The sequence below is a fragment of the Arachis duranensis genome, chromosome 1 (genome assembly GCF_000817695.3).
Source record: "Arachis duranensis cultivar V14167 chromosome 1, aradu.V14167.gnm2.J7QH, whole genome shotgun sequence".
Lineage (NCBI taxonomy): Eukaryota > Viridiplantae > Streptophyta > Magnoliopsida > Fabales > Fabaceae > Arachis > Arachis duranensis.
The window spans coordinates 102136740-102208828 of NC_029772.3; the positions used below are offsets into that span (position 1 = coordinate 102136740).

Here is a 72089-nt window from a genome sequence, read left to right on the forward strand (position 1 = left end):
CTTATAGTGTGAAACCTTGTTTACAGGAAATAACTAATTCTGAGGGAGTTTCAACAGTTGAGAATTTTGAGATGAGTGAAGGGAGTTATGATGAGGATTCCTTTGTAGAAACCTCTTTTGGAATTTCAAGTTTTGTATTCAATGATGTATGGTTGATTCTTAGTGTAAATGTAGTTCTTACTGTGCTGCTGTGGAATTTGTCATTTTAGGCTAATTTCAGAGAAAACTGATACCACCACATGTGTTACTATTACTCTAGAGAAGTAAACAATATTAACTATTCATTCTGACCAATGTCATTCATGCCTAGACTAGTAACTTATGATATTCGGATTTATGTACATACATTATTTATTGTCTCTAATTTAGCATATGTGTATAATAATTATTATTTTTATTTGACTTCCCTGCTCAATTGGAGTTTTAAGCATACAGAATTTGGATTTTTCACTTTCATAAAATATAAAAAAATTTTAATTTTCAAAACAACTTAAAAGGACATTATTTTCCATAATCTACTTTTTTTTTGTCTTTTCATTAGCTTCGTTTAATAGAGAGGGAACTTCTGCAATGCACACAAAATTCGTCTATCACAACAACGGACTTGCCTATTTACACAAAGTTGGTTTATGAGTTCAACGGATTTTTTTACGATTTGGATAGTATTAGTATATTTTTATTTTTTTAATTAATCCAATTTTACTCAAGTAATTTAAAATTCTACAAATATAAAATTTTTAATTTAAAATTTAAATAAATATAATTTAAATTAATAATTTAATTTAATTTATAAAAATAAATGCACTTGATTATTGAATTTATATGATTAATTATTATATTTATTCGTTTTGAAAAAATTAATTATTTGAAATTGTTAATTTTAAATTAAAAAATACATGTATTTGTATTATTTTTAAATTAAAAAATTTAAATAAACATACTCTTATTATTTTAAATTAGTGTATCAATTCGTGCCAATTAATTCACTCTTTTATGTATTAAAATTAAAATATGTATAAAAGTAATAAAAATTCAATTAGTTGAGATGGTAACTGATTTATAAATGAACAAAAGACTACGAGTTCAAATGTTGGAAATAATATTTTTTAGAATTATATACAACGAACAAATCTTCTTGTATTCCTATTATATACAGTATAGAATAGATAGATAGATATAGATAGATGTATAAAGTAATAAAATTGAATTATTTGAGATAGTAAGTGGTTTATAAATGAACAAAAAGTCACGAGTTCAAATATTAAAAATGACGTTTTCTATAAATTATATACAACAAAGGGAATTTTAGAAAAAGAAAACTAGACACCAAATATTCTTATATTCCCATTATATATACTATAAATTATAGATTAGAGATATATAGATTATAAATGTGTAAAAATAATAAAAATTGAATTAGTTGATATGCTAACTGGTTTATAAATGAACAAATAAAATGTTATAGGTTTAAATTTTGGGAATAATATTTTTTATAAATTATGAGCAACAAAGGATATTTTAGGAAAAGAAAATTGGACATCAAATCTTCTTGTATTTTTATTATATATAGTAGTATACTTTTCATTATATATAGTATAGAAGTATAGATAATTTTAAAATCAATACAAGTAGGTTTATTTAACATTTTTAAACATATATATTCGTATTATTTTTAAATTAGAATAATAATATGAGTAAATTATTTTTAAAAAGTTAATTTTTTTAAAAACCGAATAAACATAATTAATTATATGAGTATAATCTCTAAATTGTTGTGTCTGCGTGTTGGACACATTTCGAATACCACACTCACCGACACTCGTCCGACACGCTGTCTTAATAAAAAATAAAAAAATTTTCTCGAACACGCTTGGACATACCTAAATATCGTCCCGTATCAGCGTGTCCAGTCTTATTCTTAATATATATTTTTGAAATAAATTTAGATATAGTATATATTATTATTTATTAAAACAAAAAATATTTTAAATAATTGATATAATTAAAATAAAACATTAAAAATAATTACAAAATTAATGTATATTTTGGTATCAATAAAATATCAAAATATCATTACGATTTATCTAAAAAATATTTTATATTTTATATTTTATATTTATGCATGTCTTTGTGTCTTATAAGATTTTAAAATTCACATGTCGGCGTGTCCCGTGTCCGTATCACCGTCCGTGCATCATAGAGTATAATAATAAAAGATGTTTCTCAAATTACATTAAATTATTAATTTAAAGTATATCTATGTAAATTGTAAACTAAAAATTTTATTTTAAATTATTTGAAGAAAATTAGATTAATTGAAAAAAAATAATACCATCTAAATCGTACCATAACGTAAGCAAATTTTGTAAATAGGCAGATTTGTCGATGCGATGGGCAAATTTTGTGGGTATGGTAAAAACTTTACGAAAACTCAACAAAGAAGTGAATCCAAAAAAATAATGTCCTTTTAATTTGTTTTAGAAATTACTCTTTTTTTTATATTATACGAAAGAAAAAAAATCCAACAAAATTTTTATTTGGAATAGTCATGTTTTGGTAAGATGAGATGCACTGTTTTTAATTATTTCTGTTGGAAAGCAGTGAAAATGAAGAAGATGCAGTTGTCAGGACCAGACTTTAGAGGAGAAGCAACAAAGCAAACATGCATTTTGAAAATATATTAAAAGATTAACTTGCTAAATCTTAATTACGTAACTAAGCATGTAGTGTTCAACGCTTTATCATCTAAATGTTCACATTTCACGTATATTCTTATCATCAGAGCCAATAATAATTTCAGTTCCTGTTGACTGCGCTAATAATAATTTCATTTCCAAAATCAAGAAACAATGATTGTCCATAGCTGAGATCCCCAAAAGAGAAGAACAAAGTTCTCTGAAATTGTCAACTAGAGCAACTTTCTCCAGAGAATTAAAGGAATACTAATTAGAAAATCACAGAATAGAATTATATAACAAACATAAAGAATGGCATACCCTGCTGCTGGTGTTGAGAAAAATATTCCTTTTTTATTTAGGGGTAAATATAAATAGAAAAATCATATAATAATATAAGAAAATGTTAAAGTACACCACGCCAGAAAGCAAGCACGATATATAGATGGAAAATGGGTTTAGCAAAGCATGAAATAGATTTGCTCCCACGAGTGTGGTACCTCAGCAGTCCCCAAAATGCAGTTGAGTAAAGACGCTTCTTACGCTCGAAAGTGGAATGCCACATTATCAGAGAAACATGAGTTGAGTATCCACAAATTCAACTATGCATGATAACGGAAATGCCGCGAATCTTATCTATAACTACTACTAGCTAATCCTCAACTAGCAATCTACCATAACTGAATACATAACATCAATACCTAGTTCACATAAAACCTGATTTTAAAAAATAAATAAAGATCCAAAAACAAGGAATTAAATTAAATCCTCAAATAAATAATTACACAGGCCAAAAACTTCAAATCTTACCATGTCATGCAAAGCTAGAACATTCATGAATGTTGCCAAACGGAACAACAGAATCGAAAGATTCAATAATAATAATAATAGAAGAAAGGAAGAAAAGGAAGAAGAACCTGGAAGTTGATTTGGGAGTGTGGAAGAGCTTGCCCATCATGAATTCATGATTGAATGGAACTTATTCTCGGAGTCTTGCGCCGTGTTTGGGTCGTGAAACAATAAAGATTTTAACTTTTACACTTTGTTTGGATGGAAGATGGAAAATAAAAGAAAAAAAATAAGAGAAAAGAAAATGAAAAGAAAAAAAATAAAAAAAAAATTATTTTTTTATGTTGTTTGGACGAAAAAAAATAGATAAAAAAAATAAAAAAAATTATAACCAAATGAAATTACATTAAAACCTTTCATTTTTCTTTTATTTTTTTAACATTATGGATAAATTAGTAATTTGACTTTCACTTTGTATATTATCATCTATTTTCTCTGCAAGAGTGAGAGAAAAACTTGAGAGCTGATTTCATGCCACTTTTTTTCCTTTCCTTCCAATTTTCATTGTCATCCAATCAATGAAAAATGAAGTTTTCCATCTATTTTCCCTTATGCATTTTTCTTCTTTGCATTTTCTAGTGATCCAAACAGTGCGTTAAGAAGCAAAGGAGCTTCTTATCATAAATTTGCGTTGTTTTTAATCTTTATAGTAATACAAATGGGGAGCTCATTTGCTAAAGTGGCACTCATACGCTGAGTTTGGGAGTTTATTTGTTGACGTGTCGTCACTAGAAATTTTAAGATTTATATTTATAAATTATAAATTTATTTGCTTAAGTTGTTATTTTCAAATTTTAAGTTTAGGTTGTTTTACTTAGGTTATTATTCTTTAAATTTTAAATTATTTTATTTGTTTGGGTTGTTTTACTTAGGTTATTATTTTTTAAATCTCAAATTATTTTATTTAAGCTGTTATTTTTTAAATTTTAGATTGTTGTACTTAGGTTGTTATTTTTTACATTTTAAATTATTTTACTTAGATGGTTCTTTTTTATATTTAACACTATTTTTTAAAAATCTATTAATTCTTTTTAGCATTATTTTTTAAAATTTTGTTGATTTTTTTTAAATTGCAGCTACATAAATTCTTTTAAAGAAATTTAGAGTTTTAAAAAAAATTATGTTAATTATACTTTGGTTGTTACATACTAATACTTCGGTTGTTTTTAAATATTATTTGTTTAGGTTGTTATTTTCAAATTTTAAGTTTGGGTTGTTTTACTTAGTTTGTTATTTTTTAAATTTTAAATTAAAGTCAACCAAATTAAAAAAAAAAAGTTAGTTATGATACAACTATAATAGTATAAGTTATGAGAGATGTAAAGCATCACAATTTAAAGTATATCAATCCCTTTCTTTCCGTATATCTAAAATCTCTCTACTTTTTTCGCTGGTATTCACAAAATTACTGACATTAATCCTACAATCAACAATTTATGTGTACGTATACGAGTAATACAGTTATGGACACTACCAAGTTACAGAAATTCTCCATTGCCATACTCAATTGAGATGGTTTGGCTCGATGAAGACGTGAGTTTTCTACTAATATTTTTCTATTTTATTTTAAATTTATATTATTTATACTTTAAATTTATTTGTTTCTTCCCATCTAATCGTTTTTTTATTTTTGTTCATTAATTCTAGGGAGGAAAAATACACACCTCAGTTAAGAGGAATTTTGTGTCTCGATTCGTGAATTTGCTGGAGGAAGAAATATCTTATCAAATAAGATATTTTGGTGTTGAACTCAACAAGGGTTACTTCAAGACTACACATCATGAGTATGTGATAAATTTAAACCGACGTACTGATGTGCATAGACTTCCAGAATCATCGATCCTACGATATGGATTTAAGTTTGTGAGTTTTGACATTTTCAATACTCCTGGGTATGATTGCACCTATTTAGTTGGTAAGTTTATTATTTTAAAAAAAGTATAATTTATATATAAATTTATTTATTTTATTGATAATTTATTGATTTATTCTGTGTTTTTTTTAACAAATTTATTTACAACAATTTTTTATTTTATTTTAAACCATTTCAGATGTTGTTAGATATCTTACTGGAATTAAAAATAATAGAACTCTTAAAAAGGATGACAAATCTACTAAGTATACTATTATCGAAGATTGATATTAAAAGACAAAAAAAATACAAAGCATAACACAATTCAAGGTAGTTTTCATACAAAAAATAACTAACATGTGATGAGTATTTTGGCCGAATGAAAGCTCATAAAATACAATAATTTCTATATATTATTTAGGTATTGACAAGTAATAAATTATTAATATATATTGTCTTCATAATATATATTACTAAATTTGTTTATGAAAAATTTACGAAAAATTCGAGTGATGGTTTTAATGATGTACATTTTCAATCGGTGTTGTCAAACATTACAAATAGCATCAATAATTGATTTTTGGATGATTTTTTTTGAAACTTACTTGTGTGAATGCACATGCACTTTATATATTTTGATTTTCTTACTATTTATTCAATTATAAACTTTAACAGATGTTCAAAACTAATATCTCGAGTTATCTTATTAGGTAATAACCCAACACCATATCGATCAAGGTCTCTAACTACTAATCTACACTCTCTGTAGGTGAAAAAGAACGATGTTTCAATATTAGTGATATTAGTAATTCGGATATCACATGCGAAGCATATGATAGCCCATGTCATCAGACAAGTCAACAACAGCTTCAACAAAGATCAAACAATATCGATCAGTTGCAAAGCCAGCTAATGTTAATATGCTTTTATTACTTAAAGACCAAGCATTTAACTTTTTAATTGGTCAATTAAAAACAATCTTTGGTATATACTAAATAATTATTATAGATTCATTGGAGTATACAAATTGAATTTGATTGCAAAGAGATACAAGACTGAATAGGAAGACTATGCTATTTCAAAAGAAACATAATAAAATAAGCATGATAGATTAAAATTATTACAAACCTAAAATTTTACTTCTTTTATATATATATATAATTCAGCTGATTCAAACATTTAACATATATTCATTTTTCTTTTTTTATAATATAAAGTACTTGATTTATTATCTTTAATAATTACAGGAGCAAGTACATCTAATTTAAATTTAGATACTAAAGAATTAGAAGAAATGTACATAGCTGAAAAAGGAAGACACCTAAGACAAAGAAAAACATTCTTGAAGAAATTGGTTATAAATCTTTCAAAAATTATTGCAGAAGTTAAGGATATTATTGAAAATACGACTACATTAGATGATTCTGTGTAAATTGAATACCCAGCCATATTCGATGTTGTTGAGAATACAGGTAATCTAAGAAGTAGCAATATCATCACTTTATTATTTACTATTGTTATGCTTTTTATAAACAAAAAATTATCGTTTAGTGTTTAAGTTTTTAAAATTCAAACTAAGATATGGTTATATATTATAATTTTTGTATTTGAATATTGATTTATTGTAATTCTTATTGTTTGATTAGCGTGCATGTAAAACTTAAACCTTGAGGTTGGCACAATGAAATTGTATTATATGATCTCATCTTTTTAATCCATAAATTGCAGTTTTCGGTAATCTTTTATAAATATTATTTTTATACTTAACATGGTGAAAGAAAGGTATATTTTTATATAAAGTATTTGTTGCAGATATAACTGAAACATAATTTATTATTTTGGTGATTATTAGATGTGATAGATATTGGTGACCCAGAATTTTTTTGTCGCCATTGTGACGCCATGATGTGGTATGAGGAGAGATCATAGAAGTCAAGATCCAATATTGAGTTCTCAATATGTTGTATGCAAGGGAAGGTACAACTGCCGTTTTTGCAACGTCCACCTCAACTCTTGCAAGGTTTAATATCTGGAGCATACCAGAGAAGCAAACACTTTAAGGATAATATAAGAACTTATAATAGCATATTTTCCCTTCAGATTCAGGATTGCCATTTAAGTTCCAACGGAGACAATTTTCATTAACAGCATGCTTTGCAATGACCATTAACAAGAGTCAGGATTAATCATTATCACATGTAGGGTTTTATTTGCTAAAATCAGTATTCACCCATGGACAACTTTATGTTGCTTTGTCAAGAGTTAAGAGTCGCAGTGACCTCAGAGTTTTAATTCTAGACGAAGACGGTAATCCAAAGTCATCAACAACAAATGTCGTGTTCAAAGAGGTTTTTAATAATATTTAGGTAAGACTAATATTATTTTTATTTTAATAGCATGTTATGATTTATATTTTTGTACAAATATTTATTATAGATACAACTAATTTACTTATAACTCTTTTTTCAAATTTGAAATGAAATGTGTAACAAGGAGCACAACATCCTATGCCAATTACTTTTCTAATGAGGTTAGTAAGATACTGGGTTGCTGATAAATTTTTATTAGCTTTTTTTATATAAAATTTAGTGTAAAATTAACATGCTATTATTATAGTTATATATGTTTTTATTTTTTTCATGTCTCCCTCCTTATAATTCAAGAATATTATAAACTTCAAACTCTTCTATTTATATTTTACTTTGAATAAAGATAAAACAATATATTTAACACGTTTATTATATAACAACGATGATAATGTTATACTAAATTTAAAAAATATATAGTTATAAAATATTATTTTTAATTTAACTTATCAAATTTAAATATAATCTCGTGCATCGTACGGATTTAACACTAGTAATTAATTGAAAGCGTCTAAAAACTAAAAATAAATGGTAGCGGCCACAGTGGTGCTGCTGACCTGCTGCCACCGAAAATGATGATTAACCCATTTTCGGGGATTTTTGGTTAATTGGGCTCTATTGGGCTAGAATTTTTTATTAAACGTTATATTCTCATTGTAAATTAAAAACAAATGTAAGTGTGCTAGGGACAGGGGCAAGGGCCCATTGGGAATTAAAGGCCTAAGCTCATTGATAATAAATGATCCATGACAAAAGAAAATTTACTCAATGATCTCTCTGTTCATTACTCAAAAGACCTGTATACTTGATACAACAAATACTCTAGGATGTGACCTACCTACACATAGAATAAGTATTGAAATACTAAGCTTTGAAAAAGTAAATACAACACAATTTAGCTTACAATAGTAGTATAACAGTATCATATATGACTTGTTAATAGCTAAAAAATTAGAAGTCATCAATACTACGACAGCACCAATGACATAAGAAAACAGCTATTATTATCCTTTGTTAACAAGCAGTATATTAGTCTAGAAAGACACTCTATTCAGATTCTTGGAGCTATTGGCATTGAGGAAGAAACAAGACAATATTAAGGAATTGATCATAGAATTCTGTTTTAAAATTAAGGCACATAATGTTAGACATAGTTACAAAATATTGTTCACTAAACTTAGGCTACTTAGAAATTACAACTTCTCTACATTAAACATAAAAATATCCATATTATACACAAATTCATAAAAACTATACAAAAAATCTAGAATAACATGATAAAATTTTCTACTTATTTTAGCAAGTATATACAAATTCACACCTTGTTTAAACTGTACAATTCCATCTTTTACTTCAACCTGATTGAAAAAAATACATACATAATTATACACACACACATATATATATATATAAATTAGTTTATTTAAATTAATATGACAAAAATTTTATACATATTCAGGTTATCTATAAATCGAATGATAATATAATTATGTATCAAAATTCAAAATTTATAAAAAAATATATAAACACAAAATAAGTTACAATAATATTAGCATGGACAATACAACTCTTAAAAAATCTTAGAAATTCAAGTGGTTTAAAATCATGAAAATTGTGATTTTTTAAAACAACTTCCATCTTTCTATTTATCACATTGACTTTTCGATTCTCCAAGCATGTACCTTAGTTAAATTTCTGATAATATTATACAATTTCAATTTCTTGATCGTTCATTAAAATATTTATTGGCCATAAATATAAAATATAATTTTTTTTATTTTTTAATAAATATAAATGGTTAAAAATTACATTCCATCTTGAGACCAGAATATTAATTTTAACAATAATCCTGAAACAATTATAACAACAATGTTATAATAAATATATCAATAAAAGGGATAAGTACGATTTTGGTCCCTAACGTAGAAGCCAAAAATTTATTTCGTCCCCGACCTTTTTTTCGCTACAAAATGATCCCTAAAGTTTCAATTTGTTTTAAAATCGTCCTTTTTACCGATTTTATTTTTTTTATTATCAAATTACCCCTCATTAAAAAAATCATAAAATAAAACTTCTTCTCCTTCTTCTTCTTCTTACCGCCAACCCCACCGTCGCACCGCCGTCTGCCACTTTTTCTTCTTCTTCTGTGAATTCTGTGAATTGGATTTTTGTGAAATTTCTAAATTTTTTGTGAAATTTATTGTGAAACATTGCTGTTGATGAAATTTGAATTTGGAGTATTATTGTTGCTGATTCTGGGTTCTTGCTGATTATGATAATTTTCTGAGTTGAGTTTTTGTTTGTCTGAGTTTGAGTTCTGGATCTGAGTTCTGGATTCTGATGAGGATGACGATGATGATGTTGATTTTCTGAGTTTTGGTTGGTGTTATGCAGATGGTGATGGAGTGACAGTGGGTGGAGAGTGGTGGTGGTGGTTCTGGTTCTGAGTTCTTATGATTCCATCATGATGATGGTGGTGTTAGGTGGTGGGTGGCAGTGGGTGTGGTGGTGGTGGTGGTGGTGCGTATGCTTGTGTTTCTGCTAGTAATTTGCATGATTTTGGGGAAGAAGGGATAGGGGCATTTTGGTCCGAAGGACGGTTTTAAAATAAATTGAAACCTTGAGGACCATTTTGTAGCAAAAAAAAAGGTCGAGGAAGAAATAAATTTTCGGCCTCTACGTTAGGGACCAAAATCATACTTATCCCTAAATAAAATTAATAAATCAATAAAAAATTTAAACATGACAAACTCTGTTAAATAATTTAGGAATAAATCGAGTTACAGTCGATACTTTGGATGTTCTTCCTCTTTAGTCACCGAAATAGTGTTGATGACATCTATACAAGTAAATATATCTTCACCAAAAGTATTTATGCTAATTTTTATCCTGATACTAATTCCAGATCTACTACTAGTTTCTTTTTCTACTTTTTGCCAAAGTTCTTCTTCTTACTCAATCCCAATAAGATATATTCTTCCATTGTGTATTACTAAATTTTGTTTTTTATCCAATACTCGATTACTCCTATTTATTATATCATGCAAATATGGTAATCTTTTGAGAAAATTTCTAACGCATTTTCTGAGTTGATTCGAACTTTTAAATTAAAAATCTAAAAAATCACTCTCATCATTACCAAAAATATATACCTCCTTTTTTCTTTCTATTTATCTTTTTGTATTATTTGATTTTTTGAATAAAATACTCTAAAAGTTTTGCTTCAACGTGATTAAAAAAATATATATATATATAAAAATTAGTTCATTCAAAATAGTATGTCAAAATTTTTATATATAGTCAAGTTATTTATAAACAGAATGATAATATAATTATACATCAAAAATAAATTTAAAAATTAAAAAATACAATAATATTAGTATGAACAATACAATTCCTAACATATCTTAAGAAGTGAAGTGGTTCAAAGTCATAAAAATTATGATCTTTAAAAATAACTTTCATTGTATCATGCAATTATATTAATTTTTCCTTATCATTTAATAAATATGGATGGTTAAAAATTTCGTTCCATCTTGAGACTGGGACATTGAACATACAATAATTTTAAAACAATTATAACAACAATGTTATAATAAATATATAAATAAAAATAATAAACCAATCAAAAACTTAAACATGACATACTTTGTTAAATAATTTAGGAATAAATCAAGTTTCACTATATACTCGAAATGTTCTTCCTCTTCAATCACAGAAATAGTATTGATGACATCTCTAAAAATAATTATATCTTCACAAAAAATATTCCTACTAATTTATGTCCTGATACTAATTATAACCCTACTACTAGTTCTTTTTCTATTTTTTGCCAAACTTCTTTTTCTTGTTTAACTCTCATAAGATATTCTATTCCATTGTGTATTACTAAAGGTTATTTTTTATCCAATCATCCATGATTACTATTCATTGTATCATGCAAATATGATAATTCTTTGAAAAAATCTCTGACGCATTCTCTGAGTTGATTCCAACTTTCAAATTAAAAATATAAAAGATCACTCTCATAATGGTCAAACATATACCTTCTTTTTTTTTTTCTATCTATTTTTTTATATTATTTAATTTCTTAGATAAAGTACTCAGAGGTTTTGTTTCAATCTAATTAATATATATATAAAAGTTCATTTAAAGTAATATGTCAAAAAAATTTATACATATTCAAGTTATTTATAAATAGATTGATAGTATAATTATGCATTCAAAGTAAATTAAAAATTTATATAAAAATATTTAAAGACAAAATAACTTACAATAATATTAGCATGGACAATGCAATTTTTAAGAAATCTTAAAAATTTAAGTGGTTCAAAATCTTAAAAATTGTGATCTTTAAAATAATTTCTATCTTTTCATCTGTCATATTAGTTTTTCAATTCTTTAAGTATATACTTTTCAATCAAAGTCATTCTTTAATTTGGGAGTTAAATTTCGATAATGTTGCACAATTCCAATTTCTTAATCTTTTATTAAAATTTTTATTGGTCATAAATATATATTATAATTTTTTCTTATCATTTAATAAATATGAATGATAAAAATTACATTCTATCTTAAGAAGAAGACATTAATCTTGACAATAATTCTAAAATGATTATAAGAAATTTGTTATAATAGATATATAAATAAAATTAAAAATCCAATAAAAAACTTAAACATTAAATACTCTATTAAATAATTTAGGAATAAATCGAGTTCCAGTCGATACTTTGAATGTTATTCCTTTTCAGTCACATAAATAGTGTTGATGACATATATAGAAATAAATATATTTTTTTCAATAATATTTCTTCTATCCTGATACTAGTTTCAGTCTTACTACTAATTTTTTTCTATTTTTTGCCAAATTTTTTCTATTTGTTCAACTCCCGTAAGATATAACTAAATTTTATTTTTTATCCAATTCTCCATGACTCATATTTATTGTAACATGTAAATATGATAATGTTTTGAGAAAATCTCTAATATGGAGTTAGTCTCAACTCTCAAACTAAAAATCTAAAAGATCATTCTAAAAGTAGTAAAAAATATATACTTCCTTTTTTTCTTTCTATATATTTTCTTGTATTGTTTGATTCCTTGAATAAAATATTCAGAAATTTTACTTCAAGCGGATTGAAAAAAATATATATAAAAATTAGTTCATGTAAAGCAATATATCAAAAAAATTTATACATATTCAGGTTATCTATGAACAGAATGATAATATAATTGTTAGAATTTGGTTGAATTAGTCCCACATTGCTTATGATAGCAAGTAGAGTGGGTGGCCTAGGCTATAAATATGAGGTTAAGTTCTTTATATTTTTTGCACCAGTCGAAAATACTTAAAGCTTGTATTTGACTTTTCTTTTCCTCTATACCTTTTGATTAGAGAGTGTTGTGAGGTGTAATTAAATATTTGCTTTGAGAGTGTGGGTGTATTGGGGTGCCGGTGTTAGAGAGAAAGAAGTCTATGTGTTGTAACAATTTTCACATAGTGATATTCTCTGTGAAAGGTATTTTCTCAAGGAGGAATTGTGTATTATTCCCAACAAGTAGTATCAGAGCTTCGGTTCGGTGGGATTTATTCGGTGGGATTTATTCTTAGTATGCTCTGTGGTTGCAGCTTAGTCTGACCTTCCACATCAGAAAAGAATTTTGTCCTGTAGCTTGAGGTTGATCTTTGGTTGCTGTTGTTGTTGCTGGAAGGCAGTGTGACATTGTGAGAGTGCAGTTTGGAAAGGTTATGGCTAAGAAAAGACCTGGTATTTAAGTGTGTTCATTGTGACCTACCTCTCTTTCCTGGGACCCTTCCTAGTGCACGGTCTACAATTGAGTTATACTATTCCAGTATACGGTTGCAACAATGTCAGGATATTCAAGTGCTGTGAAGCTTCAAATAGAGAAATTTAATGGAAGAATCAATTTTGGCTTGTGGCAAATACAAGTCAAGGATGTGTTGATACAATCAGGTTTGCACAAGGCGTTGAAGGAGATGATCTCTGGTATGAAAGATGATGTTCTCTAGAAGACAAGAAGTATCCTCATGGTAATATTGCACTGCCATGGATAAGGATAAGTTGTGGCAATCGGGTCCACAATTGCACACGGGCATTGGTTGGCGTTGAGATGCAAGGTGTGTGTCGGAGTTATGTTGATGGCTGAAGAACTTCTAGGAAAAGCCAATTTGGAAGTTGCACCATGAATTTTCAGCAAGGTTTCGATATGTACCAAGGCGAAATGTTTTGAGTGGTCTAATTCCAAGTGAGTATACTTTCATGGTGGAGTATGATAGTTCTCTGAACTATGATTGTCGGTATAGACAATGGCAGCAAAGAATTATCATTGTTGACTATGGAAGCTGAAGATGTGTGACTATTTCAATCAAGGTGGAGATTGTTAGAATTTGGTTGAATTAGTCCAACATTTCTTAGGATAGTAAATGGAGTGGGTGGCCTAGGCTATAAATATGAGGCTAGTTCTCCATATTTTTTGTACTAGTCGGAAACACTTAAAACTTGTATCTGACTTTTCTTTTTCTCTATACCTTTTGATTAGAGAGCGTTGTGAGGTGTAGTTAAATATTTGCTTTGAGAGTGTGGGTGTACTGGGGTGCCGGTGTTAGAGAGAAAGAAGTATATGTGTTGTAACAATTTTCACATAGTGATATTCTCTGGTTGTCATTTGGCAACGGCCGTGGTTTTTTCTCCAGTAATTGGAGTTTCCACGTTAAATTTTTGTGTTGTGATTGTGTCTATTTTATTTCTCGGTGAAAGATATTTTCTCAAGGAGGAATGATGTATTATTCCCAACAATAATTATGCAGCAAAAGTAAATTCAAAATTTATAAAAGAAATATCTAAAGACAAAATAACTTACAATAACAGTAGCATGACAATACAATTTATGAGAAATATTAGGAATTCAAGTGGCTCAAAGAGTCAAAGTCATGAAAACGATAATCTTTTAAAATAACGTTTATTTTTCTATTTGTTACCTAAATTTTTTTTATTAATAGTAGATGTAGACTTATTTGTTGTAATTTTTTTATAGTGGGAGCACATAAAAGAGTAAATAATATATAAGATGTAATAACTCAATAAATATTTTTTAAGAAATTTTTTATTCTTTTTAAAATTTGAAGAACTTATTTTTCTCCCTCTCTCAATTCCTAGTTCATTAAATCATTAACATCCGGCATAAATAAGTTAGGGCATGAAATTTTCTTTCATGAAAACTTTTTTAAAAAATATTTGTTAAGTTATTACACCTTATATACTATGTACTCCTTATGTACTCCCATTATAAAAAAATTACAATAAGTAAGTTTACATCTACTATTAACAAAAAAATAATTTAAAAGTTTTGATGGAATTCTTAAAAGCATATATATCTTTGTCAAAAGCACCTTTCCTATTTCTTATTTCCAAACTTCTTTTTACTCAATTTCCATAGAAAATTTTCTTTCGTTACATATTACTAAATTTATTATATTTATAAATTTTATTTTAATATAAATACTAATATATTTTTTATTAAAATTTTTTGCCTCTTCAAATTTTTTTTCAAATTCCGTCTGTACTCTTACGTACTCTCATTTTTTATTAAATTAATTTGTATTGATGTAGAAAATTTGAAATCACATGCCTATTTTAGTCATTTCATATAATATTTTAGTCTTATTTATGTATATCCAAACATAATACTAGACGCTACATTAGTGTCTTGTCCATCGTATCCAAACACAATACACAAAAGATAATTTTTAGTGTCTCCGTCGTATTGTCTCCGTCATGTTCTGTCCTGCCTCTAAAAACAAACGCAGCCTTAAGTATGACATTCTCATAACAAAATTTTTAATACATTCTCTGAAGTTGATCTCAACTTTTAAATAGAAAATATAACAGATTACTTTCATAATAATAAAAAACATACATCTTCTTCTTCTTTTCTCCATCTATCTTTTTCTATTGTAATATTCCTCGAATAAAATGCTCAGAAGGAATGTTTAAAAAAAACTGAAAATATTGAAATGCAAGTGTATTTTCATCCACCACTAATAGCTTAACTTTATTATTACAATGGTATTTATATTCCGCATTCCAAATAATAATTCATCTCCCTTTTTAACTAGAATTTTATCCTTAAAAATTTCATTTTCCTCTAAATATATATCCATATTTTCCTGGATAAAAGAAAAAAGAAAGTTGTAAATATAGGAATGACACAGACAGAAAGAAGAGCGACCAACGGCTGGTGGTTGTAAATAATAATTTTTTACCTAGATTATATTTTATCAATAATAGATATAGGGTTATTTGTTGTAATTTTTTTATAGTGGGAGTACATAAGGAGTACATAGTATATAAGGTGTAATAATTCAATAAAAACTTTTTAAAAGATTTTTCATTCTTTAAAAAATGGAAAGAACTTATTTTTTCAGTTTATCAAACCATCAACATCACAGTTGTAATTATTTAGGACATTAAATTTTTTCGTGAAAAGAATAAAAAAATTTTAAAAAATATTTGTTGAGTTATTATTACTTTTATACTATGTACTCCCATTATAAAAAAATTACAACAAGTAAGCTTACATATTGATAAAAAAAATAATCTAAAGTTTTGATTGAGATTTCTAAAGTATATATATATCTTTGTCAAAGCTTTCCTACTTTATATTTGCCAAACTTGTTCTTCTTGCTCAATTTGCATAGAAAATCCTCTTTCGTTGCATATTACTAAATTATATTTTTTTCTCAGTCCTCTAACTCTTATTCTTCGTATCATCATTTAAGTATGACATTCCCATAATAAAATTTCTAATACATTCTCTGAGTTGATCCCAACTTTCAAATAGAAAATATAAAAGATCACTTTCATTATAATAAAAAAACATACACCTCCGCCTTCTTCTCTCCATCTATCTTTTTCTGTTGTGATATTCCTTGAATAAAATGGTCAGAAGGCATGTTCAAAGAAGATCGAAAATAATACTGCACTGATTGAAATGCAAGTGTGTTTTTATCCGCCATTAATAGTTTAAATTTATTATTACAATGGTATTTATATTCAATTTCTCAAATAATAATTTCATTCGAGCGATCAATGGCTGGCGGTTGTAAATAATAATTTTTTACCTAGATTATTTTTTTATCAATAGTAGATATAGGTTTACTTTATGTAATTTTTTCATAGTAAGAGTACATAAGGAGTACATAGTATATAAGGTGTATATAAAGTGTGATGTGGATGGTTTGATAAATCAGAAAAATAAGTTCTTCTCATTTTCAAAAGAATAAAAAAATTTTTAAAAATATTTGTTGAGTTATTACTACTTTTATACTATATACTCCTATTATAGAAAAAATTACAACTAGTAAGCCTACATCTACTGTTGATAAAAGAAATAATCTAAAAGTTTTGATGAGATTTCTAAAAACATATATATCTTTATCAAAAGCACATTTCTTACTTTCTATTTATCTACCTTATTCTTCTTACTCAATTTCCATAGAAAAATCTCTTTTGTTAAATATTACTAAATTATATTTTTTTCTCAGTTCTCTAACTCTTATTTTTCATATCATTTAAGTATGATATTTTCATAACAAAATTTTTAATACATTCTTTGAGTTGATCCCAACTTTCAAACAGAAAATATAAAAGATCATTTTCATAATAATAAAAAACATACACCTCCTTCTTCTTTCCTCTATCTATTCTTTTCTTTTATGATATTTCTTACATAAAATGCTCAGAAGGCATGTTCAAAGAATATTGAAAATAGTACTGCAGTAATTGAAATACAAGTGTGTTTTCATCCGCTATTAGTAGATGTAGGTTTATTTATTGTAATTTTTTTTACCAATGGCTGGCGGTTGTAAATAATAATTTTTTATCTAGATTATTTTTTATCAATAGTAGATGTAGGCTTATTTTTTGTAATTTTTTCATGGTGGGAGTACATAAGAAGTACATAGTATATAAGGTGTAATAACTCAACAAATACTTTTTAAGGAATTTTTTTTATTCTTTCGAAAATGAGAAGAACTTATTTTTTTGGTTTATCAAACCATCAACATCACAGCTGGAATAGTTTACAACATGAGATTTATTCATGAAAAGAATAAAAAATTTTTTAAAAAATATTTGTTGAGTTATTACTACTTTTATACTATATATTTCTTATGTACTCCAATTATAAAAAAAATTACAACAAGTAAGCTTACATTTATTATTGATAAAAAAATAATCTAAAAATTTTGATGGCATTTCTAAATATTGTCAACCTTGTTCTTTTTGCTCAATTTTCATAAAAAATCCTCTTTCGTTACATATTACTAAATTATATTTTTTTTTCAATCCTCTGACTTTTATTCTTTGTATCATTTATGTATGACATTCCCATTATAAATCCCAACTTTCAAATTAAAAATATAAAATATTACTTTCATAATAATAAAAAACATATACCTCCTTCTTCTTCTCTCCATTTATCTTTTTCTGTTGTGATATTCGTTGAATAAAATACTCAGAAAGCATGTTTAAAGAAAATTAAAAATAGTATTGCAGTAATTGAAATGCAAGTGTATTTTCATCCGCCACTAATAGCTTAACTTTATTATTACAATGGTATTTATATTCCTCTTCTCAAATAATAATTTCATCCCCTGCCACCTTTTTAACTAGAATTTTATCGTTAAAAATTTTATTTTCCTCCAAATATATATCCATGATTTTCCTGGATAAAAGAAAAAAGAAAGTTGAACTTACCAGAAAGAAGAACGACCAACGGTGACGACAACGATGAATAAAAATCTTGCTGGACAGTGGCGGAGTTTGAAATAAAATTTTGGGGATCAGATAAAAAATAATTGTTAATATGATTTTGATATAGACCCCATTTAAGATAAGTTCGTCTAACCACATCTCTCTGATTTGGGTGATATTGTCAAATTTAAAAACTTTTTTTTCAGGGTCTCGTTTCAAAAAATTAAGGTCAAACTAATCAGCTGCAATTCTTTGATTTTTCATAATTATTTTATATAAAAATTTGAATATATATCCTATAAAATATATAAAAAATAAGTTAGAAGGACAAATATTAAAATTTATAATATTTATTGAATTTTTTTTATCAATTTATACAAATACGATAGTATCAATACTTATTGAATATTCTAATTAATATTTTTTATCATATAAAAAATTAAATTAAATAAACAGTCAAATATAAAAAAATATTAAATTATATAAATAAAAATACCTAATTTTTTTATATTTGAACTCAAAGGTAGAGGGAGTGTTGCTTATTAAATAGAGAGTTACGAAATGCGAATACACTCAATTCAGTCTAAATCCAACATCTTTTGAATGTTTAAAACTAAAAACTATTGTGCAATAAAAATAAGAGATAAAGATTGAATTTTGGTATTTTAAGTTATAGTAAAATATTTGAGCCAACTTAACTATTTTTTATTTTTTGAAAAAGTATTACTAATTTTTTTAATAAAAGTTTGGGGAGGCCATGTTGCTGGACGACGAAGATGATTCTCCTCTGACCCGACGATACGGCAACGCTTCTTCCTCTTATGCGACGATTCTCTTCGGGCAGGCACGCGATGACGACACTCTTCTCGGGTAGGTTTCTCAAGCGCACGACAACGGTGTTTCAGTGACCTTGAAAGTGAGAGGGGGAGGTAGGAGAATGGGAGGCGCGGCGGTGAAGGGAAAGGAGGGTGGCGGACGACGGTGAGAGGAGAGATGGAGAAAATATGTGAAAAGTTTTAGGTTTTGCTGAGTTTGAGAAGAGAGGAGCAACAACCTTTAGGCTATGTTTGGTTGGAAGGAAAAAAATAGAGAAAAAGGAAATAGAAAGGAAAGAAAGAAAAGGAAAAAAATTGAGTAAATTTTAATTTTTTTATTTTTTTAATGTATTTGGATAGAAAGAAAATAAGAAGAAAAGAAATATTATAAAAAGACAATTTTACTCTTGTATTATAAAATATATTAAACAAAGAGAAGGAATAATATTAGAAGTATAGAGAGAAAATAAGTTTTTTTTCTTTTTTTTTCCAACATTGAAGAAAAAAAATTAATAAATTCTACCAATTTTTTTTATCCATTGTTTTAATTTTTTTCAATCAAATAAAAAAAATAATTATTTTTTTTATTTTTTTCTTTTTTTTCTTTATTTTTTCTTCAAACAAACATAGCCTTAGAAAGTTAGAGTTTCATGTTAAACAAAATTGAAACAGAAGCATTTATCTTTTTTTTTCTAGTCATAAGAATCCTTTTTTTTTTCAAGGACCGGGTCAATAACGAACCCAAAATCTGTATCTATGCTAAATTAAATTTTGTTCTAAGAAAACTGAATTTTTGATAGGCCCAACTGTGAGTTTAAACAATTAGCAATCACAAAGCTGCCTGACAAAAAGTCACAAGGCCCAATTTTACTGACCCAAAACAATCATTGATAGGAGCTAACAATAAGCCTAACATGTCTTTAGTCTGTGTTTTTATTTTGAGATTACTAAATGAAAAATTAAATATGCTATTAAAATTACCATACTTCATATTAAAATTATGAAAAAAAAAAATCGTGTTAAAAACTTTTTGTCAATTTAGGTCAATAGTTTTTATCAAGTAATTACACCATAAATTTTGGCTATACTTTTATTTATTATGTAAGATCGTTACTTTCACTTAATACTAATATATAATATATAATAAATACTTTTTATATTTTTACATGATAATAACTATGCATTTAATCAACAGTTTGCAACTATAGAAAGTCACGAGTTATGGTCTTGGCTGACACAAACAATTAGATATGAAGATATCAATGGTCTAGGATATTAAAGAACTTTAGTTATTGAGTATTTATATGTTTTATCTATTTATTATTTGAACAATTATTTTATATAATTAGATTAGGTGTTAGTGACCAAAATGATAATATATATGTCTTATGTAATAAATTTATTGAAATTGTTTTTTATTTGTTCATTGGATGTGAGCTCACTTGTCAAATATGGTGTGGTTGGTTATTCATTCTTGAAAGGATATGGACTATTCCAGATACACTCAAGCAACACTTTAAAAGTTATACGGATGTACTATCGAAAAAGATGAAAAGAAAAAAGTGGTTGATGAGTTTTTTTTTGCTGTTATCTAGACAATTTGGTTAGAAAGAAATGATAGAATATTCAACAATCAAGGTTCAAGTGTGGTGGAAATTATTAACAGATCCTTTACAAGCTCCAATAAGTGGATAGGTGGCGAATCTTTTGGTTGTTGATAGTAATGTGGGAAATGACTATGGATTTTTTTTATAATTTTAGAGTTGTCAATTGTTGTTTTTTTTTTCTTTAATTCCACCTTGTTGTATTGAGCTCCTTTTACTAAAAAGAAAAACTATTTTATATAATTAGTATGTCTTACTAATTGTATTTTATTTAAAATAATTAAATTATATTTTATATAGCATCCTTTAAAGTATGAACAACCTTATGACATTTAGAAGTTGCACTCTTTTTTATACCATTTTCTTCTTCTTGTTGTCGTGTAAACATCATTTGAAAAATTATTTGTGATTGGAACATTTTATAAAAAATTAGGTAATTAGGTAATATATTAATATGTGTATTTATACAAATCTTTCAAACAATCAGTGCATATAATCAATTGTTTTCTTTAACTAATCAATTGGATAGGATTGACAATGGGTATGGTAGGGTTTTGGCTCTACCCTAACTTTATTCACGAGTTAGAAAATTTTTTTAAAACTCTACCCTACCTTATTCGCGAATTAAGAATCTCTCAACTCTAACCCTGTCCGTATTCTATGGTTCTAAACCCTATCCGCAGAAAATCAAAATTTTTTAAATAAATATAAATATCAATCATTTCAAATTTCATACATATTAATAAAAAATTGAGTGAACCTAATTTAAGAAACGGCATTAGGATTTCTGAATTCAAATTAAATAGCTAGTTTAATGGTTATTGCAAATTTTTATAAGGTACAAGTTGTGGGTTCAACACCAACTTTTTTCACTATATTAGTCTCTATAATTTTACCAAATTTTCAATTAAGTCTCTCCTAAACTAAAGATTTCCTAACTATTTTCTCAATTTCTAATTCGCTTTCACTCTTTTTTCTTCGTACAGACAAAACTAACTCTTCTTAGACAAAAATTCTTCACTTTTTCGGACTCTGACAAAAACTCTTCACTTTAAAATTTAAACCAACTAAAATTGGCCCAAATATAATTTCTTCTTGCCTACATTAAGCTGCAAGCCTCTAACACTAATTCTTATCAATAGAATTTGTTGTTGAATCCTAGAAAAACTTAGAAACCACACTGAATAACACTAATCCGGAAGTGACAGGTTCTGACCTATGTTTCCGACAGTTTTCACTGTTCTTATACCTATAATCTCTCTGCTTTCATCCCAATCAACACAAGACTGTCAATCTTCTCAAAATCAAATTCCAAATTCTCTCTCCTTTCGAGGGTCAGTAGTAACGGTCTTGATTCCACCTTACAATGCTCTTTATCCCTTTTGCTTTCAATATGTTCAAATTTCCTCTCTCTCATTTCTTTTCCTTGTTTATTGTGATATATATTTATTAGAACCTTATAGCTAAGTGTCACATTTTTTAAGGCCATGATGTTTCATTCAGAGATGTTATGTTAGAACAATTTAGTTATTTTTTAAAGTTTAAATAAGAGATTGGATTGTTATTTGAGTATATTATGTTGATGCGGAGTAATGAAATCAGCCTTGTGCCGATATGCTTTGTTAGTTGGTGATACCAGGAAATATTATTCAAAATTTAAGAATTTTTATTTTAATACATAAATTGTTTGTTCCTTGAAGTAGTAAAACTTTGGTAGTGTGTGTGCATAATATAAATTCAATATAGACAGCTATTTCATTTCATGTAATACTTACTTTTAATAGAAGAAAAAATCTGTTAAGAAACAAAAAGATTACAAGATAAGAGGAAAAAAAATTTTCTTTCCATGGGTTAGCTAGAAGGAAAAATTTATATGGATAATTGTATTATTATTTACTTATCTTGATATTTTTCTTTTATGTGGCCTTATTTGTCTGTATCTTAGGCCTAGATCATGATCCTCTGATTAGAGAGTAAGCTATAATTATTCTCTGAAAATATTCACTTGGTGAAAAGAAGTGTATTGACACTATAATACAATTTTCTAGTTGTATTAATCTTATTGCAAACCTCCTTAGATAAGAGTCTAGTGTGACATGTGAGGCAGCTACATGTCTTTTTGCGATCAATATCTTCAGTCAATCTATACAGAAATATTTTAGTAGATAGTGGAGCAGTAAAAGAGATAAATATATTTTTGAGGCAATCGTCATTGGCCACTGAGGTTATGACCTCTTATCCTATAAATTTCATTCATATTCACATATTTCACTGGTGTTTAAAATTGAGAATCTTTTGTATTCATTTTTGGCAGGTGAAAGAGCAGAGTATGAATACACTCTGAAATTTATCTGTTAATTGGAAGTTCTGCATAAGAATGATAAAGAGTGACATTCTACCATTATCTATTAAATACCTTGATGATGAGGATATGAAAGTAAAGGAAGTTGCAGGAGGCATTTTGGCAAATTTAGCATCGAACCGCAATAAACATGACGCGATGGTTGAAGTAGGTGCTATACCAAAATTTACATGCCATCCTGGTTTTACATGCTGAAAAGTATGATTTTGATCCTCCTCTTCAAAAAACGTGTATCTCCTATTGTCGAAGAAGAAATGACAGCAACTGCCTCACCACAAAAATAAAGATGTCTCTTTCTTATGAGAGTTTTGGAGCTAGAGATTTTTAAAGATAAGTGACTTTGATCTATGAGTATTCATAGAGTACGAGAAGTAAACAAAAGAGGAGAAAGGTTAAGAAGAGGCAAAGAAAGTCAGAACTTAGAGCCCTATTGAGTGAGTGGTTGGTAAAAGGTAAATGATGGGTATAATGGTCAATTTATCTATCTTTAACGATTTTTGTAATGTTTATTGTCAAAAGAGATCTAATTAAAAAAAAATTGGTATAGAGATCTAATTGAAAATTTAACAAAATTATAGGGACCAACAGAATAATTAAACCTATATAATATATTAGGAACGCGTGTAGGACCTGCAGGCAAACCAGCACTGCTCGCTACCCTACCCGAACGGGTTGGTCCAAGTTATGTGGTATGTTTTGCCGCCCTACAATTGGATCCCTCAACCGATCAATTAGATAGGTAATAAAATTGATTCACTTACACAAAACTGACTTTTTGCTCATAAAACAATCGATTGTTGTAGAGAAAAATATTTCTTCACTAATCAATCGATTTCTTGGATAAAAAATCCATTGTTTTACGAGTCTTCACTAATCAATCAATTTCTTAGATAAAAAAATCAATTGTTTTACAAGCAATTGAAAAAAAATCTTCACTAACCAATCAATTAACTGAATGTAAAAATCAATTGGTTTCTGAACCACGTAAAAGGCAAAGGACTTATGTTCACCAACCAATCGATTTCTTCAATGAAAAATCGATTGGATTTTTGCATATTGTAATTTCTGTAACTGCGAGGATCGCATACCTGTCATTCATAACGGCGATCATCGCACAACAAATTGATAATCACAGTAAAAGGAGATTTTTAAACTGTAATTGAAAATAAATTGATGACAGATTAAGAAATTGGTAATCTTTAAGTTTAAAAAAGATGAGACCAGAGTTTTCACATTAAAAAAAATAAATTTTATAATTAAATAATATATAAAAAGTTAATTAATAATTAGAATTAAATAAAAATTATTCAATAATTATTAAAAATTTTAAAAAAATATTTTATTATTAGAATCATTTAATAATACAGATATTATTGGACCGTCCAATCTTTTATTGTGAAACCTCCACATGATTCACTCATATTTTTTGCTCATTTTAATTCATGAGAATTTTCCATAAATTACTTAGTTTCAGATGCAAAGTATAATTAATATTCAGAAGCAACGATTTAGGGTATGGATATATGAAAACCTTTTATACTAATTCGTGGTATTTGATCGGAATTTACATTGAAAAATAAAGCTCATGTTAAACCTACAAATTACATATAAAAAGGACTTTATGTAATATTATTTTTTATTATTTTAAAGAGTAAATGCCTAAAATAGTCTCTGAATTTCAAATCGCTATTCAATTCAGTCTTTAATTTTTAAAAATGACCAACTAAATCCCTAAAATTCAAAAATATGCATCTCCGTTAGTCTCTCGCAGAAGTACCGTCTAAACATTGCTGATGTGGAACGTGAACTGTCATGTGGACATTCTAGTAAATGATGTCGTTAAGGGAGAGGATGCCCTAAGTGTGTGAAACGACGTCGTTCAACATCTTCTCCCCTTTGAATAAACAATTCTTGCTGGTCCCCCTTCCACTTCAACGTTTCCCACCAAAACCTCAGAAAAGCTTTCTCTTCCTCTCTGTCTGTTCATTCTCCCATACTTCCCACTTACATTTTTTCGCCAAGGATCATCCTTAGAATCTATTCTCTCCGGTCAGTGAAGGAGTTATCGATGAAGCATCACCTTCGCACACTGCCAACGGTGAGAGGTAACAGTTCATGTTGATCCTTCTCTTCCATTTTTTGTATTTCATTGAGGGTTCTTGATACTTATGTGTGAATGAGTTGTTGTATATGTAAGTGAATGGTTTAGAATGTTGTGGTTGTTAATGACGCAAATGTTAGGGTTTAGGGTTTCTGATATGAACCTTGTAACTACATGAATCATAATCTGGTTTTAGTTATAGTCAATAAGAAGTAAATACATGCGTTCTTATTACAAATATAGTGTTGATTTCTAGTTCTTTGCAATATGGTTGTTTTGCGACAAAATGATTAATACTGTCTGTTTTGTGCATTGTGCTGTAAGCTTCAGATGCCTGATCGATTGAAACTTATTTTTCACCATGGTGAAAAGTTTGAGACAGATCCTGGTGGAAATTTTATCTACACATCTGACTTGTATGATGAATGGGTTGGAGTCGATGAAGACTATCTTAACGTATTTGCGGTAATAGGTTATTATAAAGAATTGGGGTATGACAAGGCTGAAACATGTTGGTTTTTGGACCTTGAAGATGGGTTGGAGTTTGGTCTTAGGAGATTGCAAGTGGACCAGGACCTTGTTAATATGATCAAGCACTGCTACGAGAATAACAACGTCTTCCATATCTATTTTGAGCACAGACCTTCGGTTCCTGATATAATTGATGTAATGGAGTTGTCTGACGAGGATCATGCTATAGGCCAGAAGGTTGGAATGGAAGGCGTAGAAGAAGATAGAGTAGAAGGTGTTGAAGCTGTGAAGAAAATCAGCACAATATTAAGTCAACTTGAAGAACCAATTACCTTTATCCCAGTTGAACTGAAATCCACTACAGCCCACTGTCCCCTACCCACTGCCCCATGTCCACTTCCACCCCATCCATTGTCCCACAGCCCACTGCCCCCTAACCCACTGCCTCCAAGCCCATTGCTCCCAAATCCACTACCTCCCAGTCCACTGCCTCCAAGCCCATTGTTTCCAAGCTCACTGTCTCCCAACCCACTCCCTCCAAGCCTATTCCACCAAGATCTACTGCCCTCAATGTTAATGTCCACAAATCTTATTCACAGGCGAAGTCCCCTAAATCTCTATCCCAACCAAATCCCATTACATCTAAACTCATATCTCAGAAAGTCTGCTCTCAACCCACTCCCTCAACCAACAATGCATAAATCAAAAAACCCAGTGTTATACAAGCCACACATGCCACTTGACTGTGTGGACTCAAGAAGTGACAACGATGATGATGTTGGTCCTACCAGCGATAGGAGAAAAAGGAAGACTGGCAATGACATAATAAAGGCAAGAAAAAGACTATTAATGATGAAAATATTTTTCGTCCCCTTCAATGGATGCATCTGATTATGAGAAAGAAGAAAACTTGCAATGTATGTAAAGTATATTTTTTTATTATAATTAATGTGCATATGTATTGATTTTATTCTTTTTCTGTCAGTGATGTAATGCATGAATTTGTATGACAGTGTCTTTTTCTGATGATAGATGAAAATCTGATGAACTGAAGACTCCACTAGACTCTGAGGATGATGTAAACTTAACTGTGAATCCCATCTTTAATGATGCTGCCAAGTTTGGACATGTGAGGTTAGAGCTAGGTATGGAATTTACCACTAAGGATGCTTTTAAGAAAGGAGTTAGAAATTATACATTGCAAGAGGATATGGGTGTTAGGTACAAGAAAAATGACACTACTAGATATAAGGTGGTATGCAAAAATGAAGATTGTCCCTGGATGGTGTTTTGTTCTTATAACAAACCGAATGGATATTGGCAAATTAAGACCTTTAATAATGATCATACATGTTAGAGAACTTTAAAGAATAGATGTGCAACTAAATATTGGGTAACTGATGTACTTGTTAAGAAGGTTAGGAAGCTCCCAACATTTAGATACTATGCAGTTTTTAATTATTTTAAAGCAAAAACTGGAATACAATTGTCTAGGACTACAATTACAAGAGCTTTGGGTGATGCAAGGAAAATAGTGAGGGATGATGAAGCTGCAGAATATGCTAAACTCAGAGATTATGCAAAAGAGCTATTGAGATCTAATCCGGATTCAACTATCAAGTTAGGTGTTAGTCCAATGCCTAATGGAGAAGGTATATTTGAAAGGTTTTATGTCTGTTTGCATGGATGCAAGAAAGGTTTTGTGGGTGGCTGTAGACACTTAGTAGGACTTGATGGGGCTTTTTTGAAGACCTATTATGGAGGTTGGCTGTTGTGCGCCATGAGTCAAAACGCAAATAATCATGTGTACCCAATTGCATGGACAATTGTTCATATTGAAAACAAAGACAACTGGAAGTGGTTCTTGAAACTCTTACATAAAGAAATTTAGATGATAAAAAAACTATAATAACCAATAAAAATATTACAATGTCATTATTCAATTAATAAAAGGTCATTATTTTTTTAATGTATTTTTATTATGTTCTAAAATTGCATTATAACATATGTACTAATTTCTTACTGATTTGCCTAATATGCTTGTAAGAAGTAAATTACAATATTTGCTTGTTTAACATACAGTATTCTTTCAATTTCAATAGTTATACTAAACATAATTATCTTACTTTAATAAAAATTTATAACTATGGTATTAAGTTAAAATGTATTTTTAACTAATATTTATTATTAATTTAAATAATTAAACTCGTTGTTAATTAACATGAAAAAGAAATTTATATTGTATTTATTATCAATTATGATGATTATATTATTTTATAAACATTATTAAAATGTAAAACATTATATAAAATATTAACATAATTATTTTTTTCTACACTCGGGGTGACTATAAAATTTTGGATTTTTATTAAGACTTCGAATCAGATTTAAAAATAACAATTTCTTATTTTAATACTTTGTTAGCATAATTACTTTGTCACTCACATAAGCTTAAACAAGGGTATCTTAGTCTTCTTGTATCTGTTAACAATCTCAAATTCTCAAAAATATAATTTCTTATGAACCAAGAATCCATGATAAAGATCATCTTTTAGGTCTATTGAATTCTATTCTTTGAATTTAAATCTAAAAAAAAAATTGTGGTCTAGATATAACGTGAAAAATTGCATTCGGCCATATTATACAAACCAAATGAGCCAATGTATTTCTGTTCAAAATGGTCCATTTGGCAGGCAAGCCTAGTTTCTTTCATTTTTATTTTCTTTTATATATATATATATCAATTTTGTCTGGTTATATCAAATACCATTGCTAAGTAACAAAAGGGAAAGGGACAGCCATTATCATGTCTTCCTAAGTAACATCATAAATCTATGTTTTTTGATCAATAAAGTAGCCTCCAAATCTTAACCATTTATCTTTATGAGAATTTGAACTTATCAATTACACGTACAACTGTACAAGATTAATATTATGAATTGCAATTGACCTCTTCGAATAAATCAAAGTTTGTGGAGATAAATTACAAATTAGCCACTGTGTTTTGTTGTTTTGATCATAAATCATAAGAGTTGGTAATGAAATTTTCTTTTAGGTATTGACTTTTTTTTTTAAGGATGGCGCCTATATTTGTAGGAGAATAAAATATTGTTTTTGTTCCTACGTTTGGTTAAGTTTTAAAATTATCCCAAATGTTTAAATAGTCCTTTTTAAGTTTTTAACGTTTTAAAATTGTTTTAATATTGTCCTACCATTAGAGATCTGTTAACAAAATTGATGGTGGGATAAAATTGAGACGATTTTGAAATGTTAGAGATTTAAATAGGACGAAAATGTTGGGAACAAAAATGATACATTATTCTTAGAAGAATTACCAAATCAAGTAAAATGAAAGTAAATTTTAACAGAATGAATTGCATTACGAATTCAAGATTTTTATTCATCATAGAATAATTCTAGAATGACTAGTAGATAAACTTTCAGAAAAAGAAAAAAATGAATATGATACATATATAATAAAGTATAAATTATACCTTTTTGTTTCTAATGTATTAAACTTCTTTAATGTTTAATTTAAATAAATTTTATTTTGAAGAAAAATTATAATTTATTAAAAAATTAAAAGTAAAATTAATTAAATTAAATATTAAAAAAATTTGGTATATTAGAGACAAAAAGATATAATTTATACTTTATTGTATATGTACATACTCTTTTTTTTCTTTTCCGGAAATTTATATACTAGTCATTCTATAACCAATTTCTTTCGTTAAAATTCATTATCATTTTACTTAATTTGGTAATTTTTCTAAGAGTAATGTATCATTTTTGTTCCCAATATTTTTTTTCTATTCAAGTCTTTAACGTTTCAAAATCTTAATAGATCACTAACACTAGGATATTGAGTCAATTTTAAAATGTTAAAAACTTAAATTAAAAAAACGATTTAAACGTTAAAAATAACTGAAACTTACTCCAAACATTAGAGACAAAAAAGATAATTTTTTTTTTGTAGAAATTGCACTTATATATAATGTCAACAACTATTATAAAGTGGTTCATTTCTCATATTTACTCGTACACAATGGTGGGACATTCCTTCATTCTCTTTCCCAATGCTCATAATAAACGAGTTTGTAAAAAAATAACAATATTCTAGATTTGTTTAGAAAATGTCATGTTCACTTGTACTCTTGGGATAGAAAAGAATTTCTATTGGAAATACAGATTACAGTTTAGTGCTTTAGTATTAAGATCTGACTAATAAAATACATGTACACCAATAACCATAAAAAAATATTGAGTAAATAAAAACAAAAAAATTGATTAATTACTGATGAAATGGTAATGTAACAAACGAAAGGAAACCATTATCACAACTAATATTACAGTTAATAATATAAGCAGACACATTCGAAGCTGATGTTTATGATGGCTAAGCTAAAAAATCCATATGATTATATAAACTTTGTTGGGGCTCCTATCCTATCAAAACTGTTTTTTGAGGGTGTGGTGGGAAGAAACAACAAGCATTTTACAAAGCAGTGGTGCATATATATGCAGTTAATGCCTCACAAATTGCTTTTTAGAATGAAAATTTCTTTTTCCATGAGGGCTGCTGTGACTACTTCCATCAACTCTGCGCATGTTCTTCCTTTTCTTACTGCTGTTTAAGTTCAGAGTCACATTTGGTGGGTTTGCAAGACAGAAAGAAGCCGCTACGTCCTGCACAAGTACACCAATTAGTTGGAATTATTATCAATGATGTATTATCTATGCAACATGATTTCACCATTGAAATAATTCAATATAAGTTCAGTAACTATGATTATTTGCATTAACTTTTCTATTTCAAATTTTGGGATCTGAAGCCATGTCCGATTGTCCTATCTTGTGTAACCAACCGGTGAGATATTGAAATTAAGAAAAAACAAAACAGCCAGACAAAACAAAAGAGTGACGCAAGATGATTTCACTCAATTTACTGATATAGAAGAACGGAATTACAAGGAAGAAAAGATGATGGGTGTGATAGTAAGAGCCAGCCTTAATTCTTTCCAAAAGTCTGTCCCTTCCTCTCCCTAATTTGCTACTAATACTCTCCTCACTCCAATAATGAAAATCCGTTAGAATTATCCCTACTGACTATCTTTTACATTTTTCCCACTAACACTGTCACGATTCTCTTCCCTAGTCTTTCCTATTCTACCCTCCACTCTCTTCCTTCTAGTGTAATTTAAGGGCAGAGGAGACATTTGCTTCTCTTTATGATTAGAAGCTTCTATTCCTAATTCTTCATTCTTGCTTGGATCCGTAACATCTAGACATTGAAAAATGATACGTTGCCAGCACACTATTTGTATCTATCCTTTGATACAGCCTCACAATTGATGCACTTCGACCGAAAATACCTACATCTAATGATTTACTCTTGAAGATAACAAATACAACACAGATATCCTTCATTAATCTTCTGTTACCAATTTTATTTTTTGTTATTTTAGTGAACCATTTCAACACGGTCCTGTAATGATCAAATCATATATTGAATTTTGAAGAAATAGATCTCTAGAGGTCAGGAAAATAATTATATATAACAATTTGAAAACCGCACCTTCAGATCGAGGCGGTGTATATTGAATATATCCTTCATAGAATGTGAATTGTATGCCAATAGATAGGATCTATACGCATCTTTAGCCATCTTGTTTAGGAAAAAGTTGTTGACTACCAAATCCTCCTGCACAGTACAGATGGTGCTTTGTGAGATAAGCTGAGCTTTGTGCTACATACTAAACAAACATTTGATTAAAACAAGGGGAAGAAGAAGGAATATACCAGGTGAGATTGTACATTTGCCACCTTCTTTTCATCATATCCATACTCTTTCACAGGGACCTTAGCTGCCTGAAATTGAGCATTAAAAAATGTTTATTTTGATTATAAGCCGAGAGGCAAAGGTAGCAACCATGCCTCGAGTTTCTTCAGTAATCTATTTTGGAGCACTACTTTCTCATAAAGCAAAAACATTACCAGAAGCTATTAAAACTCATTCAGCATTAGAAAGCTGAGTATATCATTTTGTCATAATGAGAGAGAAACTGACCTTCAGATAACGAAGAAATTGTAATTCTTCAGGAATCAGGAACAGTAAAGCATTTCCTTTTCCACCTTCTCCACGAGCTGTTCTACCAACCCTGTGGATATATTCCTGGTATTGGTACCAATATAAAACATGTTATATAGATGATAAACATATAAGAATGCCAAAAATCAAATGAAAACAGGAATCACCTTCGGTTCATCTGGTGGATCATACTGCACAATCCAGTCCTACAACACACAAAAAGAAGGGGAAAAAAAGGCAGGCGATTAATAAAAAATTGAGGAAAACTAAAAGTGTCATACAGATGAGTTGAACAAATTTTGAAATAACTTGGTAATAAATATGACAATACCACAGCAGGTATGTCAAGTCCACGAGCAGCAACATCAGTACAGAGCAAGATCCCCTTTTCTGCTTTGCAGAAGTCAAAGAAGGTGGTTGTTCGGGTCTGCTGCTTTTGTTTTCCATGAATACTTGAGCAATTCAAATGAATATGATTAAGAATGTCTGTATGGAATTTCACAGAGTTACATGAAGAAAAAAACACCATCACTTTTTTTGAATGAAATCTCTTCAAGAAGGAATAGAGAACCATGAATCGCTTGGCACAGGGAACAACAACATAACCCTGCATTAACCCTTCATTTGTAACCTGCATGGATGAGGATGTTGTAAGTCACTATGGTAATATTGATGAACAAAATTTCAAAGATTACAATAAAGTAGGGAGATATCACCTTGGTTCTCCCATCATCTACATCAATATATATAGGCGTTGTCTGAAATGACAAGCGTGCAAGATCCTCAACCTGTAAGTTAAAACAAAAAACTACGGAGTCAGAATTTATTTTTAGGAAAGAACATAATGAAAGATAAAAGATGAATGAACAAACCTTCTTTGTTTGCGTAGCCGAAAATAAAGCCGTTTGCCTATTCTGTTCCATGAGAAATCAATTAGTCAAGCTCACAAATATATTAAGATCATATAATAAATATAAACGTAGTTGCCTTAATAATCATAAAGGGATATAACCAAAACTAAATAGACCTTTGTAGCAATCACTGCTCACTTAAAAAAAAAAAAAAAAGCTCTGTAGTGACAAAACATATTAGAACCTTTAAAGAGGAGTTCTTACCCAAGTCCTCAACCCGCATAACAATTTGGAAAGGGAAAAATGTTACAACTTATTTGTTAAGGTAGAAAACGAAATGTGTTTTAATCCACAAGTAGCTCAATGCATTTTTACTAAATACGTAATAGTAATGCCACGAAACAAGAAAGATTATAGTAATAGTAATAGTAATAGTAACTGGTAAATTAAATTAAGTCATTTTTTGTTAGATGTTAATATGTTTTCAAGGTCAATAATTCCATCCGCATGTGGAATAACATTATGCATTATTGGGACAAAAAGTGAAACAAATTTCAGATACCTTTGGAAGGATCTTAATAATCTGCTTCATTTCTTCCTCAAAGTTAGCTTCTAGTATCCTGTCAGCTTCATCGATCATGAGGCACTGCCAAATCACGCAGTAGGAGTTCATGGTAAGAGAATAGCTACAATTTAATATTACTTCAGATATCATGGCAAGGGCTTCAACAATATGTGAGGTCATGAGTTATTATTATCATCATCATCATCACAATGCTTCAAATCACGTAAATACTTGATAACTATATACTAGTATAATTGCTCAGCAAACTAGTCTTAACATATGTGCATACCATAGCAAGTTCACAAAAGGAGAAAAAATATAATAAAGAAGGGCACAATTTACCTTCAAGTTTTTATATATGAACCCTTTTGTATTCTGAAGATGATCCAGAAGACGACCAGGAGTTGCCACGAGCAGATTGACCCCTTTAGCAATGCGTTCGGCTTCGAGTTTTCTCGTCGAACCTCCAATAATCAATCCAAGAGTCTGCGAATGATACTTGAGGAGTTCCTTGGCTACAGCATGCGTCTAAAACACACAAACAAACATCAAATTCAATAAGCAAACAAATCAGCAATCATAAACAACCAACTTACAATCATATATCAAATGCATCACATTTTTTTTGAAAAGACAAACCTGAATTGCAAGCTCTCTGGTGGGGCAAATGATAATAACACCAGCACCATTACGAGGCGTGAACTGAACATTATAGAGAAGCTCCACAGCAGGGACCAGAAAAGCAAGGGTTTTCCCGGAACCGGTTCTGGCAGCGCCAAGAACATCTTTTCCTATTAGAAGATGTGGAATTGCCCTTGATTGAATCTGAGTCATGTATGAGAACCCCATATCCCGAATTGCCTTCGAAGTTGGTTCTGATAACCCTAGAGAAGAGAATTCATCGTTACTCATTATTCCACCGCCACCACCCTTATTCTTCTTCTCTTTCCTCTCTTCTTCCTTTTCTTCTTCTTCTTCTTCACCATTTTTATCAACGTAGCTATCTTCTTCCACTCCCTTCAACTTCTTATTCTTCTTCTTCTTGTTCGCATTGTTTTCCAAGGATTCTGCGCCCTCTTCTTGTTGAGGTTCAGCTGATTGGTTCTCTGATTCAGAATCCCGAGGCCGCTTCTTCTTATTCTTATTCTTCATCTTTTTCTTCGTTTCGTTCATAAAGATGGTTGAAGCTTGAAACTTTTCTTCTGTTTCAGGTGATTCTGCCATGGCTGGTGGTTCTAGAATTTTCAGAAGCTCAAGGCCACTCGCACGGTCGCGCCTTGTTCTACTTCTCTCTCTCACTCGTTAAACCCTAGTCATTCACCAAGATTCATATCTAACGTGTGGCGGTTTTTTTTGTTCCCCGTTTTTTTTTCTCGGTTTTTTTTGTCATCTACTCTTTCTTGGTATTTTTTTGTCCCATGTAAGATTCAAAGAAAAGATTTGGAGCCACTATTCAAGACATGGACTTCTCTCGCTGAAATAGGTCAATTATATTTTGGATTTCCTTTTGGGCTCAGCTACTCCAAAATGGCTAGGATTGGGCCCATCGCACTGATTCCTTTGTTCTATGCTCCATAGGTTAAAAATATAGTTTTAACCCAAAAAAAAAATTTAGAAAAATTTTATACCAAATCCAAAGAAAAAAGCACCAATTCGCTTAATCAAGTGTGACAAATTTAAATGGCGTCAATGGAGTTTATATTCGCGGCAGATTAAGTTATTAGTCTGTTGAGTTGAGAAATATTGTAAAAACAAAAAAAATAAAAAAATACATTGTGCTTATAAAAAAATATAAAATAAAAATTTGTGAATGTCAAAATAATAATAATAATAATAAATTTGTGAAATGTGATTAAGTTAATATGTTTATTAGCCGTAAAAGTTTGAGCTGGCATTGTTTTTCCAAATCTTTGTTCCTCAATGAATTTCTATTGACCAAAGGAAACATGGCATCGACATTTTGTTTGAAATTTTAAGCAAAATAATTTATCCTTCTAACGAATTTGCTTAAATATCCTTTCAAGTTTCAACTGCCAAACAATTGAAGTCTATTTAATTCTCCTGAACTCCATTTAATCCATTCCATACCAGGTACCACCAATCTAGAATCTGAATTCTCTAAATTTTGAATTTTACTTTAAAGAATAAAGTATAATTTCTAATCATTTATTTTATAGATAGGACAAAAAAAAATATGAGAAAAAAATTATTTAAAAGTAAGAAATTACACTTTATCCTTTAAAGTAAAAATTCAAAATTTAGAGAATCTAAATTCAATAATCTAAGAATAAAGAATGTTAACTTTTCTATATCATCCCTCAAATTTAAATAAGCATTTAAGTAATGTTGATAGAGTTTCTTGTTATGTGTAGAGGCAATTAGAAAATAACAAGAAAAGAATTCATTATGAAAAAAAAAGAAGAAAATAGTTTGTGGTAGGACATTCGTTAATAGTTTGTGTATCATTATTGGTACTCATTAGAGAGACATGTAGGGGACATTATATAGCAGAAAATTTGAGGAAACTAGGGAAAAAAACAATAAAAAGGGAGCATAATGATGAAGATTTATACCCCATTTAATGTACACAAAAATTTATCATAATCTATTTGCACTAGTTAATGTAATCACCTGAAAGGAAATAATCTAAAATTGGTCACAAACTTCATTATAGCAATTGCACCTAATTATGTTCCATTAAGCAGCTAAATGATATATCACATAGAATGGGATAAAATAACAGGGAAAAACCAATCACCAAACATTGTTGGCCCCATTGCATTTCATTGATGTTTTTCTTTTTCTTTCATAAGCCGAAAGGAAACAGAAATATAATTAGGCTCTAAACTCCTAAAGCCTTTGTTTGGTAAGAAAGGCCCACTAAAATAGTGGATTTAACAATAATCATTGTTAAGTGCACTAGTACCTCCCACACACACAAAAGAGATTACCTATTCATTGAAAAACCATTCATGAACGAAATTATGAGATCAATACTTCTATATCTGCGCCCGTCTTGTGCATGCAGCAACCCATTGGCCAGCGACAAACCCTTAAATGGAGCTCAGTACCGCGACGGATTAGTCCTTGACCTGTCGGGTTGGGGGATACCGTGGGAAACCAAAAAAATACTTCTATATCTGCGCAATTGTTATTAGGGTATTTTTATTTTTATTATAAGGCACGATTGTTTATAATTATGCCCTGATTCTCCCTTAGTTAATTCATTAATTGGTAGCATTCAAATTTTGTGTAATGTAATCACGTGTGTTGCTTGCCTTGGAAGTTCAATCACATCTTTGATAAACTCAACAAGCTAAAATAAAAACAGAACAATTTTAGTGAAACAATGCCAATAATATGGTTTATACGTTATAATGATTTTCCATTGTCTAGTACTTAGTGATTTAGACTTTGAAGCAAATTTTTCATTAGCACGCAAAGTCGCAAGTAAAATACAAAGATGTATGTTATGGTAAATAAAAAATGGTAAAACATAAAAATTCATTTTGATAGATAATTACATAACTTAATTAGAAAAATATGTCATTTTATTTTTATTATTTTTTTAATATAAGTTTATACATTTCTCTTCATTCTTTTCACAAAGTAACTCTATCATAAATTGTCTAAAGAGCAATGCTAGGGGCCAGCAATTTTTGTGATTGTTAGCCATCAACTAGCCATCAATAATGATTTGATGGTGTGAGATTGGTATGAGATTTCATCCAATGGCTCACCTTCCCCTGCTGGTTACATGCTGGCCAAAATTCAATAAAACTGCTGGCCCCTAGACTTTTCCTTGTCTAAATATAAATACAAACACTCCGTCATAATTTTTACTATCTATTAAAATTACCTTTGCACTAATAATTAGAATCAAATTCGCATAAATACAATTAACTATATCATAATATCGATGATATTTTCTTGTTTATTTACTTGGTTTATTCTATCATAATTTCCATTTACTCTAAACTAGACAGTAACCAAAAAGAAACACATGTTAGTTGGATATATCATAGGAAAAATTTGAAGTGTATCGAAAAATATCAGCATTTCAATTGTTTTAATCGTTGATTTTAATTAATATATATTATATATATTTTTTATAATTCAAATCAACCGTTAAAATAATTGGATTATTGACATTTTCCATACACTTAAAACTCTTCCTATATCATATCATATAGGGATGTGCATGGCCCGACCCGACCCGAAGATCCGGCCCGGTCCCGAACACTTTTGGGGTTAATTTGGTGTGATTTCATCGGGTCTAGGGCCGGGTATGGGTCTTAAAAATAGACCCGGTCATTATTTCGAGTCGGGTCCGGGCCATATCTCGGGTCACCCGAAATCGGCCCGGTGGCCCGGTCATCATACACAATTAATATTTTGTGTTATTAGTGATGGATCATGCACACCCCTAGATGGATGATGGCTATTATTATGTGAAATTTAAGTATTGTAAACTTTAATATTTTGTATTACTAGTCATTATATATAAGACTATAAGTTAATGTTTTATATTTAAAATGCATAAGACTTTAGACTAATGCATAATCTTGTGTTATTTGTATTAATTTAAATATTTGGTGTTATTAGGCAATATTAGTATTGATTATGGTTATGCTTTAATTTTAGAGAAAAGTTGGTTCTTATTATATTTTTCTAAGTGAATTTTACCATGTCAAATAATAGTTGGAGTCTTGGAAATTTGGATATTTTTACATGCTAACTTACAAGAAGGTATCAACGTAACATAATGTTAACGGCCCGATTTTCACCCGGTTTTTACCCGGTATAATCGTGGCCCGAAAGTGTATAGGTTTCATCGGGTCTAGGGTCGGATTCGGGTCTAACAAATAGGCCCGGTATATATTTCGGGCCGGATCTGGGTCACATTAAACCCGGTTTCACCAGGCCCATGCACACCCCTAATATCATATATGTATATTATTAAATTAAAATAAATTCCTCATTTATGGTGAAGGTAAGATTCCCGTGCATTAGGGAGTAGTAGCAAATATTATCCAAAGTGGACCCCCACATTAGATAACCGTTTGGGATCTTCACATTTGAGTATTTGACCGTTACTCCCAAAATCCCCATTCAAATTTTTCCATTTCAAAACTTTTCAGTTTTCAGTATTTCCACTCCCTCAATCACTCTAAAAAGTCAACTCAAACGGTCAAACCCCAAAGGGTAAACTGTAAACTAATACTCGTTCGATTTCCCTCCTAAACCAACGGCTCAGATTCACCTAAAAATCAAAATTCCAAATCTCGCACACACATTTACACAAACACCTAGAATGCAAACAAAACACTACTACTCTTTCTTCTTCAGCTAAACACTGTTTCTTTCTTCCTTTTCTTTCTTTACTCTTCCGCCGGAAAAGTTTCCGACTTTAAGAACTGCCACAAAGCTTCCTCTTTAGCTGGGTCGATCTCAAATTCTTCTTGGCATGTCACCGTAGAAGCAAAAGAACCGAAGAATCTCGAGATAATGCCGGTTTCGACACGGTCTCAGATGACGCCGAACCCGGTTCGAGACGAACCGGACTCGCGGCTGAGGAACCCGCACCATGGCCTGAAGGAGAAGCTTAGGGCACTGACAATGCTCTACGAGCAGCAGAAGCAAGCTTCTCAAGCTCTCAAGAACCCTTCCCTGAAGTTCCAAAATGAACAGAGCAACGAAAACAACAGACAAGAACAGAGTAAAACAGAGAGCAGAATCATGAGAGAGAACAAAATGTACAGCCTTCTTCCAAATTCGACCGTTACAAGAACCTTCGTGTTGCCACAACCACTACCACCACCACCACCACCACCATCACGCGCCGCCACCGCCACTGCCGCCGACGAAGACACAAAGGAGAACCTTCCAGTTCTTGGAACCGACCGAATCGTTGGGTTTTCGTGCCAGAGAAAATCCACAACGACGAAAAATACAACAATGGTTTCGGATTCTGGTTCCAACACGGTGGCTAGGAAGCTGTCGATGGGGGCAGCGGCGGCGCCGGTGGCGACGTCGGCGGAGGAGAGTTCGGAGAAACAGGGGAAGGTGGATGGGAATGGGAGCAGGATCCTTGTGTTTGTGAGGCTTAGGCCTATGAACAAGAAGGAGAAAGAAGCGGGTTCACGGTGCTCCGTTAGGGTCGTTAATCGCCGTGACGTTTATCTAACGGAATTTGCAAACGAGAACGATTATCTGAGGCTGAATAGGGTTCGTGGAAGGCACTTCACTTTTGATGCTGCGTTTCCTGAATCGGCTACTCAGCAAGAAGTTTATTCAACTACGTGAGTTTCATTTTATGGATTTTAAAAATTTTCAATAATTTTCATGTTTTGTGCTGAAACTGGAATCAATGGTTTTTATGGTAAAAGAGCTAGCTTTAGTTGCTATTTTTTTTGGAAAGTTGCTGAATTTTCATCTATTGATCAATGTTACTTACTTCATTGCTATGAATTATGATTAGTTGATTACCATATTGGAGAAATTTGTAGGTTTATGAATGTAGACATTGATAGTACCATCAATGTTGCTTCTTTCTGTATTCATTTTGAAACTAAGTGTTTGTGAATCAGCTAAGACTGAATTCAAATTCAAAGTTGTTTATGATTAAAAAATTGTTGAGACAGCTTTTTGAGATTTGACATACCAAAAACATTTATTCAGCAAGCATTCAAGAATCTTTTATTGGCTTGTGCATTGACTTTTCAAATTTTCAGGACCTCAGAACTAGTGGAAGCAGTTCTGCAAGGGAGGAATGGTTCAGTGTTCTGTTATGGTGCCACGGGAGCTGGAAAGACTTACACCATGCTCGGCACGGTAGAGAATCCTGGAGTGATGGTATTGGCAATCAAAGATGTTTTTAGCAAAATCAGGCAGAGAAGTTGTGATGGGAACCATGTTGTTCATCTGTCGTATCTTGAGGTCTACAATGAAACAGTTAGGGATTTACTTTCCCCTGGAAGGCCTCTGGTTCTTAGAGAAGATAAACAGGTTTGCTTCTTCACCTTGCGAATAGAAGCTTATTGTGTATCCAACAAACCACTACTGAAAGTTTATAATGTGTGATGGGAGATGTTAGTGGAAGTTTTGTGATGTGATTGTAAGTTCTTGAAGAAGGTTAATGTGTTTAATTAATGCCATTGTTTATCATATTGCTTGCTACCTGTGCCACCATGATTATGATGATGAGATCATGAAAATTTGCATAAATTCATCCCATGAATTCCTGAGTTTCAAGTTTATGAATTTTGGTCCCCAGGTTGAGTGCTTGAGTTCACTTTTATGATTCAAGAACATAAGTAATATTATTCAAACATAAAAAATTTTGTGATCCAAGTTGACTATGCATTATCTTTTACTTTTTAATGACATCTGATGATACATTGTCCAAACATTTTATAGGGGATTGTGGCAGCAGGTCTTACACAATATAGAGCTTATTCCACAGATGAAGTAATGTTCTCATCCCTTTTAGTGAATTCCAATTTTTATAAGTAGTTGAGTTTGAACTTTGAACCTTATTTAACATTGTATTCACCTTGGTTGGTTGATGCAGGTTATGGCATTGCTGCAACAAGGAAATCAGAACAGAACCACCGAACCAACTCGTGCGAATGAAACATCTTCGCGTTCACATGCAATTTTGCAGGTGACTAACTAACAAAATCCACCTTATGATTGTGACATGTTCTACTCACTAACAAAATCCACCTTATTTTTGTTACATATAGGTTGTGATTGAATACCGAGTTAGGGATGCAGCGATGAATATAGTTAATCGTGTGGGAAAGCTCTCATTGATTGATCTTGCAGGGTCAGAGAGAGCTCTTGCCACAGATCAAAGAACACTTAGATCTCTTGAGGGCGCTAACATAAACCGGTCTCTCCTTGCACTAAGCAGCTGCATAAATGCTCTTGTGGAAGGCAAAAAACACATACCATATAGGAATTCCAAACTCACTCAACTCCTCAAGGACTCATTAGGAGGAACATGTAACACTATCATGATTGCGAATATAAGCCCAAGTAACCTCTCATTTGGCGAAACACAGAATACTGTTCACTGGGCCGATAGAGCCAAGGAGATTCGGACAAAGGTTGAATCCTCTTTACCATTACAAGCTATTACTTCCCTCTGTTCCGAAGTTTTCATCATGTTGTACATTAAACACATTTATAACTCTATCTTTATACGAATTTTCAAAGCAACAAATATTTTGGAAGGAAAGTAGTATCATACTATCAGCATGTCAAAAACTAAACATATTTGTGATGGCATTGAATAAATAAGGTAATCTGTTCATGCAGGTAAGAGATGCTAATGAGGATCAATTGCCAGTGCCGGAGACAGAAACTGACCAGGCCAAGTTGGTAATCGAGCTGCAAAAGGAGAATCGTGAATTGAGAATGCAGCTAGCAAAGCAGCAACAGAAATTGTTGACTGTTCAAGCACAGTCCTTGGCTGCGCAATCCTCTCCAACACCGCCTTCAGCTTCAGCTCTTTCTACTCCTCCAACATCCACACAGCCTAACGAAAAACGAAGGACTAGATCTTCTTTCCTCTCGGGAACTTGTTTCACTCCAGAATCCAACAAGAAGAAAGGAGCTGAGCTAGCTGTGAGAACACTCAACCGAACCGTGAAAGCACTGGAGGCAGAGATCGAGAGAATGAAGAAAGATCATAGTTTGCAGCTAAAGCAAAAAGATGATCTTATTCGCGAGCTTTCACAAAAGGGTGGAATTCAAACCACTGCAGCAACAACAGCAGAAGAAGTAAGGAAGAGAGTGTTGACCAGGGCTAGCCTAAGGCTAAAGGAGTCAAGCAATGGCGAGTTGAAGAGTCCAAGCCATCGCTTTCGATCACCAGTCCAAGTTGCCAAGAAGAGAAGCTTTTGGGACATAACCACATCTAACAGCCCATCTATTGCAACATTTAATGGCAGAAAAACCAGAAGTCATGTCATTCCTGAACCTACTACTGCACCCCCTCCATCAATGCTTCTTCAGGTATAGTACTTTCTTGCTCCTTGTGAAAATTTTAAGATTTTCATAATTGATCATATTTTCACCAACCCCATGTTTATCTTCATCTTTACTTCTCAATGGTGAAAATCAATACAGCATTCATTTTTTGTAACCAAAGCAAATAACAAATCTATTTTTCTTGTTTGCATTGTCTCCATATACTTTTGGTTGTATTATACAGCCTGGTTTTGCTCGGCAAAAAGCGAATATTTAAAGTGATTTACACAAAAAGGAGGGGAAGATGAAGTTGCTTAGAACACAAGGAAGCTCAGTTTGAGAGATCTCATTGCAAACATGATGTGCACCTCAAATGAATAAGGAAACAGTTCAATCAACTGCAAGACCCCAAGTGTGCTGCTTCTCACTCATCATCACCCCCCCAAACTGAACCATGTTCATTATTTCAGGCTATTGAAGTTTCTTGAGGAAACTATAAAATCTTTTATTATGTATGTACATTCACTGTTTCCTCAACCTCAATACACCATACTTTTATAGACTTTAACAAGAGAAAAAAATCAGATGTAATGTGAATTTGTGTTAGGTTTGATAATGACATGTACTTGTAGATTAGGGTCAATTTTAAGTAGTCAAATCTTTTCATTATTTGATTTCAGTTTCGACAAGGTTGTTTTCATTGTACAATCCAAGTTTGTTAATTTTGACAAGATTAATTAATATATTTGTTTCTTTATTATTGTATTCATGACCTTTGATGCTGACTTAAACATCTAATCCCCATTGAAAATACTGTACAATTATGACACAAGTTGGATAACCAACATGTGAATTTGTGGTGCATACACTTTGAAAATTTAATAGCAATGTGGTAGCTGATTGACTGATTATTACAAGAGAACTACTATTTTTATTTATGGATCAAGACTCTAAGGTGAAGAAGTTGGAAAAGTGGTATGAAAGATTAATCACTTTTAAATTAGGATAATGAAACACACATTTTATGAGAGTTATGAATTTAATATACTTCTTCACATTATTTTACTAATTTTCTCACTTTAGAATATCTAAATTCTTTAGTTATGTTAAAACTCAAAGAGTTTAATTTTGATTTGTAGTACAAAATATTTTATATAATTATCTAACTACATCTGTTTTTTTTTATTACCATTTATGCGATTAATATAAAATATAGTTAGTTTTTCTAATATAACATTATGTAATTGAATGCATATGTAAAATTGTATGTTTTAAAATTAAATTCAAACTTAAAAGTAACAAAATAAGAGTTGTGTTACATTAACTCTTAACATTTGATACTCATATCATCTTAACACCACACCCAAAGATAAGCAAGTAGTTTTTTCTAAGATATTGAGAAAAGTGATGTTATTTGAATATCTAAAAGTAATTGTTAATTTGATATCAAATATGATTTAAAAATAACAAAAATAAGTTTTAGTATTTTAAAAAGGGGGGTAAACTATTAAAAATGTGCTCGAATAATTTTGACGCTGATAAAAATGCACCCGAATTTCTTTATCGAGAAAATGCCCTCAAATAATTTTAAAATGCGACAAAAATATCCAACATTAAATATGTATTTCTCAAAAAATACTTTAGAAATTGAATTTTGATAGGATTTTTTACAATCATGATTAGAAAAATGAGATATTATTATTCTTAAAATTTGTTGATTTTTCGCTAAGTATATATTTTTTGTGATTTTTTAAAAGTATTATTAATTATTGACAAAAAAAATCGCAAAAAAATTATATATATACTCAGCGGAAAAATCACCAAATTTTAAGGATAAAAACATCTCATTTTTCTAATCATGCTTGCAAAAAGTGCATTAAAATTCAATCTTTAAACCATTTTTTGAAAATACATATTTAATGTTAGATATTTTTGTGGCGTTTTAAAATTATTTGAGGACACTTTTATCGATAACAAAATTTGGATGCATTTTTATCAGCGCCAAAATTATTCGAGTGTATTTTTGGTGGTTTACTCTTTAAAAAAATCACAAAATAAGTTTTTTTTTTTTATCATTTAGGCATTAGTAACATCACTTTAATGATAACTACTAAGAAGTAAGAAACAAGAGAAGATTAAATTTTACCATACCAGATAGTGCAATCCATGAACTAAGAGAAAGTCTTCCTCTGCATATATATTTTCTTTCTTATTTGTTAAAATAAAAGTAATTACAAAGCTCAATGAAATTCCATTGATCTACCTAAAGATTGGAAAGATCTATGGCAGATAGAAAGATCTCCTAGGTAGTAGGTACAAGTCCCAACAGATCAAAGAAACAAATGACAAATCACAAGATATCTGTGCAAAAAGCCAAAGTGTGCTGTGACATTTTTCTGAACCAACATATCATGCAATAGTTGATATAAGAAAAGGATATTCCTTTAACATGTAAATAACTAAATTTTGGACTTCATATCAACACTAACGTTTAGATATTCAATTAATACTACTCTTTATAAAATAAACTCACATTGTAGTAGTAGACCTCATAACAGCTGCTATATATTTGAGCAAATAGGTGCTGTCCCTTTCTAGCCATTATTTTCTAATGTATGCCAAAAAAAAGTGTGAACCTTAGCTTACATAGATCATAGATGAGAATCCCATAGCTTAGTGACACAACCTGGTGGAAAAGTGTAGTAATAATCTTTGATTCCCGACCAAAAAGAAGACACAAAACAATTATAGACTGCATAGCATCAACCTGAAGTCCCCTTTAATTATAATAACTATTTGGTCTAATTCATCAACTAAGATTTTTCAGTAAATGGAACAATCGAAATTGTTAAAGCCAAGACAAAGATGGCTTACATAACTAGTAAAAGATATCCTCATATTTCACAAAAGAACAAGTTTAGTTCTTCTCAGGTATAAACTCTAAAGGTTTATTGGTATGTCCTGATCTTAATAGAATGATTTGCATTAAATTTACTTATATGATTTTGGAGAGAAAGATGACAATGTAAGATCCATTTTATTAATTTACGGACAACACCTTAAACTTGTGAATATGTTCCACCGACAACCTTAAGGGATTATTCTGGTTTCTTCTTCTATCTCCATTGTTTATTTTCATATTTTCAGTGTGGGGATTGGGGTGTGTTGGTGCACTAATTAGGCCAATAATGATGTGAATGAGTAGCCAAACTTTATGTGGAGCAATTAGCTTTTCTATCTTAAGAAGAATGATTACTAGATGATAAATTTTTTTTTTTTTTATGAACAACAACTTCGGTATCAGTGAAAGGCATGTAACAAATTGGTTTCTCTAGCTGTCAGCAACATATTCTAATCTACATTTTCTTCTCTCTACTAATCTACAGGGAAAAAAATAGTGGGAAATTGTTAAAGCCTGAAAACTAGGAGAAAGGAAAGGTGAAAAAAGGGAGAGATCACTATTATGATCAAATAATCAAGGTTGAAGGAATTTTCCTTTTTTGTGATTAAATAAGTGTTGTGGCCACATATGTTTCAATGTGGTGGGCTACATAGTGATATAGTCTAATACTTTAAGAGACTCATGCTTGCACAAATTACAATGAATCATGTAAGCTTGTGAGAAAAATAAGAATGTTTTTCATATACATTTCAATTAGGCCAAACAAAATAAAAAAGCAGTCAACAAGTGGAAAAAGCAAAATAGCTGAGTGCATAAACAAAAGAATAAAGGATAGCAAAATGAAAAAAAAAAGATGAGGTATGTTGTCAGATTGTGGGTAACTGAATATATATTTTTTCCTTTTTCTATTTTACATTTGCTTTTTATGACTTCTATGATTGATTAAGCATTAAAATTTAAAAGGAAAAAGAAAAAGGGCAAAAAAAAAAAAATCTTGGGATCACTTCCCAAACAAATTTGTACATAAAAAGCAATGATTGGAACAATCTTTGCTTTTTGGACCAAATACTGAAAATTGTGTTGGTATGAAAGAACATGCTGATAAAGGATTCAAGCTAAACAAGGAAAGAAGATAATCACAACTCACAAGGAAACAAAACAAAACAAATAATGAAATGGCACTCACAGCCCCAAATAATAATTAATATATGATATCAAGTTACAATGCTTATACATACATTCTCATATGGTAATCTTCCCCTTAAATAGAGTAAAGAAAGGATCACATGCAGTAGAATCTGTAAGAACATGACTGACGTTATAGAATCCAAACTACAGTATGTTCAAGATATAAGCAGCAAAAGAAGTATTTAGACCCACAAAGAAAGTGTGATTGATGCAAATTTTATAACTAGCAGTAATGGTCTGTGTGAAGAGTGATGGAGTAACCAACATAAGACCACATAATAGGGACATTCTGAAGTGGAAGCAGCACTTCCAATTGTAATGAATGAAATGAAATCAACTAGGGAATAAGCACATAACGGGGGTAAAAATGAAAAAAGGAAAGCGTGGGGGAGTACAGTGCAAAGATAGAAGGCTAATCCTCCAATTTTAATTAAACAAACAACATGGCAATCATGAAATTTTGCTAAAAAGGCACTAAATCAAAATCCAGAATTATAAAACAAAAAGAAAAATGCAAAAACAATCATGATTAGCATTAACCTCCAGTCTCATATCACTAATTCAAGGATTAGAGAAAAATAGAAATAATAATAGGAACTATACAGATACACCTTTCATGACCCCACTCTACCCAAAAAAAAAAAAAGAGAGAAGAAAAAACAGAAAACCCCTCAACTTCCTCCATCTCCATGAAGAATAAGGGTACATGAAAAGACAAAAAAAAAAAGAACAACCTTGGACAGGACTAGGTCTCCATTTCCATGATTGAACAGCTAATAAGCAAGTAGTATAGGAATAGGAATAATAAATAAATAACCTACTGTTCACAGAATCCACAAAGAACAAAGGGAAACTAAGTATAATAACTGAAAAAACAGAACTTTGCCATGAACTGCTAGACTCTAAGCAAATAGATACTAAGTTCAGGTGCTCCATTGCTATCAGGGTTCATCATATAGAAAGCTTCAGAGTCTCTTGACCCAACAATTCTCTCAAACCTTGCCCTCATATACATAACTTCACCACCATCAGAACCACCACCACCCTCACCATTGTTGTTGTTCACTGGAAGAACACCAGCACCCATTGAAATTGGTTCCACGGCTTTCAGAATATCCCAGTCTTTAGGCCCACACTCTCTCCTTGTAGCATAGCCACACTTTTTACCGTTGCAATAGGTCCTCCACAGAGTCTCCTGAAGAAGCCTCGCTTGCTTCTTCTCCTTCTTCTCCTTCTTCTCATTCTCTACACCTTCTTTGTTCTTCTCTTTATCACATTCCAAGGCGATTCTGACCAACCCAGAAGCCATTTCCCGAACCAAACCGCTTATCGGTGTTGCAAGCTCTATGAGAAACGCGGGTTGTGAAGTGGGGTCCTTCTGAAAAGCAAAATGGACATGGCCACGACGGTAACCGAAGAGTGTTCCAACTACACGAGGGCCAAGACCAAAGGGTAGGTTGGAACGGTTCTTGTTGAAAACTGTGAGAACTGAACGGAGTTTGGAGATTGCCACTGCCTGAAGCTTCCTCCTTGCTTGTGAAGTTGTTCCTTGAACAGCTTTGTTGTCAAGAAGTTGTTCTTCTTTTGCTGCTTTTGTCTCCTCTTCTATGATCTTGGACACTGTCTGGGAAGTGGGAAGTGATAGTTCAGCTTCTTCTTGCTGTTCTTCTTCTTCGTTTCCAACTTTGTTAGTCCAGTGGAAGTGGTGCCTCTTGGAAGACATGTCTTGAGATGGGTTTCCTGAAGAGTTTAAGGTTAAGTTTGAGGTTGATGAGGTTGTTGAGTTTGTTGAGGTGGTTGTCCTCTCCATGAGTAGTGTCTTCATTAGAGAAGAGAAGAGTAAAGGGTTAAAAAAGCAGAGAAGAGAAGGGGGAAAGGAGAGACAGAGAAACACACACACAGAGAGTGTGGCTTCTTCTTTATACTGTTAGTTGAGGATTTTATGGTTAATTAAATAAGAAAGTTTGGTTCTTTCTTTGTAATTATAGGCATGTATCTATGTATCTATATGAATCTATATCTAATATCTATAGTGTGTGAGAGAGCAAGAGAAGAATCCTGACAAAAGAAACATAGGCAGTCCCACTAGCTGATATGGGAAATCAGGCACAGAGAGAGAGAGTGCAATTTTCAAATGGAAAAGAAAGGAATCTAAGGAGACAATGTGTTTGTTGTTTCACTTTCTGGTGGGGCATTCAGCCACAGATAGAGAAGGGGGGAATTGTGCTTGACTAAGCTCTTTTGACTTGATGCACCCAAAACGGTAAAAAAGAGAAATTAGAGAAAAATTTAAGAGAGAAAAAAAACAAAGCACAAAGCCATCACTGTTGAAACTAGACATGCATTCAGGAGAGTAGCAAGCAAGCACACTCCTCTGCACCATTTCATGTCTTCTAGTGCAAAGGTGCACCATGATGACGTCATCTTGAGGGATTACTGAATTCTCATGGCTCATTGCTGGCTACAGAGCCTACATTACACGTATCTACGAACTGACACCCTATTTGTACCTTGCCATGGCCCCACTTCTTCTAAATCCTTCTACGCTGTCAACAAAATGGAAAAGCCATGTTTAACCCAAACTCGTATTAGTTTATCAGAACTATCGAGTGTTTAATAATATAGGGAGTAGAGTAGTAGGATAGAACAGACACAATAATTCGGATGCGTTAACCAATAAGACATTTTATTAGTGTGTTGAGATTTCGATTCCCAACGCCAAGATCATAAACAGAAAAACAGGAGAATCTAGTATCAGAAATAAGATTATTTTCGATTTCCGGCTATGATTAGGCAAAAACAAGAAAGGAGACTTATAGCGTAGTAGAATAGAAACATTAATTGAATGTTTCTAAACGTACAGAAATTAGAGTAATAATACTTCTGGTACACCCGAATACGATAACGGGGTTAACACAGAATTGAAACCTAAACATGATACTTCCTCTTAAAATAACAAACCGCATTTGGAAAAAGTAGTACATAATTTTACATTTTGTCAAAATAAGCCATCATGTTAAATCTCCGAATAATTATTTACCTATAACCAGAGGATAAATACCATTTAAGTTGAACACAAAAGGAGCTAATTTAACAAAAATAGATGTAGACGGATCATACCTGCGAGAAGAAAGGAGAGGTTGAATGATGTCTCATATCTAACAAGTTAACAGAAATAAACAGAATACCATTGCTTCTACATATTCATCAATAACTTTTACAATCTAATATAGTCGCTACCGTCAGCTTCAAGCTACGAGCTGTTAGTGTGTAGAAGACACAAAATGCAGATTAAATACTTACACGTAACTCTAAATAGTGGAGGGTTTTCACGAACTCTCACTAATTACATTGACTTACAAATATGGATTCATAAAAGGATAGAATACAAATGGAGAGCACATCCACATAGGCCAGCAAACTAGTGAGTGGCTTTTGTACACAACAGAGCTAATTAGAAGGGCAGGAAAAGATGTCAGAGATGCCTTTGCCCACGCTTCGAGAAAACACGAGGTCCTAGAGTTAGCTATCTAAACTTTGGTCAGCTTCTGGTTGCTTGGAAGCAATAGCCCCGCCATTCATCCTGGCTCGCGCCTCTGCAAACATCCGTTGCTGCTCTGCTAATGCTTCTTCTTCGGTCATCTCAGCTCCATTGCTCCACTTACCACCACCTTTTAAAGAGTCCTGCTGGAGAAACAATAACCAATCAGAAAATCGTTTCCCTTTCCCAAGTAATTTTGCACACAATAAAGTTAACTGCCTCAAAAAACTGCTCAAACTTCTCATTACCCAAAATGATACCGGTGTACCAAAAGCTAGAATACTAGACCATTCATCCGCTTACTATTAATTAATCATTAAATCAGAAGGATGCATTATTGTCAGCCACAAATTCATCATTCCATCAAGTTGATAGAGCAAAAAAGCCTATATTCCAAAGATAGAACCGGAAAGAGTAGGGACTGTGATGACAAGAACTACTAAAATATCAATAGAAAAATAAACAAAGGACGTGCTCACAAACAGCATGTAGAAAAAAAACCCAGAATAGAATAGTAGGAGATGGTATATCCTACAGGTTCTCCTACAAACACTGCATCTTTCATCTAATTCCGCAATTAGGAAACAGGAAAGTGCAACTTCAAAAAAGATTTCTCAAATACAGAGGTAAAACACTGGAATTGGTTCATCAAAAGGGAACACTCCACGTGTTCATATACCCCCCCTTTCATGTGCAAGTTCTCACAGATTAAGAACCTCAAGGGAAGGTGGCAGGTTAACAGAAAGCAATATTGCTAATTGTAAAAGAACACTCGAACTCAGCATGGATGGTGCATAAATGTTAAGATTACCATGGTCTCCAGCTTGTGCTGTTCATATGCTGCATAGACTTCTTCAATGTACTCGCCAAAGCCGAGGACCTAAGTAGAAAAAAGTAAGCATATAAGGCCCAGTTTAAAACATCTAATATTTATCCATTCTTGAAAATCTCCAATCCATAATTGCTTATAACATCTTCTATGGCTATCTTTAGTTTACAACAATCCAAGATAATTCCATGGGGCCAGATTAACACTTAAGTATAAATTGCAGACGAATCGCATGCAAACTTAGCGATATATACAAAGGGTTGATGAATATAAGAATATTCACCTCTAAAGCCTTCAGTACATGCTCAGGTGCAATAGTCCGTTTTTCCTCTCTGCTACAGACTTCATTGGACTCCGACGAAACAAGGTTTATAAATTCTGCATTGATAAACAACTATTATTCAGTTAACTGAGTAAAATAAGAATATGAAACAGGAAACTGCTAAAATAAAGGAAGCATAAATTGCCATTCAATAACATAATTTTTTCATGCCCACCAAATATAGATACAAAAACAAACATGTTATGCAGGGTCTAGATTCCATAACAAATTATGGTGCTAAGAAAGATCCATTATATAGAATTTAGGCCCTGGATAGAGAATCACCTCAAACTAAAAGAATACAAAAAATAGTAACAAGAAAAACACCAAAAGTTGGAAATCCGACCTACACAACACTCGATCAATAGATCTTGTGCGTCTCTTGCAACACGTACATCTGGAGGTAACATCTCTTTAATAATTTTTGTCATTGTTGCTGCAAAAAATAACAGCTTCGGTGAGCAACACAAACAAAATACAAGAAAAGACCTAATCTCAAGTGCCACAAAAGTTAGCAGGAAAACAGACACCAGACTTTTACTATTAGTCAACAGCATTTTCTCAATTAAACCGGTCCACAAGAACAGTGACAATCAGGTATTATGAATAACAACTCTATCAATTTAACTAGAAAACCGTAATTCTTTTTCATTCCAAAAAATTGAGAAAGTTGTTCTGTTAAAATCATAAATAAATAATAATCAATTAAGGAAAGGAAAGTGAGAGAGAGAAAAGGCATATATGGCATCTATGGCTTGCTATATATGGAATGATGATTTCTAGTCATCAAACAGAAACAAAATTTCTGCAGTGATTAATTAATTATAATGTGATCTCCCCCCTTAGTGCAGCTCAGAATAAAAATAATAATGAGAGATTAGTGCTAGCTGCTAAAAACAATGAAAATTACAAAGTGTTTCTCAATCTTGACTTATTTCTTTCAATTCTCCTCATCCTAACCCTAAATCCCAAAGTATTTTCAGAAAGGAATGAAAATCATATATGCACACAACAAATTGATTCCAACGAACTCAACGAAAATATAAATATCACATATGTGATATGTATGCAATCAAAATAAAGCCAGTTAAAAAAAAATTTTAAAAATCAAATCAAATTAAGAAAAAGTCACCGTCAAAAACTAAGGGGAAAAAATTAAAAATTAAAATATTAAAGAAAACAAAGAAAACCTTTAGGAAGCGAAGCGTCTTCCTTCGATTTGCCGACGATGTCCATAGGCTCCATTGTTCAACCTAAAACCGAAGAAAAGTAAAAATTAAGGCACAAAAAACGAATCAAAAGAGAAGAAAATTTTCAGATCTGAAAGATATAAGGAAAAAGAAGATGGGAACTCACCGATTTACCGGGTTGAATCGGAAGCGAATCTGACAAGTGAGGGTAGCGATCGAGCAAGCCGACTCAGCCGAATTCAGATCGGAGATTGAGGAAGGCGAATACGAAGACGGAGACGAAGAGATGGTGGAGGAAGGAGGACATGGCTGAAGAGCGATGATATGAATTTATGATGGTGGTTTCACAGGATAAGAGAACCAGTTCTCGCTCGCATGCGATTAGGGCAACCCACACTACCCCCCAAAGCGCGTTGACCTTACCCTTTCCCACGCGCTCCTCTCCCGCGCGTCTAGCGCTTTTTCCGCAACTGAATATTGAAACGTTCTCTCTACTTCTTCCTTTTCCTTTATTCTCATATTATCTTTTGTCCAAAAATAAATAAATAAATAACAGTAGAACTTTTATTTTGTAAATATTTGATGACAAAATTCACTAAATTCCAAAAGGAGTTGGTGTAATTCTTTTTTCCTAAATAATTTTTATTTATTTTTAAATAAAATGTTATCAAACAATTATTTATTCAATTAAATACCTATGTTTTCAAGACTCTTAAATTCTCAAATACGTAATCCAAATATTTTTACTAATATATATTTAATGTTTGCAAATTATTATAATGATTCTATCTATAGATTTTTGTTTTAGACGGGTGGGCTGCTAAAATTTTGTTGTAAATATTATTTTAGGAAAGTGTGTTCTTATTTTTAATTAATGAAAAGTTAATCATTCATGAAAAAAAAATCTTGAACTACAAATTCAACTTTTTGAATAGTCCCCCAAAAAAAAACTTTAGAATGAAATGGTTCACTGGCTCGGGATTTTTATTTTAATAAATAAAATAAATGAGATGATTATTAAAATAAATAATTTAAAAATTATTTATCGTTTTAAATATTTTAGTCTTATTTTGTTTACAGTGTAAACGAGATATATAAATATTATTTACACTATAAACGAGATACATGAAATGGCGAATCACTATTCACATTGTCCTCCACGTAATTACTGTCCGACTCCTCTTTGCCCTCCTCTGCCTCATCCACTAGAATGGCGACATGAATGAGCGGTGGTGCGAGAGGTCGGTCGTCTTGTATATAGGTCGAGTGTACGGAACCACCACCATCACTATGTCCCACCTCGGCGGAAAACTCCATTACCTGCTCCACCATGATCCTCCTATGGATGTCGAACATCAGTCGTACATGCTTGTCCCCTTGAAGTCGGAATAGTCGAAACCGGAAGACTCTGTTACCCATGGGTGCCAGCAACATATACGCCACCCTTCCAATCTCCCTCACTTCTATACCACCGAATTTGCTCAATATTAAACTCTTCAAATCTGACAACGTATTCACACGTTAAGTGCGAAACAATATCAGACTCTCACACTCAAATGTCACCATTTCTCATAATACAATAATTGGGATAAACAAGCACAACTATGTATAGACTATTACTGGCTATTAATGCCTTGTTTCGTGAGAAAAACCAGAAAGAAAAAGGATGAAAAATGTTTGTGGAGAATACCAAGGATTACACATCCTTTTATAGCTGCTGCCACTTTGTCTTCTACTTATCTCGTTTACACTGTAAACGAGATGAACATTTCATATATCTCGTTTACACTATAAACAAGATATACCCGTTGCAGCTGACTAGTTTTATTATTTATCCAAAAATTAAATAAAAATATATAATAAAAAATTAACAAAATATTTGGATTAAGTAAAGCAAAAAAATATAGTATGTAATAAAAAAATATTTTGATTTTTACGAGAAAATGTATATAATTTTGTTATCCACGATATCCTTAACCTGACAGACAAAGGATTAATTCGTCGCAGATTTAAGCTTTATTTAATAGTTTATTGTTGGCCAATGTACGGATAGCAAAACTCTCCAAGACGCGCGGATCTCTGCGGAGACTGCCCCGAATGGAGATCCGACTGTGGAGGATTTTTTCTGCGGGGATGGGGATGGGGGCGAAATTCTCCCGAGGCAGGCGCGGGGACTCGAGCGAAGATCCCCCTTCCGTCCCTCCTAATCCCCAAATTTTATAAATTTACTTAATTGTTCTTAATAGTTTATTTCTTATATATATATAGAGAGAGAGAGAGATAGAGAGAGAGAGTGAGGGAGAGAGAGTGAGAGAAACCCAAAATTTCTAATCCTCATTTGCATAATCCTTCTTCAACTCATAGATCTCTAGCGTCATTCATACTCCAACTTCTCTGCAGCCATCCCCTCGCCACTCTCCCGTCTAACCGCATTGTCACTCCTCACCGTTCCATAACCCTCACCACGTCGTTCTCTATATTAGTGGTGTTCATTTTCACAACTCTGTTATCGTGTCCATTCTCCTCTCTGCTGTCGCGTCTCCCACTTCGTCCACTGCTCTGTGTTCTGCCTCGCCGGGGCATCCCCCACTGCGTCATTTTGAAAGAAGTCACCATCTTATCGTTTAGATTTTTTGTATAAAATTTTACTGTTTTTGTATATAATGGATACTTTCTGCTCTATTCCTATGAAAACTAATATTAGTCAAAACTATCAAAGAGATAGAGAATGGGACCCACGCAAAAAAATGAGACCCTGTGGAGAATGTGGGTGGGAGAGTAATATTCTCCCACAACGGAAAACAGAAACGGGGACGGGGATGGAGAGTAAATTTGGGGACGGGGATGGGGAGCAAAGAGGTATCCTCCATCCTGGCCTTCTCCCTGTTCCGTTGACATCCCCAGACCAATGAATTACTGCATGTATAATACGACATCAAACTTCCAGCACTTGTTTAAACGGATGAGTACTGTACATTATTACTATTATATAATTTAATTATGCATGATTAATGTATAATCTAATTAATATACGACAGTTTTTTTTTTAAATAATAACTTTTTTTATATTAATATTTTTTAACATTAATTTTATTAATTGATTAAAATAATTATATATTATACTACTGTAGTAATATAATAGGATTGTTATGCTTTAAAATAGGAATAAAATTTAGTTAATGCTAAATAAATTTGATTATCTATTTTAAAATAAATAAGTATAATTATGCATGATTGTCTTATAATATTAATAATATATGATAATTTTCTTTTAAATGATAGTTTTTTTATACTAATATTTTTTAACATTAATTTTACGTAATTAATTAAAATAATTATGCATTCATGCAATAGTAAAATAATAGAATTGATATATTTTAAAATAAAAAAATTTAATTAATACTAAATTAATTTGATGATCTATCTTAAGAATAAATAATAATATATGATGGTTTAATTTTAAATAATAATTTCCTTTTATATTAATATTTCTTAATATTAACTTCCATAATTGATTAAAATTATTATACATTGATACAACAGTAGTATAATAAGATTGATATACTTTATTATAAAAAAGAAAATTTTAATTAATGCTAAATTCATTTGAGTAGCTATTTTAAAAATAAATAATTATAATTATGCATAATTACTTTAAAGCAAAACGTTAATAAAATATTTTACTACAACTAACTTTTTATGTAGATATTTTATTCTAACGCTAATAAGAAATTTTAGTACAACTAATAATATTTTAAAAGATTTAGTTTTTGTGTATTAATAATTTAAATAATAGGAATAATAATAATTACACAGTATTATAATTACGCAAAATATTGTCAACTATAATTATGAAGCTCATTTCTGTTCAAATCACATGAAACACATTCATGGAGAGGAGAAAAAGGAAGAAGAACTCAAACCTTTGAATTCAATTTAATCCTCCATAACTTTTTGCTCTGTTTGCCGTCTCGTTTACAACCACGCATTCGCAGTATCGAGCTCTACAAAGTTTTAGTCACGTTTTCTTCCTCAATTTTTTCATTTTCAATTTTAAAAATTTGTGAGTAAAGATGTTAAAAATTATTTAATTCCAGTGTTTAGGTTCGAATTAGTTTGAGGAAAACGCTTAATCTTGTTTCGTTGGTGCTTGAGTAAGGTGATAATCCTAGAATCCTAATTAATTCATTAATTTTGTGTGTTGGGTATTTAGTTTTGGGTATACATATATGGTAATGTGTATTAGGTGTGTATATATGTAAATTGGAACTTGATTGTGAATATTGGAGTCTTGGTGGAGCTTTGGGTGTCATTACTTTGGATTCTTGGGGCTGAATTTTGAACATTTTGGTGGTGCCCTTGAATTCTATGAGAAAATCGGCCAATGTATGGTTTTTGTTTCTCGTATTTAATATATAATGTCTTGTGAAAACTTAGGCTAGACGACTTAGGATAAGTTGGATTGAGAATGTTGAACTTGATTAATAGTTAGTTGACAATGTATATGTGTAATTTGATGAGGCATGATAAATTCATTGTTTTGGTAGTATGAATATAGTTGATGTGGTAAGAAGGTTAATGAATGATGACTTTGATTATGGTAAATGAGAATGTTGATGGTGGATATGTTCAGGTTAATGATTTTGATGTTATTATTGAAAACGTTGAAAGAATTTGTATACAAGAATAAGGTATGATTGATTTTGGTAGAATGTGGAGTTGTGATGCTGATTTGGTATGTTGTGGTGTTGTTTATGTGTATAGAAAGTTGATATTGAGTTTGATTTTTGGTGAAAATAGAGGTTTATGAATTTTTGTGAAAATCTTATTTTTGGCCGAATTTCGGCGAGCCATAACTTAGCTTCCGAACTCCCAAATTGTTTCAAACTTCTTTCATATAAAAATTGGATCCGTGAAGTTTACGCCGTTCGAAGAACGGATGAAAAATATTTTAAAATGACAAAATTATGCACGTCCGAAGTTCGGTATGTAAAATTTAAAATTCTACAGACTTAACCATTTTTTTACTCATCTACAATGCATGCGTACGCAAACCCCTCCATACGCGGATGGGCGATTTCTATTTGGCATGCATGGGTACGCGGACGAGGTAATGTGTACGCGTGATAGGCAAATTTCACTCCCACGCGTACGCGTGACCCCTGTTTCAGCAAACATGAATTTTGTGTTTTAAAACTTAATTTCAAACCTCTAAACCTCTATTTTTACTGTTTTAGCCCCTAGATCTTAGTGGTATGCCTAATAATAAGATGAAGGTAGGAAAAGGTGGTAGCTTGAGGGTGAAGTAAGATTTGAAATGATGAATTATGTACGAAAATGCAAAGATATGAGGTATATGTGTGATGCCATGACTATAATGAATGAATGTAAAGGAATGATGATGATGAATTTTGAGATTAAATGGACATAATGATGATATTGATGTGTTGGAGGCGGGGAAGGCAATAGGACGCTAATCCCTCGATCTTTTTCTCCCGCATTCCTTGTGATTGTGTTTTGTGAGATGTGGGGAAGGCGGTAGGGCACTAATCCTTCGATTCATTTCCCCGCATTTATTGTGATTGTCTTTTGTGGGATGTGAGAAAAGTGGTAGGGCACTAATCCCCTAACGTATTTTCTCACATTCTTTTTCTCTCTTTGTCTGCAAGGTGGTAGGGCACTAATCCCTCGACCAGTATGGCACGGCCTCACTAGGAGAAGGTGGTAGAGCACTAATCTCCCAATTTATTCCCCCTGGTATGCCTCCAAGAGAAGGTGGTAGAGCACTAATCCCCCAATTTTATACCTCCTGGGGATGCGCAGTTGAAAGATGGTATTCGGATTAGCTACCGGGTGTGTCGGGTTCTGGCAGTTAACCGACACGTGAGCTCACGACCAGTAGAAAAGGCATGCATCATGTGCATTTGTATGTTTTGTTTGAGTGTCCATTGTCTTAGCTTGCTTAATTGTTTATTCATGTTAATTGCTAATTGGTTACTTGTTATATATGCTTTCTGTATGTGCTTGACTTGTTTGTTTTGCTTGTCTGTGCACCGGAGTTAGAGGATTGGAGAAAAGGTGGAAGATTTGAGGATTATGGTATGGTTTGGGTTAAGTTTAGGAAGCCTTAGAGACCACCCTGTTTATGGTTTCAGTTTTAAATATTTAAGTTTTATAATTTGAATGTCGGAGTTCTAGGATTGCCTCTGACTTTTCCAGGACCTTATATCTTATGTATGCAGCACCTCTACCACGCTGAGAACCTCCAGTTCTTATTCCATACAGATATTTGTTGTTTTTCATATGCAGGTCGAGAAGCACCTCGCTAGGCGTCTGGAGTTCTTTAGCAAAGTGGATCATTTTGGAACTTTGTTTTGTGTACTTTTATATATGACTATATGTATATAACTCTCCTAACAACTTGTTTTATTTTTGTGCCTCTTAGAGGTGTATGGAGAACTAGGACCTCTTTTGTGTATTTTGGGCTATATATATATATATATGTGTTGAGTTAGGAGCTTGTTATCTTGTACTCTTGACCCTCTGTTCTTACTTTCTGTATATATATGTTTATGAACCTTAGTTTCTTTGTATGCAAGTTACGTTATTTCTGAGCGTTGCATTTTTTATTTTTGCGGTTTTGCTTTACTTACTTTCCAAGACGTATATTATATTCTTTCTATTATCATATGTATATATATTTTATTTTAGAGGTCGTAATACCACACCACCTCTGTTTTACAACTTAAGCGTAAAGCTCTGTGTGGTAGTGTTACACCTTTTGGGCTAATTAATGCACCTAGTACTTTTATGCGTCTAATGAACCATGTTTTGCGAGAATTTTTAGGTAAATTTGTTGTTGTTTATTTCGATGATATTTTCATTTATAGCAGTTGTTTGGATGACCACTTGTCACATGTTTCAGCTATTTTGGAAGTGCTTCAAAAAGAAAAATTACATGTCAATCTTAAAAAGTGCACATTTTGTACTGATCGAGTTGTATTTCTTATTTTTGTTGTGAGTGCGAATGAAATTGAGGTTGATGAGGAAAAGGTAAAGGCTAATCGTGAATGGTCAACGCTCAAGAATGCTTCTGAGGTAAGAAGTTTTCATGGGTTAGCTGAGTTTTATAGGAGATTTATGAAAAACTTTTCTACCATTACTATGCCTCTCACAGAGGTTATTAAAAAAGATATTGGGTTTAAATGGAAAAAAGGAACAAGAAATTGCATTTTATACCCTAAACGATTGTTTGTGCTCTGCTCCTATTCTTGTTTTACCTAACTTTGATCAAACCTTTGAGATCGAATGTGATACTTCTGGGATTGGTATAGGTACTGTTTTGATGCAGGAAAAATGAACTATTGCCTTCTTTAGTAAAGAGTTAAATTTAGCTCGCGCAAATATTCAACTTATGACAAAGAAGTATATGCTTTGGTTTGGGTTTTGGAGGATTGGCAACACTACCTCTTACCTAAGGAGCTTGTGATTCACACGGATCATGAATCTTTGAAGCACTTAAAGGACAAGGTAAGTTTGATAAAAGACATGCTAAATGGGTGAAATTCATTGAGACATTTTCATATGTGATTGCATTTAAACATTTTAAAGAGAATGTAGTTGCTAATACTTTATCTCTGAGGTATGCTTTGATTACTACACTTACTTCTAAGTTGTTAGGATTTGAATTTTTAAATGAGTTGTATGCAACTGATTCTGACTTTTTTGCTATTTGTGCCTCTTGTGAACATGGTGCATTTAACGAATTTTATAAACATGAAGGTTTTCTGTTTTGTGATAATAGAATTTGTGTTTCTGCTTGTTCTATGAAGGACTTACTTGTTCTGGAATCACATAATGGGAATTTGATGGGTCATTTTGGTGTGCATAAGACATTGAATGTGTTATCTAAACATTTTTACTAGCCACACATGTGTAGAGATGTTAAAAAATTTTATGCTAAATATATTACATATAAACAGGCTAAATCTAAGTCTTTATAACATAATTTGTAGACTCCCTTACCTGTTCCTATGTATCCGTGAGTTGATATTTTTATAGATTTTGTTCTTAGTTTGCCTCAAACTAGGAAAGGTAGAGATAATATTTTTGTTGTGGTAGACAAGTTTAGTAAAATAGCTCATTTTATTGCATGCCATAAAACTGATGATGCAACAAATATTGCTGATCTATTTTTTAGAGATATTGTGCGCTTGCATGGTGTTCCCCAAACTATTGTTTCTGATCGTGACGTAAAATTTTTTAGTAACTTTTGGAAAGTGCTATGGGGTAAATTAGGCATAAAATTATTATACTCTACTACTTGTCATCCTCAGATTGATAGTCAAACTGAAGTAATAAATAGAAGATTAGAGACCTTATTACGTGCTGTTGTTGGTAAGAATTTGAAAACTTGAGAAGATTGTTTACCTTTTATTGAGTTTGCTTATAATAGAACCATTTATTCTTCTACAGGTTTTTCTCCTTTTGAACTTGTGTATGGTTACTGTTTTGGACTTATTACTCTTACCTTTGAGTGACCTTATTAGCTTGGATGCAGAAGGTAAAGCTAAAAAAGTTAAAGCAATGCACTTGAAAGTACGTGATTTGCTTGAAAAGAAAAATGGGTTGATAGCTCAAAAGGTGAATAAAGGTCAAAGACAACTTTTCTTTGAACCTGGTGATTGGATATGGGTTCATTTGAGAAATGAGAAGTTTCTTACTCAAAGAAAATCCAAGTTAGACCCTAGGGGTGATGATCCATTTCATGTGCTCGAAAGGATCAATAACAATGCTTACAATATTGATCTTTCAGGTGAGTATAATGTGTCAGCTACTTTTAATATATCTGACTTATCTCCTTTTGATTTGAATGCAGATTCGAGGATGAATCTTTTTTAGGAGGGAGGGAATGACACGAGCTCTGTGGGACAAACTGAGAACTGTCATATGTTAATTGGTCCAATTACAAGAGCAACAACTAAGAGAATAAAAGAAGGTTTTGCAAACATGGCTAAATCATTTGTTCAGAAAATGCATCAAGAATTAGGTAAGACAAAGATTAACGATTATGGAAAGTCAAACGTCTTACTATTTACAAGATGTATTGAAGACTCTCGTTAGTCAAGATGAATTAAATAGGCATCGCTTTCTTAGTATTTATTTTATGTTTATTTTATTTTAGTTTGTTTTGTTTGTTTTAGACCCAGTTATGATTTTACCTATTTTTATTTTAGTGAACTTATGAATTTGAGCTTTAAACTTAAGAGGTATAAAAACCTTTTAAAACATGGTAGCCACATATTTTTTTTTCCTTAATTTTGATCAATGAAATTATTTTTAAATTTTTTTTATAAACTTGGATGTGAACAAAAAAGTAGAATAATTTCCTTTAATATTGCATTAAAAAATCAAATTGAGGTAGAAAACTCTCTTTCTTTAATTTTTCATCTTATTCTAGGTTACGTTCAGTATCACACACCAAATTTCAGACCAAATAGATTAAAAAAAGAGAAAGAAAAAAAAGGGAGCAATTTAAGTTATTGGACCGTTCTTTAGATCTTTGTAGGCTTCGAAACAATGACCGACATAAAAAATTTCAGTTATAGAACAAAAATATACTAAAATAAATTTTGCTAAACATTAATATATTTATACTTTGAAACTAAAATCATACATATAAATATCCAGAAAAGTTAGACATATATATAAAAACATATTAATTTAAAATAATAAAAAATTAATTGAAATAATTTTCNAATTTAAAAATATTAATTAATAGATAGATATCATTCTTTTTTTATCTTAACCATTTTAAAAAAAACTAATAATTTCGCTTATATTTAAAAAATTAAGTTTTAACTTAGTAATTAATTACTTAGTTATTTTTAAAAATATATTATCAATATTTATTAATGTTGAATTTGTTTATTTATTTATTTTAAGTTTTGATGCATATAATAAGATAAAGATTGTTTCATGTTAAATTTAACAATATAACTTTTTTTTTAACATAAATTTTAATGGAAACAAACATAGTATAATAATGAAAACAAAATATATCACTACCAGAAATATAAAAGTTACCAACGGGCAGGTACTGATAAACGATAAATAGTAGCAAAGCTCAACGACCGTGGTAACTAATTGCAACATATTGTATCTTTGTAACCAAATTTTATAGAATTTTTTGACGTTTCTATTTATCCGTGGCCAACTTGAGATGGATTTTCTCATTTGTAATGGACTAAATGATCACCATGATGAAATGAAATGATGTCCATTTTTAATTCCGCGCTTAATTTAGTGTTTCCCTCCAACCTTTTCAAAATATTTTTATGCAGTTCATATTTTTCTCAAATTTAAACCTTAACAATAAATATTAGGGTGCATGTTTTTTTTGTCAGTTTTCTGAAAGTTGGTTTCTTCTCCCTCTTTACCAGTGCTATCACTGAAAATTAATAAGGTATGTTAATTATTTAATTTTCAATGTGGTTGATGATTTACAATTTTTATACTTTCTACTAACTAAGTTGTTAATTTTCACTTGTTTGATTAAATAGTAATTTCTTAGTATGGTTATGTTGTTCATTAGCAGTATAAAAATTAGATGCGGATCATGACTTGTAATTTCACTTTTTCTTTCATTTTTACCATGCATATTTTTTCTGTCAATATTTTTTCTGGCCGAATGCAATTTATTTTTTCCTATTTATTTATGGTGGTTATGTTTGTATTTCTTACCCTTTTATTCTTTACTATTTATTTTTGGTGGAGTTAAATTTTGATTCTATTTGGGATACATATTTGAGAGTACAAATATAAAGAGCCACTACAATCATCATCAAATTATTAGAAGAGAATTCAATGCTACAATAATAATGATCCATGTTATATATATTAAAATTATAAGAAAAATACAAAAGAGTACAAAAAGAAACTAATTTTGTAAACTACTTATCAACTCAAAATCACTTTTTATATCAATTATATTTTTTTCATATATATGAAAGATCATTATTGTAGCATTGAATTCTCTTTTAATAATTTGGTGATGACTGTTGTGAATTTTGTGTCTTCTTAAGTATGCATCTCAACCAGAATCAAAATTTAACTCCACTATAAATAAATAAATAATAAAGAACATGCAAAATTTATTTTATTCTGACGACCCACAGTTCAAAAATAAATACATGTTTATAATTAACTTATAGATGGAATATAAGTTGATTTGAAATTAAATTGAAGATGAGGGAAGTAAGTGAATTTAATAATAATATAGATTAAAATTATTATTTGACTGAATAAAATTAAAGCTACAATGCATAATAATGTTAATAAGGTGAAGGTTTTTTAGATAAGGGAGATAGAAAGGGGTATAGTATTTTTTAGAATTCTCATGTTTATGTTTAACGGAGTTGCTTTAATTTATTTTAGAAACAACTAACTCTGATTAATTGGAATAATAACTAATTATAAGTTAATTACTAAGTATTAATTAAATTCATTTTGATGTTGAAGAAAGAAAAAATTATATATTGTACGTATTTAAATTACGTTTGATAAGCCTTGGTGTAATAAGATTAATGTGCATTTTTGACTGATAGCACTCAATGCTCATACTAATATCTGTAAAAAGTCTCCCTTCTCACATGCATTCTACACTAGTGCCCCATCTTCTACTATGGATTTTAGTATAGAAGTTTGTTGTCTTTAATATTCTGTTTGCGCTTTGTTATCGAATTTAACATGATATTACCATTTAATAATTCTCTATAGTTATTTGGTTTGGTTGGAAACTTGTAAGAGATATATGCACTTGGTGTGCAGTATCTACAAAGGCATGGATTTTCATATTTTACTATTTTTTCTGACTGGGATGCAGATGTCATATTAATGGATATGAAGGTAACTTTTGAAAATAAATTGTGTTGCTAGCACCTGTATGTAACACTGTAAATTGAATATAAATCATTGTATTTTTTATCTATGTAGACAAGCGTTAAAACCAAGCCAGTATGTGAGTTTGAGTGGCCACGTCGAAAACAATTCATCATCATGAAGCGACACATTGCAATTTTTTTTTTCAAAAGAGAGAATATATTCGCTGTACAACTGAATCACCAGAAATCCAGGCTACGGTAAAAGATTTTGATCTCAACAAGAAGCCATTTTGGAAGAAGGATTTGGATCCTGTTGCTCGTGAGAAAGTTAGATGATTTTGTGAAATTTGGTATTCAGGAGAATATTATATCTAGTTTAGTTTCGTTGAACATAACCCCACTATATTATTAGCTCTCTTAGTTTCCTATTCCAGTTTTATCTAGGCTTAGTCTTTCCGTTTATTCCAATTTTATCTACGCTTAGTCTTTCTGTTTAATGTTACATTTGGTTTTCAACTGAACATGCTATATGATCATCACTGTATGATGTACTGAAATTTCTAATTCAACTGATAATGCTATTTTATGTTTTATTTTATTTTTCATGTGAACATTTTTATTTATATTTGGTATTAATAGTAATGTTATTAATTCCATAAACTAGCATCGTATATAACATTAATAAATTTATAAACTTTATTATCTACCAGTGAATGTTATCACAGTTATGACGCAAATAAAAAGAAATATACATATTCAACCAAGATTATTGTTAGTCTTTTGGTCAAAAATAAAATAAAAGTATCTATTTCTATAATTTATTTGTACAAAAAAGAAAAATTATTCAATAGAAAATACTCGATCACACTGTTCAACGTCGTTGTCGTCAACAACATCAACTTCTCCAGGTTTTTTTTCTAAATTTGATCCTTTGTAATTTTTTATTTTATTTGGTATGTCTCTATTTTAGAAAAAAAGAATGGATTAGATGAGGATTTAAAAATGGGCATGTATCTGTATTATTTGGTTCGATGTTGTAAGAAATTAATCTTCTATTGTCTGCCTTGTACAAAGCATCAATTAAAACTCTAAAGTTGGCACAAGACTAGCAGCAACCAAGAACTTGAATTCCTAATACGGTAATTTTTTCTCTAACATGATGCATTTTATGTGTGACGTTTTGATAAAATAGTTTGATATCACTAACACATAATAGAATGGTAGTCCTCATTACTACATTGACGGATATTTTTTTCATGTTGGACTTTTCAATTTATTTATATAAAATGAATTCTAATCCTATTTAGTGATATAAAATTTACTGCTATTAAACTAGTTATTATGAAAGTGGATATAGTTGTTCATATTTTCAGAATTTTTTATTTACTGCAGAAATTTTCTTTGATCCCTTGAATTATTGATTTAAGCTTTGGTTTTATTATATATTGTTGTTATCTTCTCTTGCATGATCACGGCAAACTACTCAAACCTTGACCAAGAAGACCTTAAATAATTTATCATTCATGGGGCACAAATTGTAATTTTTAGTAGCACTTACGTCGTTAACTTTATTCGCATTGCTCATAGGCATTATCTTATGGCATTCCTCACGGATCATAAATTCTTGAATCTAGTTATATGATTTATTACTCTTGATGTTCATGTTTGGGTTTAAAATTTAAGAGATTATAAAAGGTTGGAGGAACATTATCCATCAATTAAAAGATGGGATAAGATACCAGAAGATAACACAAAAAGACAGTAAAAATTTATTGAAGTAAGTTTATTTCACTTTGATGTGCATTTTTATTGATTTATTGTCATTTAATAATTGATCTCCTCTATGAAATATTTCAAGAAAAATTTTGAGTTTGATTATGTTGCTGGCGTTAAATGGGTTCTAAGGACCTTAGGTAATAGATGGAAGGCCCATAAATATAATTTACGAGGAGAATACTTCTTTTCTAACAAAAAAAGACAGAAATTCTGGCTGCGAATCCCTCAGACATACCGCCTGTTGAATGGACTGCTTTTGTGGATCATTATATGGACCCTAAAACAAAGGTAAATACTTAATCTATGCTTTTTTTTATTTTTTTTATTGAATATTTATTATGAATATCTAGTAACATTTATTTACTAATTTCTTGTTCTTGAAAATCATAGAAACAATGTTTGCAAAATGTTAGAAATCGTGAGAAATTTATAGTTTCACATGCCAGTGAAAGTAAAAGTAATGCTAAAAGAGCAACTCAAGTGGTATTATTTTTTTTATTATTGAGCCTAGTACTGTTATACTATTTCTATAAAATTAGCGGTTTTAATTAAATTTGTGATTACCTTTAATATTCTATTTATTGTATCAGAAGAAAAAATTGGAAAGGCCTTTGTGTCGAAGCGAGATTATTGTATCAACTTTGCTAAAGAAAGATGGGAGTTATGTAAGCGGGAAGGACAACAATTAGGGGAAGGACAACAATTAGCTATGAATGTCTGAATTTGTTTTTATATGGCCGTATATTTTTTATATGCCTTAATTATGTCAATACTCTAATCCAATGCGATGTGCATTGGTTTGTAGGAAAAAATAGCAGAGTATTTGCCTGAAGATCAAGCACGTGCTGCCACTGAAGGTATTCAGTCAAAAGTTTTGGCTCATCCAGATGATGTAATTGAAAAAGTTTGTGGTCTTGAGAATGGTAAGTCAAAGTGCATCTTTGGAGAGGCAATATGCGAAAGTTCTAGCAGTGCATCCCAACAGCATGTTGCAGATTTGGAAAGGCAACTTCAAGAAGCTAAAGATCAAGTGACAACCCTCCACAGATTTCTACAACAGAAGTACGGTAATGAAGTACATACCTTCTCTTATTCTATGCCACACATTCAGTCGGATTGATGCACCTCATGTCATATCTATTTTAATCTTAATTTATATCTAGTTTACACTGTTATTAGAGATACTTTTATTTTTTGTCGTACAGAATTATAAAACTTACTTTTTGCTATTTCTTTACGATATATATGAACAATGCATATGCTTTACCGTTATTACTTAGTTTGCTATTTTTTTGTTTTAATAGTTATTATCGTTGCTTTGATGGTTTTTATTATTATAAAATATTTTTAACATGTTAGTATATATATAGAAATAAATATATACAATAACAATTTAAAAAAATATTCAATTGGTAATTATGGCAGAAATTTTTTTAATTAAAAAAAAAGCTACGGATTTATGTGTTGGTAAATAGCCCATTAATATTGCCCACGGAAAAAAGCATGAAAAAAAAATCTGGCCTGTTAAATATTTTTTGTACATACTTTTTTTGACACAGAAAAAACTATGGCTAAATAACCCAACATTGTTTAGTCACAGAAAAAAGGTGGCAAAAAAGTTTAGCCTGTCAATATTAATTACGAAAAAATTTGTGGTAAAATTATATTTATTAGTTACATTATTTTCATTTAGCCACGATTTAGAATGTGGACAATAATATAAAAACTGTGACTATTTAAATATTTTTACGGATCACAAAACTGTGACTAACAAATCAAAAACCGTGACTAATTAAAAAGATGTCGCCCTTATTAATTACGAATATGTATTTGTTGTTAATGTTTAATTACCACAAATTTTCGTAATTTTAACCACAATTTTTTCGTAGCTAATATCGTGTATTTCTGATAGTGTATTAATCTATATATATTATTAATTTATTTTCAAACTTCAAGTGGGGCAAATGCCCCCTCTCTTTTTCTCACCTTGATCTCCGTGCTTCAAGGATCCTTTTGGAGTCTTAATGACTTAAACTTGCATCATTGATACTCTTAACATTGTATCTGTGTACTATATTTTGCAGTCATTTGCTCAGTTACTACGAGCTCCTCACGATGATGCAGAGGCAATAATAAAGGATACGTTTTATTTTTTTAATTAATAAAAATATTTAAATAATTTTATTTGTTATAATCTTTATATTTATTTTAAATCAAATAAAATATTAAGACATAACTTAATCACATATATTTTAGGACAATTTACGCAAATAAAATGAAGGAGTAAAATCTTTACATAAATACAACATTGATAATTTCCAGACATAAATGCAATAAATGCAACTATATATAATCCGCTACCTCTGTAGCGGAACTCAATTGCACGTAATCTGCTACAGGGTATCGCGGATTACGTTGATGGCTGAGTTACTCATAAACTGCTACACCCTATAGCGGTTTATAACCAAATGGCGCTACACTCATAATCCGCTACACACTCTAGCGGATTATGAACAATGTAGATTGATGGGAAGATGCCTATATATACCCAACAAGTTGTGTAGAGTGTCATTCTCATTCATTCATAACTTGAGGAATGGAGAGTGAAGAGAGCTTTTTGGTGTTAGTGCATCATGTTGGAAAAATAAAAAAAGAGTAAGAGGCACGGTGTGAAGTTTACAGACAGAGAACCGTTGAGTGTTTTTGTCAGGTCGTCTGATACACTGTTGGATTTGAAGAGCAGTATACTGCAGAAGTTGGCCGCGGGTGGCACAAAGTGGGTGAAGAAGCTGTTCTACAAGATCCCTATTGCGGTTGTGTCAACCGGTGTGCAATACGAAACGTTCATGTTACGAACAGATGAAGATATGCAGGTGTTGTTTCATTGTCGTCGGAGTTTTCCGGAAGTGAGGATACATGAGTTGTTTGCGAAGCTGGAACATGGGATCGATAGTTCTGGTGCATCCTCTCCAAACCCCCAGTCCCAGTCCACCACGATGGGGGTGCCTCCACCTCGATGCCCGTTGTTGCAGCTGAGTGTTTGTTGGAGTATCGACCAGCCGGTCCAGTTGGGCCATTCACCTCGGGTGTGTTTGTGAAACACGTTGAAGAGGATAAAAGTGCGTTTGAGTGCTTTGAACGTTGTTTTTTTATGTTTGGCAACTTTTTTCTTTGAACGCTAACGTGATTCTGCATCCCAAAAGCTCGTTTACTAGAAGTAAGAAATTATAGCTTCTACGTTTACTCAACGCACGTTTAGGTTGCTAGTTATTATTGGTTTTTCCATAATTTTTTCTAAATAAATACTGTGAATATTAAAATAATTATTCTAATTTTTGGCAACTGTTTACTATTTTAATTTTTTTATAATATGTATTATTGTTCTTATTAGAAATGATAAATTAAATAAAAAATTAATTATAAATAATAATAAAAATATAACTTGTAAAAAATTATTAATTTAATAAATAAATATTAAATTTTATTATAATAGTAAAAAATTATAACATACTAAAATAAAGTACTATAAAAAATATTATATAAAAAATATACTAAAAGAAATATAAAAAAAGATTAAATATACTTAAAAAAATATTATAATTTAATATTATATTTTTTAATAATTAATTAATTATTTATCTAGAAGTAATTTTAACTAATATTATCCAAACAAAATTTATATTATCAAAATCAATTTTAGTAAAAATTGCCAAACATAAATCATGTTGGCACAAACTCACTTCTATCCAAAATCAATTCTACAAAATCACTTCCATTCAAACTCCAGTTTGCCCAACGTGAATCCTAACACACACCTCAACTCATCCATTTCCAGATGTAGGACATGAGGGAGAACCGGATCGGGTGGAAAATGCTATGCAAGAGGATGATTCCGATGAAGAGCCTGCTGACATTGGAAGGGACAGTGATGATGAAATTTTGCAAAACCCAGCAAGATGTCAACCGCCGTCAAGTGCCGGCACACATGAGCAACCTGCACATTATTCTACCTTGGATCTGGGAGCCATCAGCCAACCGACGGATTCAGCACCAACCTTTGGGGGTCGAGGCTTGCACGAGGAAAATTCTGTAACTGAATTTCAAGTTGGCGAATCTTTCCATAGTAAGGAGGAAGCTGTGCTTACTGTAAAGGATTACAGCATTCGGCGCGGAGTTGAGTATAGAGTGATGGAGTCAGATCATCTTAAGTACCATGGGAGATGCAAGGAGTTTGGGAAGGGTTGCACATGGATGATTCGCATCAGCCTTCGAGCACGGAAGGGGACCTGGGAGGTTCGGCGGTACAACGGACCACACACATGTTTGGCTACATTGATATCCAGCGACCACCGACAACTAGATTATCACGTGATCTGTGCGAAGATATTTTCTCTGGTTCGAGCCAATGCGGCGGTATCGATAAAGGTGTTGCAAGAGGCTACCGAAGGAACGTACGGGTTCAAGCCAAGTTACAGAAAGACGTGGTTGGTAAAATAGAAGACAGTAGCACAGATATACGGAGACTAGGAAGAGTCCTACGCCGAGCTACCTCGTTGGATCCTTGGTGTGCAGTCCACCATGGAGGGGACGGTTACGTTGTTGAAGACATCTCCGGTTCGCATGGGTGATGACATGGATGACTCAACCGTGTACTTTCATCGTCTTTTCTGGACGTTTCCTCCTTGTGTTGAAGCTTTCCGACAATGCAAGCCATTGGTAAGCATAGACGGTACTCATATGTATGGCAACTATGAATGGACTTTGCTCCTGGCCATCGCTCAAGATGGGAACTCCAACATCTTGCCTATTGCTTTCAGTCTCGTGGAGGGGGAAAATGCCGAGTCTTGGTCTTTCTTCCTGACCAACCTGCGGCAACATGTGACTCCGCAACAGGGGATACTGGTCATTTCAGATAGGCACAATGGCATCAAGGCTGCACTAGAGAACCCGAACAGTGGGTGGTTACCCCCGCTTGCATACCGAGCATTTTGTATTCGGCATGTTGCAGCTAACTTCGCACTAAGTTTCAAGGGCACGGATGCAAAGCATTTGCTTGTGAACGCTGCTTATGCGAAGACTGAGGCAGAGTTTCACTATTGATTTGATATAATGCGGACTGAGAATCCGGCAATGTGTGATTGGACGAACAGAATAGAATACAATAAGTGGACTCAGTACCAGGATGGTGGCAGACGGTTCGGTCACATGACGACCAATATATCTGAGTGTGTTAATTCTATTCTTAAGGGTACACGGAATCTTCCGGTTACCGCCCTAGTCAAGTCCACATATGGTCGGCTAGCGGAGTTGTTTGTGATTCGTGGTCAGACGGCAGAGGCTGAATTGGCCAGCGGTGCCAAGTTCTGCCAGTCTTTTATGAAGGCAATCGAGCGCAACTTGAAAGACTCCAGATGTTTCACTGTCACTCTGTTTGATAGACACCAGTCTGAGTACACCGTTGCCGAGACGACGCTCACCGGGAGCTTTTCACTTGGGACGTACCGAGTTTCCCTCCAGCACCGTACATACGACTGTGGATACTTTCAAGTTCTCCATTACCCATGTTGCCATGCGATTGCATGTTGTGCCCGGTCATGGCTTGACTGGTCTATCTATGTTGACGAGGTCTACACCATGCAGAAGGTGTTCAGGGTGTACCAGATGGGTTTCGTGCCGCCAATACCGGAGGGACTTTGGCCACCTTATGACGGTCCGACCGTTATTCCGGACCCCAGCTTGAGGCGTTGTCGTGATGGCCGACCGAGGTCTACCAGAATCCGGAACAACATGGATGAGGCCGACCCTAACCGAACCAAGCGGTGCGGGCTATGCAGACAGCCTGGGCACACGCGTAGGTCTTGCCCCTAGAGAGGCTCCACCGTTGCCGGTAACATGGATTTCTAGTCTGTGTGCTTCTACTTTTTTTGAATTTTTTATTCTCCTGTAGCAATTTATGCTTTCGGGTGTTACTGTTAGTTCCTTTCGTGTGTTTGTGTTAATCTTGGTTCCGACCTATTTGTATGACTTATGACTTATGCCTAATGTAAAAATTTAATCAGTGTTACTGTTAATGCCTTGTGCCTATTATATTTCTATGGCTTATTAT

At 31.4% G+C, this 72089-nt stretch overlaps 5 protein-coding genes across 7 annotated transcripts in view; 2 read left to right on the plus strand and 3 right to left on the minus strand.

The window, feature by feature from the left end:
- LOC107469253 (piriformospora indica-insensitive protein 2-like) overlaps nucleotides 1–283 on the plus strand; it is a 1793-nt gene extending 1510 nt beyond the window's left edge. For both annotated transcript variants that reach the window (XM_016088632.3, XM_052254414.1), the window contains one exon: nucleotides 1–283. This exon is cut by the window's left edge. In XM_016088632.3, coding sequence (XP_015944118.1) covers nucleotides 1–209 — 209 coding nt within the window. In that variant the 3' untranslated portion in view covers nucleotides 210–283.
- Nucleotides 284–30135: 29852 nt separating this feature from the next.
- Nucleotides 30136–34701, minus strand: LOC107469235 (DEAD-box ATP-dependent RNA helicase 27). The gene is made up of 11 exons (XM_016088614.3): nucleotides 34014–34701; nucleotides 33717–33902; nucleotides 33372–33455; nucleotides 32831–32872; nucleotides 32675–32746; nucleotides 32290–32589; nucleotides 32126–32164; nucleotides 31938–32042; nucleotides 31670–31738; nucleotides 31446–31571; nucleotides 30136–30556 (listed from the first exon to the last, which is right to left on the minus strand). Exons 1-11 carry the CDS (start codon nucleotides 34596–34598, stop codon nucleotides 30395–30397), a joined length of 1770 nt encoding a protein of 589 aa, XP_015944100.1. The 5' UTR covers nucleotides 34599–34701; the 3' UTR covers nucleotides 30136–30394.
- Nucleotides 34702–38494: 3793 nt separating this feature from the next.
- Nucleotides 38495–43113, plus strand: LOC107469223 (kinesin-like protein KIN-8A). The gene is made up of 7 exons (XM_016088604.3): nucleotides 38495–39676; nucleotides 40109–40382; nucleotides 40794–40844; nucleotides 40948–41040; nucleotides 41123–41488; nucleotides 41700–42398; nucleotides 42598–43113. The coding sequence occupies exons 1-7, from the start codon at nucleotides 38883–38885 to the stop codon at nucleotides 42628–42630; spliced, it is 2310 nt and encodes a 769-aa protein (XP_015944090.1). The 5' UTR covers nucleotides 38495–38882; the 3' UTR covers nucleotides 42631–43113.
- Nucleotides 43114–46972: 3859 nt separating this feature from the next.
- On the minus strand, nucleotides 46973–49637 carry LOC107469215 (protein MIZU-KUSSEI 1). The gene is made up of 2 exons (XM_016088594.3): nucleotides 49564–49637; nucleotides 46973–48989 (listed from the first exon to the last, which is right to left on the minus strand). The coding sequence occupies exon 2, from the start codon at nucleotides 48266–48268 to the stop codon at nucleotides 47339–47341; it is 930 nt and encodes a 309-aa protein (XP_015944080.1). The 5' UTR covers nucleotides 48269–48989; nucleotides 49564–49637; the 3' UTR covers nucleotides 46973–47338.
- Nucleotides 49610–52691, minus strand: LOC107469199 (protein Dr1 homolog). 2 transcript variants are annotated; one of them, XM_016088587.3, is made up of 6 exons: nucleotides 52492–52691; nucleotides 52326–52388; nucleotides 51482–51571; nucleotides 51097–51191; nucleotides 50796–50864; nucleotides 49610–50127 (listed from the first exon to the last, which is right to left on the minus strand). In XM_016088587.3, exons 2-6 carry the CDS (start codon nucleotides 52378–52380, stop codon nucleotides 49966–49968), a joined length of 471 nt encoding a protein of 156 aa, XP_015944073.1. In that variant the 5' UTR covers nucleotides 52381–52388; nucleotides 52492–52691; the 3' UTR covers nucleotides 49610–49965. The 2 variants fall into 2 exon arrangements, with proteins under 2 accessions (XP_015944073.1, XP_015944068.1); XM_016088582.3 differs by having other exon boundaries at nucleotides 49610–50130; nucleotides 52492–52688.
- Nucleotides 52692–72089: the final 19398 nt, after the last annotated feature.

Excerpts from the sequence above, each read along its gene's own strand:
- LOC107469235 (XM_016088614.3), bottom strand. The coding sequence starts at position 34,598 with ATGGCAGAATCACCTGAAACAGAAGAAAAGTTTCAAGCTTCAACCATC. Across the intron at positions 32,873-33,371 it reads TTATTAAGATCCTTCCAAAG|AATAGGCAAACGGCTTTATT; the intron begins GTATCTGAAATT and ends CTCATGGAACAG. Across the intron at positions 32,590-32,674 it reads TAGATGATGGGAGAACCAAG|GTTACAAATGAAGGGTTAAT; the intron begins GTGATATCTCCC and ends TCATCCATGCAG.
- LOC107469223 (XM_016088604.3), top strand. The coding sequence starts at position 38,883 with ATGCCGGTTTCGACACGGTCTCAGATGACGCCGAACCCGGTTCGAGAC. Across the intron at positions 40,383-40,793 it reads TTCTTAGAGAAGATAAACAG|GGGATTGTGGCAGCAGGTCT; the intron begins GTTTGCTTCTTC and ends AACATTTTATAG. Across the intron at positions 41,041-41,122 it reads GTTCACATGCAATTTTGCAG|GTTGTGATTGAATACCGAGT; the intron begins GTGACTAACTAA and ends TGTTACATATAG.
- LOC107469215 (XM_016088594.3), bottom strand. The coding sequence starts at position 48,268 with ATGAAGACACTACTCATGGAGAGGACAACCACCTCAACAAACTCAACA.
- LOC107469199 (XM_016088582.3), bottom strand. The coding sequence starts at position 52,380 with ATGGAGCCTATGGACATCGTCGGCAAATCGAAGGAAGACGCTTCGCTT. Across the intron at positions 51,192-51,481 it reads ATTGATCGAGTGTTGTGTAG|AATTTATAAACCTTGTTTCG; the intron begins GTCGGATTTCCA and ends TTATCAATGCAG. Across the intron at positions 50,865-51,096 it reads ATGTACTGAAGGCTTTAGAG|GTCCTCGGCTTTGGCGAGTA; the intron begins GTGAATATTCTT and ends TTTTCTACTTAG.